The sequence below is a fragment of the Leopardus geoffroyi genome, chromosome D1 (genome assembly GCF_018350155.1).
Source record: "Leopardus geoffroyi isolate Oge1 chromosome D1, O.geoffroyi_Oge1_pat1.0, whole genome shotgun sequence".
Taxonomy (NCBI): domain Eukaryota; kingdom Metazoa; phylum Chordata; class Mammalia; order Carnivora; family Felidae; genus Leopardus; species Leopardus geoffroyi.
The window spans coordinates 102,645,925-102,704,916 of NC_059329.1; the positions used below are offsets into that span (position 1 = coordinate 102,645,925).

Sequence of the window (58,992 nt, forward strand, 5' to 3'; positions counted from 1 at the left end):
ATCTGCAGAGAGCCTGGGTCCCTTCTTTGCTCTCACCCGGAAGGGCATCATGGCTGGCCCAGCCCCGTGCACCTGGGTGCAGTTTCTGTCTCCCTTTACCTTAAGGGCAGTGACTGTCACACTCAGGCGTGGGTTCTGTGGATGATATGGGGTCTCCAGCTGCAGGCCCTGGGGCAACTCATTTTCTGTGCCTGAGCCTCCCTCCCCTCGCCTGAAAATTGGGGGCAATAATATTGACCTCACGGGGTTATGTTACATTATACTGTATGCGTAAAGACACTATTTCTCTACGTAGAAATACCGTGCCTGGAGCACAGTAGGTGCTTAATGACAGATGGCTTCTGCCCACCCCTGCTCTGCGCTCCCCTGCGGCTCTAGCCATCACCTGCTGACTTTAGAAAAAAGGAAGAGGAGGAAAGAGAGAGGACGGGGTGAGCCAAGAGGGTGGGGGAGGCTGTCACCACCAGCTTTCCTCCGTCCCTTATAAGTAGTGAGGGCTTCAGTGAACTGAAGGCTTCAAGAAAGATATCGAAGGCAGACTGTCAGACATTCATGTCAGGAGGCCTGAGCTGCTCACTCAGAAACTGACCCTTCCCCTTTCCGGCCCTCAGTGGCACTGCCTGTGAAATAAGGGTTTTGGCCACTGACGTACCCACTCCCCCTTCCAGCTCCGACGCTCTGTATCTTGCCCTGGCCTTTGCTAGGGAGTCACAAAATGGGAGCTGGGAGCAGACATGTGGTCCTCAGGGAGCGAAAGGAGACAAGGCCTGGAGGGAAGGAGTAATGGTGAGGAGCCATGGGAAGCAGGGGGTGGGGAAGGGACCGTGTGGCGAGAAGAAAAAGGGCTCACACCACGGGCACAGACCGAGGGCGGAGGAGGGAGAGAGGTGCGGCCCACCAGCCCCCACTGCCTCTGCCCAGGAGCGCTCCAGCAAGGGCCAGGGGTGGGGGGCAGAGAAACCCAGCGCCCCCCACCTTCCCCTCCTCCTTGCCTTCAGTGAGAGCCGCAGCCTGAATTATGGATGAGGCTCCTTGGGTTACAGCTGCTTTGCACGGCAGAGAGGGCCAGAAATGGTAACAGAGTCACTGTTACGCAGCAGCTGTCACAGAGGGGCCCCCTGCTCAGGGCCCCTCCTCAAAGACCCTGCAGGGAACACCAGCTCCAACTTGGGGCAGTGGGCCGTGATGGAGGGGCGGATACAGGGGCAGGTGGAGGGGGCGTGGGGAAAGAAGAGAGGAGCCCCCTGATGTGGGCAAGCAGGGGGCCAGGGAGTTGTGAGTCAGCCCCGGCACCCTTGGCCTCTAGGCTGGAGGAGACCCTGGGGCCAGTGAGTGGCCCCTGACTCTGGAGAGCGGTGGGATTGCACATCCTTCCCCTGTCTCTCCTGGGGTACCGGGCAGCCCTGGAGGCTGAGGGAAGAGCTCCCTAATCCTCTAGAGGGCTGTGGCCTTCAGAGCTCACACTCTCTTGTGAGCTTGTGGATAAGGGGTGGGATTAAGGATCAGAAAAAGCATTTGACTTCCCCTGGTGTCAAGTCCTTGGGGAAGCAAGCTCAGAGGGGGACTGCTAAGAAGAGAAGTGTCCTGGCCAGGCATCAGGAGACTCCTTTTTGGTCCTTGCCCCGTCAACCACTTTGCTGTGTGACCTTGGGCAAGTTCCTTGCCCTCTCTGAGCCCCAATGTGCCCTCCATAGAATAAGAACTTGAACCCGATGAGCCTGGAGGACCTTTCCAGCTCTGAGATCTCCTGTTCTAAGCCCCAAACCTCACTCCTCGTGAAACCCACCCAGGGTTCCCTGCTGCGCTCCCTGCCCCCCGCCTGGTTCAGATGAGGGGTGAGAGACACGCCCCTCCACCCCACGTGGCTCTGAAAAACTCAGGAGGAGAAAGTAATCGTGAAACGCCGCACGGGGGAGGGGTGAGAAGGGCCGAGAAACGCGGAGGTGGTGTGAAGGAACGGAACAGCAGCCGCTGTGTCACTGAGTATTACATCACACCCAGCCTACACACGCACGGGGCCGCACTCACACACACGCGGAGTGCAGCCGGCACACGCTCGCACGCTCGCACCGCAGAGCGCCAGGAGGGGCCGGGTCAGAGTTGGGGTGGCGCCCGAGGTGGGGGAACAGGAACACCGCACACATCAGGCATGGGGTCTCCCGCCCCCGCACCTGTGTGTCCCCCCAGGCAAGGAGGCGTGGCAGAGGGTCCACGATACCCACGCTACACCCCTTGCCTACCATCACACACACACACACACACACACACACACACACACACACACACACACGCCACACGGCAACCTCTAGAGCACAAGGCACCACTTAAACTCACAGACCCTCGGTCTCTCCCCTGGAGTCTCTGAGGCCCAGAAAGCCCAGAAAACCTCGGGTCCTGGGTCCAAGCACCCATCTTCCTCCCCTCGGCCTTCATGGGCCTAATACATTGCTTGAAGCAGAAGGCTCTCAGTCTATGTGTGCCCAGGGAATCAGTGTCCGGGTTGTGGGGTGGAGGCTCCCCTTCACCCCAGGCCAACGTGCCAGCAGAAGATCCCAGGAGTCATCTGGAAGTCATGGTAAAGGGCAGAGGTCAAGCTAGGTCCAGTCCACAAGCTTACGAGCTGCAGGGAGGGCAAGAAGACCAGGGGACAGGGATGGACGAGGGGGTCCTGCACAGGGACACAGGGGGCCTAGACTCGGCTCTTTAGCCCCAGGCCCTTAGGCCTGCTTCTCCATCCGTATCATAAGAAGGCTGAGCTATTTCCAGTATTCAAGTTGCTTGAAAATAAATATACGTATATGCATCTTTAAGTGACTTCAAATGAGAACAGCGTGTGGTATAAACATGCAGATTCCCAGGCTGTCCCCCAGGAATTCCAATTCTGCAATCTTTCCAGGACCACCCGGCTGATTCTGTTGCAGGTGGCCGCTGGCCCCAGATAGAAACGCGCTTGCCCCTGGTCCCCAAGGGCCCTTCCAGCTTGGAGAGGCCCTGGTTCTTCCAAGGTGAAAGGTGAAAGCTGCCGGCAGGTGAGGGAGGGGGCTGCAGGGCCAGACCCCAGGTCAGCCAGAGAGGGCCACCATGCACGGGCCTTAGATTCACCAAGGCTCTCAATTTAGTTCCAGCCGATCTCAAATGGGGGCGACTCACTCCCCAAGGGACATCTGGCAATGTCTGGAGACATTTTGGTTATCATAACCAGGGGGCAGGTGTGACTGGCATCTAGCGGGTAGAGGAATACCCGAAATAGGACATCATATAGGACTGCCCCTGGCAGCAAAGAACCATCAGGCGCACCACACCGAGGCGGGGCGGGGGGAGGGAGCCCTGGCAGTCCACATGGCCAAACCTACCACAGTGGAACCAGTTGAGAAAAGACCACCACTCGTCAAACAACGTGAAACCTCGCTGTCTACAGTGCCCTCTTGGCATCGCTTTATTTTTTAACACACCAGGAGCCTCAAAAATCAGAAGTGGCTGGGGCTTCTCGCGACTCTAGGGATGCACCCAGAACCCCTCCCCGAGAAGCCCTGCGGTGAGGTGTCCCCCGCACCCCGCGCTGGCCCGCAGCCCACCCAGACCCGCCTCCCTCTCCCCGCAGGTCCCGCCTCGGCCGGCCTCCTGCTGATGCTCCTGGCCCTGCCCCCAGCGGCCCCCAGCTGCCCCATGCTCTGCACCTGCTACTCGTCCCCGCCCACCGTGAGCTGCCAGGCCAACAACTTCTCCTCCGTGCCGCTGTCCCTGCCGCCCAGCACGCAGCGACTCTTCCTGCAGAACAACCTCATCCGCACGCTGCGGCCCGGCACCTTCGGGCCCAGCCTGCTCACCCTGTGGCTCTTCTCCAACAACCTCTCCACCATCTACCCGGGCACCTTCCGCCACCTGCAGGCCCTGGAGGAGCTGGACCTCGGCGACAACCGGCACCTGCGCTCTCTGGAGCCCGACACCTTCCAGGGCCTGGAGCGGCTGCAGTCGCTGCATCTGTACCGCTGCCAGCTCAGCAGCCTGCCCGGCAACATCTTCCGCGGCCTGGTCAGCCTGCAGTACCTCTACCTCCAGGAGAACAGCCTGCTCCACCTACAGGTGAGCCGGCCCCGCCCGGGGCGCGCGCGCATGCGCAGAGCTCTCCCAGGACCCCGGGCTGCTCCCTCCAGGTGCCCATGGGGACACCCTTCCTGCCGAAGCATCTCTATTTCTCTGCCCCTTCTCTAAGTTTCTGTGTCCCTCTCACTCTCTCCAGGCGGGGTTCTCTTTTGTTTTCTCTCCTCTGTCTTCCTGTCTGTGCCTGTTTGGGTCCCTTGCTGCCTCTCTCACTAACTCTCCAACCCCCCATCTGTCTCCCTCTGCCCGGCTGTCTGTCTGTCTATCCTTTTCTGTCCCTCTCTGCCTCTCTCACCAACTTGCCTCCCCCATCTGTCTTCTTCTGCCTCTTCTGTCTGTCTCCCTTCACACGCCCACCCCACACACTCCCCCATGTCTGTCTGGGTGTATGTGTGTGTCTCTTTCTGTGATCCCTCCTTTCCCCCTTGGCTGCCTTCGGGGGGCTCTGCCTTTCCCCGGGCACCCAGCCCGAAGGCCTTTGTGGCTGATTTTCTCACCTGCCCCCACACCCTCCCACGTCCCGGGGAGGAACAGCAAGAGGGCAGAGCCCCTACCATTATGCCCCATGGGAGGCTCTGCCTCTCTCCAGCTCACTGGGTAATGGGACGAGGGCAAGTCCTCCCCTTTCTGGATTCCTGTCCCCCAGACCTGGCATCCCACTGCAAGGGAAGAAGGAGAACAAAAGGGTAAAGGGCTGTTAAGTAGCTGGAAAATGGATGCTCTGGAAACGGAAGGAATAACAGTAATTGCTATTTATTGTTATTGTCATTGATCTAAATATTGTTTATTGTTGTTGTTATGCTGACTGTTTGACAGCCAGATCCTCCCGTTCTATTTCCCCAGGAAGCAATCACACACCCTCCAAACCACTCTGGAAGAAATTCCTCCCTTGGCTACATAGCCTCTGGCTGGAAAGGGGGCAAGGACATCCAAATTCTCCCCTCTCCCCACATAAGCCTGGAAGGCTCTTGCTCCTCCCCAGGTCGGTGCCTGCCTGGTCTCACCAGTGTGCCAATTTGAACATCAGGTCAGTGTTGACGTGGACAGAGTTAATGACAATACCCTAACAAACCTGCGTCCAGCACCCATTATGGGCTGGGTGCCGAGAACTCAGCAGGGAACAAAACAGACCAAGCTCCCTGCCTTCAGAGATAGCATTCTAGTGGGGGGGAGACAGACAAGAAGACAAATGCAGAGGATGCTGGAAATCTTGTCATGGCTATTATCACTGCAAAAATAATGATAACAGTAGCATCCACTACTGCTCAGTGGGCACACTGTGCGTCTGGCACAGGCATCGACGGGCATCGACTCTGGTGTCGTTTACAGGCGTGTGACAAATTTTGACCATCCTGAACCCCAGTTTTCCCATCTGTAAAACGGGGGCAGCAACAGCCCCCATCTCCCAGGGATTTTATAAGCGTTCAGTGCATGAATAATTTGTAAGGCACTTAGAATAGTGCTTGGCATACGGTAAGCACTATATAAATGCTTGTTAAAACACTATTTTAAAAAGAGAAACAAACCTCATTTAACATGGGTCTTGGTGAAATGGCCCATCTTGGACCCAATCCTGGAGATTTGGGTCAACCTCATGGATTATCCTGAGGCCATGAGTGGGTCCCAGAATACTCCCTCCCTTTTCCTGCCTGCCTAAATTCGCCTCGGATCTCAGGGTGTATGAAGTCTATTCGGCCACCTCACCTCATTTCCGTAGCCCCGTTGGAGGCTGCTTCCTCCACAGATGAGGAAGCGGAGGCCGAGAGTCCCAAAGACTTTGTAGATATAAGGCCTCTTCCCGCGAAGTCTCTTAAACCACTGCACAGAGTCCACGTGACAGGGGGCTAGCGTGTCCCACCATCTCGCTGAGCCTCACGGGAACCTGGCAATAGGGACACGGGATAGAAGCTCCCGAGGCCACTCAACCAGGAAGGGCGGGTGGCATTCGAGCCTGCGTCCACTCAGACTTCTCCACCGGGCTCTGTCCGGGCCCAGGAACTACAGCAGTGTGGGCTCCCCTTTGAGAGCACGCGCCTTGGAGTCTGCTAAACCGAGGTTCAAATCCTGGCTCCCGTAGGACTTAGGACAAATTACTCAACCTCCCGGCCTTCCATTTCCTCGTCTCTAAAATGACAATCGTGATGGTACTTAACATTTATCTAGGACATTTTGTAAGGTGGAACACTTAGCCCCGAGCCACACTCAATGCGGGTGCTATCATCATTATCCTATTACAGCCAGTAGTTCAACAACTACTCCTACGGAGCCCCTGACCTCCTTAGCAAGATAGATCAGTTGGTTCAGAATGACGACTTTGGGGCCCGAGGGCCCGAGTTTGAATCCCCCTGCTCTATTTTCCGACTTACTGAACTTGAGGCAAGGTGCCCCCCCCCCGAACCTCAGTTTCCTCATCTTTAAAAGGGGGGGGGGGGGATAAAAGTAATACCTGCCACAAAGAACGGCTGTAAAAAGCAAATGCATTTGTGTATATAAAGCACATAGTTCAGTGCAGAATAAATCATGTCATGATGACATGACCCTCCATCGACCCTCGGGCCACGAATGGCAGCCAGAGCCTGAGGTCAGGAAAGGCCTAGGCAAAGGGGGCCTTGAGTGGACACGGTGAGAGCGGGGACATGTGTGTCAGGCACCCCTTGGTGTGAACGGTGCTGGGGATCATGGGAAGGAAGTGTCTTCGCACCTGGCCCTTCATAGAGGAGAAAGAGCCAGCCTCTGCCTGGGAGATGCCATAGGCAGGTGAGGAGACACGCGGGCGGGGGTGAGATCCACAGAGCAGGTGTGACCCAAGATGGCGCCTACCCAGAGAGGGGAGCTTCGGAGGCGGTGAGAGGGCCACAGCTTTTCAGGAAGAGGAAGGTGGAGGTGGGATGGGGTGGAGTTTCTCATGGACCGTCTGTTGTAGGCCAGGCACTGCACCAGGGGGGTTCGCTCATCAGTGGATATTTACAGAGCACCTGCTATATGCGAGGGATTCTGGCGGCGAACAGAAACAGTGTCCCTGCTCTCCTGGAGCCGATGTCCTACTTGAGGAGAACCAGATGATAGAGACACCAGGTCTCTCCTTTAATCGTTACCGCCTGCACGGTACGCAAGGGCAGTCTCTGCACTCTGGCAGATCCGAATTGGAATCCCAGGTCCACTTCTGATTTGCTGTGTGGCTCTGTGCAAGTTACTTGACCACTCTGAGGCTCACCGGGCCCATCTGTAAGGTGGAGGACATGACCTGCGCCTCAGAGGTTTGTTGTGGGGGCGAAAGCACACGCTGCTTGCAAAAGGCTCCGCACGATGGGCGGCTCAGGGTAGGCGTCATTCCCCCCGTTTAGCAGCTGAGGACGCTGACCCTCAGCAAAGCTCAGGCACCAGTCCAAGGTCACCCAACTGCTGAGGAGCGTAGCCTAGCATTGGCCCCCGTCCGCCTGACCCCAGAGTCCACATCCACATTCCACCATACACGGCTGGTGGACCCTAGCCAAGTGGTTTGCCTTCGGGGAGCCCCCCTCTCCTGTTCTCTGGAAGGGACATAATAACGTTATCGGCCTCGTGGGGTCGCGATGATGGAGTTGCTACATGGGACTGGGCAGCACAGAGCTTGGCACACAGTGAGAGCTCAGCAAGTCAGCTGCTTGACGATGCTGACGCAGACGATGACGGTGACACCTGGCACAGACTGGTGAGCATTGTGAGTGGGGGTGCCTGGCACAGAGTAGACACTCAATACAGTTTTGTTGAATGAATGAGGTACATTCCAGGACTCACTTACTCATAAATATCAGATGAGGTTGGATCTTAATGATCAACCATCTCCAGTCCCTTGTTTCACAGATGAAAACACCTGAGGCCCAGAGAGGTTCGTGGAGCTGCCCAACGTCACACAGCCCAGCGGCTAGCACGCCAGAGACTGGAGCTGGGAGGGTGGAAGGCAAAGTGAAGAGCAGAATGCTGGGGGGGGGGGGGGGGGAGGCAGGGCAGGGATGCTGCCTTGCGATTCCAAATGGATGCAGGGAGCTGTGAACTGACCTGGGGGGAGGTGAGGGAAATGTGGTTTTCCGAGATGGATGTGGATGACTTTAGCAACCGCTCTCAGCCCTGAGGGAGGGGGTGATGTGGGGGGGTGGGGTGGTGGTGAGGGTGAGGGCTGTGAAAGTCAAGAGCTTATTAATGCACAGAGAACGTCTGAACAGGGAGAGACGAAGGCCCGGATTTGAGAGCTGCAGCCCAGGAAGTGGCTGTGGCATTTGGCAACAGCTTGGATGAGGGGAGGGGTGCGGACCCCCAGACGGAGGCTCAGCAAGGGGAAGGCCAGGACTTTTGCAAGAGGGAAAAGGGGGCAAGGAGAAGAGGCGGGAATTAAGGCATTCTGTAGCCCCCAAGTTGGGACTGTGGGTCAAAGGCGCCTGAATTTCTGGGTTGTCTGAACCTCTGGTGCTCCCTTCCTGACCTCTGGAAGTCCCCAAAGTGCCGATTACCTCTGCTTCTACTCCCGCCCCATACTGATCCTGACCAGGGATCTCTGGGTGGGGCCCACTATTGCTAACACTCCATAAAAAAAACAGAAACCCTAACTAGGTGTCTCAGTGGAAGGGTTTCAGAGCCCACTCGGGGGGGGGGGGGGGGCGGCCAGGAAGACAAGGACAAGGAAGGCCAGACAGGGACAGGCTGAGGCCACGGCTGTGCAGAGAGCCCACTGGAGACCTGAGCTGGACACACGGGGTGGTGGCAGCAGGGGGCAGAGAACGCTGGTGTCAGAGACAGCCAAGAAGGTTGAGGGGACGGATCTCAATGTGGCCAAGAAGAGGGTTCTTGGCAGGCTCAGTTCCTGTAGCAGAGAGGGCGGAAGGCAGATGGGAGGGGGCGAGCAAATGCGGGAGCTCAGGAAGGTGGAGGCTGTGGGTGTGGGCTAGGAGTCAACGCCCTCCCCCCACCTGAGAGCCAGCGACCAGGCTCCTGAGTGGGATGGGCGGGATCATCCCCCCTGGCAGGAACCGGTGGGAACCACAGCCTGGAAACAGGACCCAGGGGTGAGCTGCCTTGAGCACAGCGTATGCTCTTATCGCTGGGAACTAGACTTCCTGGGCCTGCTGACCACAGCGATGTCCCGCACAGAGGGGTGGATCTCAGTGCTGGGGTCCTGGGCCCTTCATCTCTCTGGGTCTTTGTGCTTTCCTCCATAAAGAGTGGCTGGGCCGGTGGACCCCAAAGCACTGACTCCCAAGTCTGGCTGGCCATCACCAAGCTGGTGAGCTGGATAAAATGCAGAACCCACCCCCCTGCCGCCTACCCACCCTCCCCTGTGCAGCATACCTAGACCTATTCCCTCACCCCCATTAATTCTGAATCAGAGCTCAAGATCCTTCCAGCACTAACTTGGCCTGATTCTGGGACCCACCCCCCCCAGCCCCAGGCAGGCAGGCAGGCAGGCGGGGCAGCCCCTCTAAGGGGACCAGTGATGCAGGGCATCAGACAGCAGGTTTCCTTCCCCTTCCCTGCTGCCTCCGGGGTGGGGGGAGGGGGGCTGATGCTTGGTGCCATTAATTTCCCAGCCAAGTAGAATAGCAGAATTTTGGAGCCCCACGAAGCTCCTCTCTGTTAGAGGAAAAGGGATGGACCTAATTGTAACTGAGACCCTACTGTCGTAATAACCACCGTTTATTGGTGGTGGTCTGTGTGCCCAGCGGGTACTGTATCCTTCCAGCATGATCTCACCTAACCCTCAGGTTGTTCTCTGGGTTATACATGCTGAGGAAACTGAGGCTAGATGAGGCTAAAGAACATGCCCGATGTAACGCAGCTGGAAAGAGGGCAAGCGGGATCTGAAGCCCTGGGCTGTCACTCCAGAGCCTGTGGGCTTCACTGGACCGAATCCCAATGTGCCAGGCACTGTGCCCAGCACTTCACCCATCTGCTCTTTGTGTGGATCGTCTTCTTTAATCCTCAGAACAAACCCGGGAGGAGGTACACTCATCCCCATTTTATAGATGCGGAAACAGGCTTAGAGAGATTACTGGCACGGCCAAATCAGCAATCATGGCCAACCCACAGAATGCCTACCCCTGTGGAAATCCTGTTCTAAGGAACTGAGTGTATGTTGCTTATCTAATCTCCACATCTCACAGGTGAAGAAACTGAGTCAGAGATCCTGAGACTCGCCCCAAGTGGCACAGTCAGGACTGCTGGATCCAGGCTTGAAGTCAGGCAGTCTGGCTGCCCCGTCTGCATACTTAAGCAAACCCGGGGTTCTCCTCCTCCAAGTGTGGTCCTCGGACCAGCAGCATCAGCACCACCCGGGAACAGAGCCTCAGGCCGCACCCCAGACCTGCTGAATCAGGAACCCAGGGGGCAGCACGCAGGCCCCTGCAGGAGATTCAAAGCACTAGCGGTCTAAGAACCACTGCCCTCAACCGTATCGCGTTCCCCACCTTACCCTCTCCGCGGGTGAGGGGAGGCAGGATTCAAACCCAGGACTCCGAATCAAAAGGTCAAACCCTTTCCGGTCTACCGCAGCGCTCCCCCTCCCCTCCCTCCTCTCCACCCGCCTCTAAGGACCGCTCTCTTCTCTCCCTCCTCCCCGTCCCCCCCCCCCCCCCCACCCCAGGATGACCTGTTCGCGGACCTGGCCAACCTGAGCCACCTCTTCCTGCACGGGAACCGCCTGCGGCTGCTCACGGAGCACGTGTTCCGCGGCCTGGGCAGCCTGGACCGGCTGCTGCTGCACGGGAACCGGCTGCAGGGCGTGCACCGCGCGGCCTTCCGCGGCCTCAGCCGCCTCACCATCCTCTACCTGTTCAACAACAGCCTGGCCTCGCTGCCCGGCGAGGCGCTCGCCGACCTGCCCGCGCTCGAGTTCCTGCGGCTCAACGCCAACCCCTGGGCGTGCGACTGCCGCGCGCGGCCGCTCTGGGCCTGGTTCCAGCGCGCGCGCGTGTCCAGCTCCGACGTGACCTGCGCCACCCCCCCGGAGCGCCAGGGCCGCGACCTGCGCGCCCTCCGCGACGCCGACTTCCAGGCCTGCCCGCCCGCCGCGCCCACGCGGCCCGGCAGCCGCGCCCGCGGCAACAGCTCGTCCAACCACCTGTACGGGGTGGCCGAGGCCGGGGCGCCCCCCGCCGACCCCTCCACCCTTTACCGAGACCTGCCCGCCGAAGACCCGCGGGGGCGCCAGGGCGGGGACGCGCCCACGGAGGACGACTACTGGGGGGGCTACGGGGGCGAGGACCAGCGGGGGGAGCAGACGTGCCCGGGCGCTGCCTGCCAGGCGCCCCCGGACTCCCGCGGCCCCGCGCTCTCGGCCGGGCTGCCCACCCCTCTGCTTTGCCTCCTGCTCCTGGCGCCCCACCACCTCTGACTGCGGTGCTGAGACTGAAGAGGCCATCGTCACCCCCGCCCAGCCCCGCCCCCGGCCTTGCTGCCTTCCTGTCCCCTCCCCTCTCCTCTCTTCCCAGGGGACCCGGCCTGGCCAGGCCTCTCCCTGCCTCCTGGGCTGTTGGCTCAGGGCAACCCCCGGAAGTCAGGACGCGTCTGGTGGCTCAGCCCTGTTCTCCCCAACTCCGGCCATTAACTCTTTCCCACCCCAAGGCTGGGGTGGGACACCCCAGGCAGCCGCTGTCCCCTTCTCCCAGTGCCCACCGTGGACGAGAGGGGCTTTCGTCCGCAGAGCATCTTCCACCAGCAGAGCCTTCGGAAGCTCCCGGGAAGGGAGCCCCACCCAGGAGCCCTTTGGAGGGATGCCTCACTTGGGGCCAGGCTAACCCGAGGCCCCTGCTTATCCTAGCCCCCCTCAGCCTCCCGACACCGGAGGAATACTTTTCTCCTAAGTCTACCCGGGACATTTTTTAGGGTGCCCGGAGAGAACTTTCCTCTCCACCGTGGCCCCCGTGTGGTGAAGATCAACATAAGTTGTTTGGGGAAAAAAAAATTTATTAAAAAATTCTATTATTTTACCTTCTTCTGTAAGATTTGTTGGCTCAAGACCTCAAAAGAGGGAAGAGGGCTTAGAACCATCGGGATTTCAGGGCCAGGAGGGTTAGAGAGAGGAGATCCATCCCATGCCATCAAAGCGCTTCTTGCTGGCTGGAGCCCATGTGTATGCTGCTCCCCGACGATGAGAAGCTCAAGACTGAGGAAGAGGGGTGTTTGCGGAGCCCCAGGCAGGCCAGGTGAAATCTGACAGCCGAGAGTAGGGGCTGACATCACCTCACCTCCCCATCTGTCCCAGAGAGGCAGCTACAGCCCACCCTGGGTTGTCTGGCCCCTGAGGAGCTAACCCTGGGGAAGGCCTGCAGCCTGGTTAACAGCTCCCTCACAGGCCCTGTTCCTTCAGGAGGGAAGAGCATTTCTCACCTCACCCTGCAAGGAGAAATAACAGACATCCACGGTCACAGCCAGCCCAAACATGGCTTTGGGCAAATCTGAAAAAGGCACCTCTTCCTCAGGGGAACCCAGCCCCACAGCACAGCAAACACCTTAGCAAGCGGAGCCTAAGGCTGAATTTCAGCTCACACTGGCCCCGTTGGCTGAGTGCCTTTGTGCAGCCTGACCCTACAGATCAATGTTCTCTTTCCCTTGGCTCCTGCAAGGTGGGAGGGACCAGGTCAGAGAAGCAGTCCTGCAAGCAGGTTAGAAGAGAGACTGAGGTCCTAGGGTGACCAGAGGGACAAGAGTCCCAAGTTGGAGTGTCCTGCTGGCTTGAGGTATGACCAGAAGCTTCATCTTTCCAGTGTGTGAAGGGGAGACTGAGGGGAAGGAAAAAGCTCGACTAAGAAGGACTTGGGATGGAGCCTAGGAGTGAGTCTCACCAGAGCAACCTGGGGAGAAGGTGGATGGTTTACATTTAGGATTAAGAAGCTACCTTGGGGGGTGGGAGTGGCAAGAGAGGGGACCCAGATGCCGGCGCTCAGACCGGAGGGGTGCTGAGGTTCTGTGACTCTGGCCGGGCAAGTCAGAAGGCTGGCCAGGAGAGGAGGCAGAAACAGGAAGGAGTGGACACTGAAGGCCTGAGGCAGGCCGACTTTGGATAGTGTGTGGGGTGGGTGGGGAGATAGTGAAAACGGCTAGCTAGTCAGGAACCTGGGGAGCTCTGGGTCAGGGGTCTCCCAGGTGCCTGTGTCAGGCTGACTTTGAGGAGGCTAGCTACTGGGACCAGGGGGCCAAGAGCTCTGATGGAGGACGAGCTGCTGGGGGCTGGGCAGGGCAAGGGAGGGTGCTGGGAAATCAGATGCAGGCCGTCCAGGTCACAGAATTATCGTTGTGAAATATTCATGGGCCTTCGGTCCAGATTCTATTTCAGAACAGTGAAAGCAAGAGGAGTGTGTGAGCCTCAGGAAGAAACCTACAGCAAAGCCTCTTTCCACCACCCCACCCCCACCAGCCCAGACAGACCCACGGACGCCCATCACGTGCACACCCACGCTCACACGCTCTCTCACACACACTCACACAACGCAGAGCTACGGAGCACGTGCAGGCAGGCTGACACCCACGGGTCCCACAGACAGGCAGATGTACCCCAAATACCGGCGTGCACGCATAGCCGCATGGCCACCGAAACGGGACTCCGTGCAGCGACCACCTCCAGAGATCTCACTGGCACAGACCCCCAGCGTCTCCAAACAACTCAGAGTCACAGCCTTGAACCCCACACCCTGAAACAGGAGGGGCTGTTAAGACCGTCCAGTCCAACCGCCGGTGCTCTGATGGGGAAACTGAGGCCCAGAGAGGGGAAGGGATTTGTCCAAGACTCCCCACCCTGGAAGGAAACAAAGCATCGTTCACCTCTACCCACATTCTGCATTGTCTGCCAGGCCCCCGGCTGGCTGTGCTTAACTCCTCTCTCTAATGTCCTGTGTCTGCTCACTTACCCAGTTCTGTCTCAACCCACCCCTTCCTTTCCATCCCCCCACCACCTCCCTGCTTCATCTCCTCATTACCTCATGCCTAGAATACAGAAGAAAATAGCAATAACCTCCTCTCTGGTTTTCCTACATCCAGTCTCTCCCTCCCACCCAGCCTGCCCATGGTGGCCAGATTCATCTGACCAAAATTTGCATTATGTCCTTATGTCACTCAGAAACCTACAATGCGTCGTTACTGCCTACAGGTTACAGATAAAATGCCTTAGCAGAGCATCAAAGACCCTTCAGAGTCTGGTGCCAACTGCCTTTCTAGCCTTTTCTCTCATGGCCTCACCCCAAATCCTCACTCTAAAAAAGCTAGAATGATTGGATCATGCACTTGAAACCCACAAAGCTCAAAGTTCCTCAATCTCCCCCAAAGTAGGACGCTTCTCCCCCGCTCCTCAGATTCCAGACTCCAGACCCCTCTCCAAGGCCCAGTCTGCACCTCTCTGACCTTCTCAGTGGGAGTTCTTTGACTGTCCTTCAAAGCTGCAGCAGAGAGGCTCAGGCTCAGGCTACCTCGAAGCAGACGGCTGCCCCCCACTGGCCACCTTGGGAATCACAGACAGGCTTCTGTCAACGTGAACTGAACGTGAGCAGCCAGCCGCCTAGGGAGAGGAACAGGAGAAGGACGCCAGATGACGGCCTTTATAAGCCCTTAAGCCTCTAAGGTTCTTACACTCGGTAGGGGGAAGGGTTCTCAGCCCTGCTCTCTGAGCTGCTGGCTCCTGACTTTAGATCCCTGATCCACGAGAGAACCCCTCTCCTCTGAAATACAAAGATTTGCAGGACACTGCTGAAGGGAAGTTTGCCCACCAGCCTCTGAGAGGCCTCAAGGCCGGGTACAGTCCAGGTGGCAGACCCAAGGTCCGGCTGGGGTCAGGTTTCTACATGAATTTTTAATACGTCCAGCCAGACCTGTCAGATGTTCCGAAACCTGAGCATCTCTTTTCGTTCCTGTACATGATGCCCTTCCCCATCCCCATTGCCCCTGGGGCGGGGGGCAGGGAGGACAGGCCAGGGATGTGTACCAGTGGCATCTGGAGAAATGATTCGGGGAAAGTGGAAGGCGAATGACCTAGTTATTCTCCCACTTACTGTGTGACCTGCAACAACTTACTTAACCTCTCTGAATGTCCGTTGTTTTTTTTTTTTTTTTTGTCTTTCGTTTGTGATCTGGGGGCAATACCGCCTGCTTAAATTGAGCTGTTGTGGGGAATAAGTACAATACCCCCCTGGAAAGGTGACCTACATGGTTGCTGTTGTCCCCTTTCCTCAAGTCCGGCTTCCCTCCTCCGTTTCCCTCCAACACCAGAGGTGCCTCTTGCCCTTTTCTTTTGGAGGTGGGGACTCTGGCTGGGCCTGCCACTCTCCCCCAGTGACCCTTTGGCCTTCCTAGAAACTTCAGATGAAGTGGCAAAAAGGAAAGGAAGTGAGAAGGAGAGGCCACGCTGGTGGAGTAAGAGAGGAAGATGGTCCAGCTGAGGGGAAGGGGCAGACAGGAAGCAGAAGACCCTACTCAGAGAGAGAAGAGCCAGGTTTAGGCTTCTTTCTTTCTTTCTTTCTTTCTTTCTTTCTCTCCCTTTCTCCTTCCTTCCTTCCTTCCTTCCCTACTTCTGGCACCTTCTCCACGGCTGGTCGGGTCACGCCAGAAGCCAGAATGGCCATTCTGAGCAGAGGTGAGGTCAGGAGCATGGAGACAGGGTTGGAAGTGGGGGGCTGTTGAAGGAAGCTGGCCCAGTCTTTCCAGCACACCAACTCCCTGCCAGTGTTTCTAAAAACGAGGGTCTTTTCCATCTGATTTAGGTGGGAAGTTGCTAAAATGCAGATTCCGGAGCCCCCCAGACCTGCTGAATCGGATTACTGGGGGGGGGACCCTAGAACTGTGTGTGTGTATGGGGGGGGGGGTCACCAAGCATCCTAAGGGTTGAGAAACACCTGAAAGGTGGGGGCAGGGGCAGGGGAGAGGCCGCAGACAGGGGAAAGGAAGCAAAGGGAGAAAAGTTAGATACCCCCCCGCCCACCCCAGACACGCTTGGTGGAAATAAGAGACAACACTCCAGAGGGGAAGAGGCTGTTGCCGGGGATGGGGAATAAAGGATGGACGAGTCAGAGGGAGGTCGCGGAAACCCACAGGGGAGGGGACACTGCAGCAGTGAGACCCGGAGACCCACAGGGGTGGGGACACCACTGCAGCAGTGAGACCCAAGGTAAGCAGCCACAAGCGGAAACAGACACTTGCAAGGTGTTCCCCACCCTCGTGGCGATTTGAGACCCCGGACCTCTGGACGTGGGATGTGGACACGCTGGAAGAGTCTTCTCGGTTTCTGGGGTGGGGGCTCAGGCAGGAAGCCTCGCCTGCAGGGACGCGCGGCCCTCCCGGGAAGCCACCACACAGACGTGAGGATACTCACCCATCAGTCCCGAGCCAGAGCCCTCCCCTCCCCTCCCCTCCCCTCGGAACTGGGCTCGGGTCCCGCACCCGCCTGACCTTCTCCCTCCCTCCACCCCCCCAGCCCCGGGTCCCAGCTCATCTGCATAAAGTTCCAATTAACACGTTTTCCCTCAGCTATTTACGATCCCTGAACTCGCTCCCAGCTCGGGAGCTGGCTTCCCGCCGCCCCCTCGCCCCTCGGAGTGCGGCCCCCGTAACCCTAGCGCCCCGGGCAGCTCGAGGCGGCCTTGACCCCGCCGGCCGGGCCCGCGCCAGAGGGGGGGCAGGGATAAGGGGCGCGCCCTGGGGCGGCGGGCCGCGCAGCCGGGGGCCGCCGCAGGCCAGAGGCCAGGCTCTCCGGGAAAAGGCCGGCGCTACCCCCCTCTTCCTGGGAAGAGATGGGGAGGGGGGCTTCTCCTGGGAGACTCAGGGCGTCGAAATTCCTCGTTCCTCATCCTCCGGCCCCCGCACCCCTCCTTCCCCCCCCACCCCCCGCCACGTACCCTCTCCCCTCCCCAGCCATCTGTTCCACTCGGCAGCGCCGCGACAAACACGGCTCCAGCTCGCTTCCGCCCCTGCCCAGCCCCCTCCCCAAGCTCTCCACCCCTCCCCCGGGAGGCCGGGATTTCTGCCGGCAACGCCCACCCCGTCCGAAGCCCCAGCTGGGCTTCGGCCGACGTCTGGACCCACTCCTTCCGTCTGGGCATCTGTGGGGGTGCAGATAACGCTTGCAAGGGTGGGGGTCGGGAAGGCATGAGATCTCAAAGGAGGACAGTGCAAGCCAGGGCAGGAGTCTGGGGGTCGAAGCCCAGGAAGGACCGACCCGTGGGGAGGCTGTGTGTGGGGAGGGGTGTGGGGGACTCCCTTCCAGGCTCGCCGCCCCCTCCCACCTCTTCCATCGCATCCCGGACACAGCCCCGCAGCGCCGCCTGCTGGGAACACCCATCCCCCGGCCCACATACCTTGCTTCCTCTTCCAGCCAGCACCCGGGGCGGGTGGGATCCATCGCTCGCGATCGCTCGCGATCGCCCTCCACCAGATTACTTGGAAAGTCAAGGCGCGGGATGGTGAGCAGTGAGACCCAGGTAGGCCCTCCGGGAACCCGCCCAACCCGTTGGTGGGTGCTGTCCAATTCTGGTTTAGAATGTTGCAAAAAGGGAACTGTGTTAGAAGCCAGGAGTCTGGGCTACAGCAGCCAGGGATCTGCTATGTGACTTTGTCAAGTCTCCAGACCCCTCTGGACGTGTTTTCTCATCTATGAAATGGGTGGGTTAGTCTGTTCCATTAACTTCTAAAGATAATTTAGGACAAACAGGCAGTTCATCTGTGATACTGTCTTCAGCACTAACATTTGAGGGTTCTCCAAAGTTACACACACACACACACACACACACACACACACACACACACCCGCAGGTGGATTGGGGTGGGGGAGATGAGCAAGGCTTTTGAGGTCACTCTCAGCCCTGTGAGGACAGCTGGGCTGGGCTGAGAAGCTTGGGACCTCCTTTCTGTCCCTAACCGCCCTGGCAGGCCTGTGGTTAGGACTCAGCAGTCAGAGTGTCCAAGTTTCAAGCTCAATTCCACACCTACCAACCGTGTGCCCTTGGTCTTGTGCTTTAACCTGTCTGGGCTTTCCTCAACCTACAAAAACAGTGTGAAGACACTAACCTCTTGGGCTATAGTTAGGACGAAATGAGATAACCTGTGAAGTACAGGCAGATTCTCAACAAATGTCAGCGCCCCTCCCTGCACACCCCCCCCCCCGCCCCCGCTCCATTCTGTGACTTGCTCCAGCCTCTAAGGCTGCTGTCCCAGGGACATAAAGAGGTGTCGGCCTGGAATAAAAAAGGTGGAAGTTCCTGGAGGGTCCCTCATTCTCAAAGATGGTGTCTTTACCTTTGTGATTTTAAAGCCTCATTTCGATGTTAAAAATAAGTATAAATATAGTAGAAAGTGGAGCTCAAAATTTGCATAAGTTTTAAGATAAAACAGGAGACTATAAAAAAGTGTAAATTTCAACAAACCTCCAGCATTCTAAGGGATTATTTCTAAAGCATCCTGCCCCGATCCCCCTGTACAGACAAAAGCAACCTCCTGGCTGTACCTCAAACCATGGGAAATGGGGGAGCAGGAGCAGAGGGCAGGATGTGGGCTCCCTCCAGACACTAAGGGCAGGGATGGTTAAGCAGAGGGAGGTGAGGCAGACAGCCAGAGGTGGACAGGCTGGCACTTCAGGTGTCCTACTTAATGCCCAGCCAAGCCTGGGTGGGGGAGAGGGATGGGAGTGTGGGAAAACACCCCCCCCCCCAACAAAGATACAGGCACACACCAGCCAGTCTCTCACTTCCCTTTTTATTTCCTCTAAGACCTACAAAAGGCAGTACCAGGGAGGGAACCTGCCCTCCGGCCCTGAAGGGGCTTACCCACCCCCCCAGTACCCCATCCAGGACACAGCCACCACCTCAGGCCCCTTTCCTCGAGGGGAAGGTTGTTTCGTCCACACACACACATTCACACGCACGTGCACACAAACACGTACACGTGCATGTGTACGCATGCCCGATCTCTGGGCATCGCATAGCTAGAACCCTAGGGGTAACCTGTTTGTTGATCCCACAAGCCGCCAGGAAGCACCAGGAGGTGGGCCCCTAGGATGAAGGCCCAGAGGCAAGACAGCCCGCATCCTGGTCTCCTCCAATCTGAGGAGAAAGAAGGCCCAATCCTTCTAGCACAGGGCTGTCTTCAGTCAATGGAGCATTATTGCTTTGGGGAAAATTTTTTTTAGTTCTTTTTTTTTTTTTTTTTTCCTTTTAGCAAGTCCCTACAAAAATAGAACTTCTCTTGGTATTTATAAATCCACGGCCCAGCTCTGTGCGTATGTTACAGGTAGAAAAGCCATATGAGGCATTGCTGGAAGCCGAGCTATCCCAGCCTGAGTGGCGGGGCCCGGGCTGTGGACGGACTGGTGACTGCAGGGCGGTCCGCCGACAGTGAAGCTTCTTGTCCTCCCGCTTTTAGGTAATTTGGCCTTAAAAGTACCTGGGGTGTTGTCTGTTGGGGAATTGCCCTCGACAGGCCCTCTGGGAAAAGAACCATTAGGGAAGAATCTAAGGTTCCGCAAGGAATTGTGCGGCTTTACGTTTAGCCCTTGCCGTCCCCTGTGGAGACTCCTCCACTTGCGGGAAGGATGGCCTCCTGCATTTGCCAGCAAAGGGGGCCTGTAAAGGAGAGACATACGGATTTGAGACATATGGATATGGATCTGCCCCACTCCGGCAACTAAGGAGTGTATCTCTGGGCACAGGTGACTTCAACCCCTAGGCCCACCTGGCCCCCCGGAGGCATTCCAGATGGTGACTGAACCTAGTCGGTTCACGTACAGAATGGTTCCTTAGTTCCTAGGTGCATTGTCTCTCTGAGAATGTGTGAGGCATGGGTTTCTAAGGCCCTATCGGCCCCTTCCCGGCACCTCGGACCGAGGCAAACACATTGTTCTTCTGGCCTCTTGTGGTTAGGAGGTCATGTCCCTGTAACTGTTCCACTTGAGGCGTCGAGAAATGGAGGGCCTTTCACGAGAACAGCAAAGCGAATGCTTTGTAGATTATAGATAAACGCAGATGCATAATGGAATAAGGTAAGAAATTAATCAATAATCAAAGGGTATGCGGGAACTTTACAAGAAAATCGCCATGTTATTTCTTAAAGGTTGACTACACGTAGGAACATTTTTAAAATCAGGCGATGTTAGAAACACACAGATGACGTATGCTCCAAGGAAATCACTAGCACACGTATCATGCCACATTTGCTACAATAAATCGGCCAGTTCAACGCACTGCTGCTGTCTGTGTCCGTTTTTATTTTAGTTTTTTATTCTAGTTTTATTTTCACTTTTTCGCCGACGCCGTTCATCCTTCGGGAACCCCTGGACCCGCTGGAGCCGGACTCCGGCAAGGCATTCCCTTTGGTAGCTCAGGCCTTGGCCTGTCGTCCGGGTCCCTTGGCTGCAGGGATCTAGGCAGTCACCTCGGAGCTTCCAAGCACCTTCTTTGGGCCCTCCCAGTCGGTGGCGTACTCCCTCTGGAGCTGGGCACGGTAGTAGAAGAGGTAAGAAGGCAGCAGGAATCCCAGGAGTGAGAATAACAGGAGGCCCAGATTCACCTTTAGGGCAAGGAGAAAGACAAGAGTCAAACAGGCACCCGCTTCCCCCCATCACCCTCAAGGGCCCTCCCATTTAACCTTCAGCAGAGAGGAGAAGGCAGCCATTTGTGCTCAGGTCCTGGGCCACAATGATAAATATAGCCAGTGCTTCTAGTGTTCAGTCACTGTTCCACCAATATCTCATTTAATGTTCAACGAGCTCGTAAAGTTTCTTAGCCTAGTTGGAACCCTGGCTGAGGCTGGTGCCCACACCAGCTGGCGCCCTCTGGGGCGCTACTGAGGCAGGCTGGGCTACTTTCTGACATGGAAGCTTCTGGGCTGGGAACCATGACCTCTGAGGATGCTGACAAGGGGATCCCATTGCGGGTGCTGAGAAGAGACTCGAAGGCAGTCAAAGGAGCCAAGGCAGCCGGAGGACAGGAGGCCCAGGGCAGTGGCCCTCACGTGCACTGGGCCTCGGTCCACACCCGGCTCTGCCTTTCTCGCTGTGTGACTTTGGGCAAATCGCCATGACTCTAAGTCCCTCCTCAGGGCTGTCAGTACCTGGTGAGCATTCACTAAAGGGTGGCTACGCTTTCTCCATCATTCTTGTGGGAGAAAGGTTACGGGACAGGTGGCCCCACAGGGCAGACAGAAGGTCAGCTTTAGGGAGGCAGATGTCGGTTCTGGGTAAGGAAAAGCCCTTCTGACCATACCAATGGCTGCTGCCCCGTCACTGAGGGTGTTGAGAGGGTTTGTTGGAACCCCCTTCCAGAGGTGCTGGAGAAAGGATCCATGCACTGGGTGAAACTGGACTGCATCAGAGCTAGGCCACTTCACAAGGCACCCAGAGGCTTAGCCCAAAGATACTCGTGGGCCCAGGGTGAGGGATGCTGATGCGGCTGGCTGGGGAATCTGTACTTTTAACACGCTGTGATGGGTTGTGATGGACAGCCAGCTGGGGAGCCCCCAGATCAGAGACCTTCAGTCTGAGAGATGAGTGAGGGATTCTGTCACCTCGAAGCCCCTCCCCCTCAGCCCCCTGGAAAGGGGCTCCTGCTCTCCACCCCCACGCCACCCGCAGTTCTCACCCAGAAGGGCTCTCCTTTCAAGGGTCCCACCATGGCCATGAAAAGCGGCTGCTGGAGCAGGGCAAACACAGCACTGATGAGGGACTGCAGACCCGTCAGCGTCCCAAAGTGGTTGGACGGGAACCTGTCAAGGAGAGGTAGGCCAGTTAGGACGGGCACGTGGCCCTCTTCAGTCCAGCCCCCTGTGCCAGACTCCCCGCCCCCAGGTTAGGCGGGCAGGGTGGAACTTAAGAGCCTCTTTGCAGGGCACCTGGGTGGCTCAGTCAGTTAAGCATCCGACTCCTGATTTCGGCTCAGGTTGCGATCTCACAATTTGTGAGTTCGAGCCCCACATCGGGCTCTGTGCAGACAGTGTGGAGCCTACTTGGGATTCTCTCTCTCTCTCACTTGCTCTCTGCCCCTCCCCCACTTGTGCGCACACACGCACACTCTCTCTCCCTCCCTGTCTCCGAATAAATAAATAAATAAACTTTAGTTAATTAAAAAAAAAAGCCTCTTTGCCTGTGCTTTCTGGACTCTGGCCTCAAAGCTGTGTGCTGCGGCTTCGGGGCCACTAAGCTGGCTTCTGCCAACTACTATCTGTGTGATAACAGCAAGTTATGCAATCTCTCGGAGACCCACTTCCTCCACTAATAACCGAGATAGCACTGACCTCGCTGGGCGGTTCATTTATTCTTTTGACAAGGATTCACTGAGTTCCCACGTGCCAGGTGCCATTCTAAGGCGCATGCACATTCAGCACTGAACCGAACCCTCGTAGAGGTGGCTTTCTGGTGGGGCCGGTGTCAGTCGGACAACGAGCAAGATACACACATAGATTGTTGGCTGGTGACGAGAGCCAAGGAGAGACGTAGGGTGGAGAAAGCAGGTGGGGGCGTCCAGGGGGCTGCCACCGTGGACAGGATGGCCAGCAGAGGCCTCACTGACAAGGGGACCCTGGGTACGGACCTGGAGAAGGTGAGGTAACTGTGGGCCTTGCAGCTATCTGGAGGGAGACTGTTCTAGAAAGAGGGAACAGGAAGTGCAAATGGCCTAAGTAGGGGACACACTTGGGGTTTCTGAGAAATGAAGAGGCCACAGCAGAGTGAGAGAAGGGGGAGGGGGGGTGAAGAGAGCAGACAGGGCCCAGGGTGGGGGAGGGGGGAGCTAGACCTTGTAGGGCCTGTTAAGCCATAACAAAGCCTCTGGCTTTTTCTCAGAAACAAGGCAGGAAGCCATGGAGTGACAGAAAAAGACTTATGTCCCAGCAGGTGTCTCCAGCCCCTGTGTTAAAAATAGACCAAGGGAGGGGGCACCTGGGTGGCTCTGTCAGTTAAGCATCAGACTCTTGGTTTCAGCTCAGGTCATGATTTCATGGTTTGTGAGTCTGAGCCCCGCATCAGGCCCCATGCTCACAGCACAGAGCCTGCTTGGGATTCTCTCTCTCCCACTCTCTCTGTCCCTCCCCTGCCCGCTCTATCTCTCTCAAAATAAATAAATAAACTTAAACAGACCGAGGGAGGCGAGAGCAGATGCAGGGACCCGGCCAGGAGCTGCTGCTCCCAGCCAGGGCAGGGGGGTGGCGGTGGAGACAAGGAGAGGGTCGCATTCGGGGTCTGTGGACAGCGGGACCGCGGAGGACTAGACATGGAGTGTGAGGAAGGGAAGAGCCAAGGCTCACTCCAAGGCTCCGGCTTGAGAAGGTGAAGGAGACGGGCTGCCCTCTGCTGACCCTGGCCAGGTGGCCTACACCACGCCTGCCATTGAAGAAGCCCCTGGTAACGGTGACAACTGTCACTGCCATTGCTCATTACACACCCCGGGGAGTCCCTCAGCAGCACTGGCAGTGGAAACCAGAAGGGTGAGGGGAGAGGGAACCGGGGGCTGCTCCAGATGGAGCAGGAGAGTCATAAGGCAGGCTGCAATCTGGAAATTTCTACAGGGCTGACGGGGGAGAGAGGAGAGCAGACATAGGACCAAGGCACGTGGTGGTGGGGGGGGGGGGGGGCTCAGTTGGTTAAGCGTCTGACTTCGGCTCGGGTCATGATCTCACGGTTCCTGAGATCGAGCGCTGCGTTGGGCTCTCTGCTGTCAGCACGGAGCCGGTTTCGGATCCTCTGTCTCCTTCTCTTTCTGCCCCTCCCCAGCTTGTTCTCTCTTTCTCTCTTTCTCAAAATAAATAAACTTTAAAAAAAAAAAAAAAAGAAGGAGGAGGAGAGGGAGGAGAAGGAGAAGGAGAAGGAGAAGGAGAAGGAGAAGAAGGAGAAGAATCCTGGCTTCCTCTAAGGGAGGACCCCCTGGTGGCAGGCTACCTTTGAAGAGGCAGGGACCCCACCACCCGAGATGACATGCCGGGAGAGGGCAGCCCCACCACCAGCCCACCAGGTGGCCTCCCAGCTCCCCACCAACTCCAAGAGGTCAGCACTCCTGGGAGGCAGCGGAGAGGGGCATGATGGGGTGGGCGGGGCCATTTCGACTCTGCTCAGGGATCTTCGGGTTTGGGGGAGGAAGCGGCTGACTCACACTGCAGCGTAGAGGCTCCCACAGGCTGAGTGGAAGAAACCTCGAACCACGGTGTGCAGGATAAAGGTCACGTACTGAAACCAAGAAGAGAGAGGGAAGAGGTGAGAGCAGGTGTGGAGGCCGGAGGCAGGATGGGGAGGGTGGCGGGCGACACGAAGCCGCGCAGAGCCCTTGCCCACCCGATCCCTGGAATACCCCCCCGGGGGGACCCAGAGACCCAGAAGACAGACCCAGAGGACAAGAACCTGGCTTCCTGGAAGGCAGGCATGGGGCGAAATGGCCCTTCGGAGGGGTCCTGGGAGGCAGGGAGACGGGGGAGGACAGAGGTGGGTACCTGGAGGTGTAAGCTATTGATGAGGCAGGTGACGCCAAACCCCACCAGCAGGAAGTTGGTCAGGGTGAAGGCGTTGATGGCATTGGTGATCTTCTGGATCTTGCGGTAGCGCGGTCTGGCCGACCTGGTGGCAACCCCATCCCTGAGGAGAACAGGATGTCACTGGCTGCTGCCTCCATGTCCCCAGCAGCTGCCTGGTTCCCCGCCTGGCCTTCCCCTCTTCTCCTGGGCCTCTACCGCGGGGGCAACAAAGGCAGCAAACCACTCCCCCAGCCCTGTGTTCCTCAAAGCGTGGCTCCCCCACCTTTTACCCCAGCATCACCTCGGGGCTTTCTTTAAAATGCAGATTCCAGGCTCTCACGCCAGAATCTCAGAGGCTGGGCCCAGGAAGCTGCATTCTGACAAACAGCCCAGGCACGTCTCACGCACACTGAAGCCTGAGAATCAAGGATAGGAAGGAAGGTGGTGAACCGGAAGCTCTCACGCCGTCTCCAATCGGACGCCTCTACGGAAACATCTCTGCCCATCAGCCTGGACAAAAGTAGATGCCACTCTGGGGACAGCAGATTGGCCCCGGACTATCCAGCAGGCCCCTCTCTGGCACACTCCAGGGGAGAGGCCAGCAGGCCGAGATGCTCATCTATCCTAGACAGATGACCCTGCCATCAGGGGCCATGGGCAGGGTGCCCGGGCTGGAGTACCGATGCTGGGGAGGGAAGCCACGAGATTGTTCCTTAGCTGCCTTCTCTCCTGTCCTCTCAGGACAAACAGGAACTATTTGGATTAACACAGAAAGAACCCAGAAGACCCCGGTTCAAGACCCAATTGTGGTCTCCAGCCAACAAGATGGGCCTCATTGGCCCCACCTCCTGCTACCCATGTCCTGTGTAGTCCCGTCCTACACTGTACCAGTTACTCTGGACGACCCACAGAATACGACAGAAACAATGGAATGTCACTTGTGAGATTTCGCTGTGAAGGACACAGAAGCTTCTGTCTTTGTCTCCCTCCCTTAGACCCCTTGCTGGGGGAAGCTGTTCTGTGGTGAGCAGCCCTCGGGACAGACCCAGGTGGAGAGGGGCCAAACCTCGGGCCAAGAGCCACCTTAGTGAGCTCAGGAACAGATTCTCTGACCTCGGTCAATATCTCAGATATCTGTAGGCCTGGCCAACAGCTAGAGAGCCTGCGGTGGTCTGAATGACTGTGTCCCCCCGAAATTCACATGCTAAAATCCTCATGCCCAACATGGCAGTATTAGGCAGTGGGGGTCTTGGCGGGTGATTAAATCACGAGGGGAAAGCCCTCATCATGGGATTCGTGCCTTTATAAAGGAGGCCCCACAGAGCTCCCTATTCCTTAGGCCATGTGAGTACACAGCAAGAAGATAGCCGCCCAGAAGAAGGTCCTCGGTCAACCACTGGCTCCCTGATCTGAGGCTTCCAGGCTCCAGAACGGTAATAAGTAAGTGTCTATTGTTTTTAAGCCACCCAGTGTGTGGTATTTTGTTACACCACCCCAAACAGACTCAGACAGACAGACCCTGAGCCAGAACACCCAGCTAAGTCATTCCCAGATTCCTGACTCAGAAACTATATGAGACAAGAAACATTAGCTGTTTAAAGATGCCCAGCTTTGGGGCTAATCTGTGATACAGCAATAGATGTCTGATATTCCAACTCTCTTTCTAGCCATAAGAAGGCTTTTGAGTATACCCTTTACAACATAGGTTCCGGAACATGCTACTACGAGCTGTGCGATCTTGGGTAAGTTGCTCAACCTTTCTGCCTGTCAGCTTTGTGAAGTGAGGATAACATACCTCCCTCAGAGAGCTGTTGTAGGACTCCGTAAGACAATGCAAGTGCCTAGTGCACGGTCAGCACTTGACCTCAGCTATCTTTATGATCAAGTGAGCTATGCCCACCTTAGCCTTAGTTTCCTCATCTGTAAAATGGGGAGATATTCCTGCTCTCCCAGGGCTCTCGGGAGAAGGAAATGAGAAGCCGGGCGTGAAAGCACATGAAAAACAAAAAGCTGTCACCATCCCTATACAGGTCACCTGGCGTTTCCGAGGGCACTGCCCTCAGTGGGGGCGTCCACACAGTCCTTGATCCGCCAGTCCATGATGTAGCCAATGAGGGGGCAGGTGAGAAGGCACAACAGCTGCATGGCCCCAAAGATTGAGGAGTAGAACCCAACTGGGCAGGACGGGAAGAGAAGTGGAGTCAGGAGCCGGCACAAGCAATGCCAGCAGCCCGGTGGGCACTGTCACCCACTTCCGGTGTAGGAGAAGCAGTGCCAGAATAGCTCCCCTCTGACCCCCAGATTCTCAGATGCCCCAAATGCCCAGAGTTACAAGGCTGGGCCCAGGCTCCCTGTGGAGTGGGCACCAGTGGGGCGGGTGTGGGCCAGGCCCCCAACTTCTATCCCCCTACCTGTCTCTGCCGCCCTTTTTCTCAGGATGTCCGTCTCTGTTGGGGGGTGGGGAGAGAAGCCAGAGTGAGAGGAGCCCACCAGGGTGACCCTCCTGTGCCCCCAGCCCCCAATGGGCTCAGCAGCACCTCACCATGCTCCTGACCACCAGTCACGAGGTACTCCAGCATCTTGTTCATGGCGGCCATGTAGAAGATGACCCTCAGCTGGGTCATGCCCATGGTGAGAAGGCTCCACAGGAAAATGGGGGAACAGAGGCTCTGGCGGAAGGGGACAGACTCTGGAGAGACAGCAGAGGGCGCCCCTGAGCCCCAGAGCTTCCATTTCCCTCCAACTGTCCCAGCTGATGCAGTTCTAGAGGGGCTCAGCCACTCACTGTGTGACTCTCAGGGGATTGGTTCCTTCAGAAACGAGGGCTCAGATTCACTGGCCTCCAAGTTCTTGCCCAGTTTAATACTGATCTCAACAGAACGTTTTCAGCTGCCCGCTGGGTGTATACCTTGGTGTGGTAATAACTCTAGCTACTATTTATTAAGCACCTTCCCATTTACCAAAAGTGAACAACAACCCTGTCCTCAGCACGTTCTGCAGATGAGGAAATTGACCCAGTGACTTGCTCAAGCTCACAGGGCTGGAAGCTGCAGGTCGGCTGGACTCAGCTCATGGCTGCCACCACTCTGCCACGGGAGGCTCCGCGGGGGTGGGGGTGGGGGGCTCATACCCTCACGACTGCACAGCCTTGTGCCATTTACAGAGCTGCCATATCCACGTCTCCGTTTAAGCCTCACAGCTAACTTCCCCCTCCAGTGCGCATGATGACTGCTAGTTTCAGAGATAAGGAAAGCCAGAACAGGCTTCAGTGATCTGCCCAAGTCACACGGCCTGCACCTGAGGAGCCGGACTCCCCATCTCCTGACGCCAGGGCAGGTGCACCTGCCAATCATCTGGGAGCTGACACCTTGGGAAGCGGCTCAGGCAGGTGACTGCAGATCCTCTTCCAGCCAGCAGGGGGAGCCAGCCAGCCGGGCGCTGGAGGGCCTCGCAGCTGGCTCAACCTGGCGGCACCTGATGCAAGGGGCTCAGAGGCTGTAGGGAGCCCTGATGAAACCAACCGTCCCACAGGCCTGGAGATCCTGCCCCATTCTGGAAGCTCCTCCCCCCCCCCTCCTTCACGCAGGAATCCAACAGAGTACCCCCGAGTCTGAACTTATAGAGTTCTCTGAGCTCTGATTTCCCCTCATTCTGTAAATGGGGATCAAACCTCACCTATTTACATCATGGGGTGTTGGGTATAGAGCACAAAGGGAGAGAACGAGTGCTCACTAATAAGTATGAGGACCCACCCCACCTGTCACCCAAGGCTGGCCCCTTGACCAGACACTCACTCTCAGGAGGGCTTTCTGAGATGCCACGAACATCGTGGGATGAGATGAAGACTTCAGCCCCGTCCTCCAGGCTGGGGGCCTTCTGGCTCAGCCGCTGGCCCACAATGGTCACATGGGTGTAGAAGCGGTCACCTGTCACCTTGTGATCAAGGGCCAGTCCGCTGAGCTTGATCTTCTTCCTGCCAGCAGCCGGGCCAGGGAATGTGGGAACCAGCCACGCAGAGCCCACCCTCGACAGCCTGCCCAAGGGGTCCATCCCAGTCTGCCCTAGGGGTGCCGTGCAACCCTTTACCTGGCGCTGGCTGACATGCCCACTGACAAGCTGCCTAGTGCAGGCTCGCACCTGTCACTCGGAGCCTGGGCCAGGGGCCAGCTTTAGCACCCAGTAAATGAAGGGTGGGCGAGTCCTTTTTCACTTGGGCTGTTGCCATGGAGGCAGCATTAAGAATTCAGACTCTGGGGGCGCCTGGGTGGCGCAGTCGGTTAAGCGTCCGACTTCAGCCAGGTCACGATCTCGCGGTCCGGGAGTTCGAGCCCCGCATCAGGCTCTGGGCTGATGGCTCAGAGCTTGGAGCCTGTTTCTGATTCTGTGTCTCCCTCTCTCTCTGCCCCTCCCCTGTTCATGCTCTGTCTCTCCCTGTCCCAAAAATAAATAAACGTTGAAAAAAAAAAAAAACATTTAAAAAAAAGAATTCAGACTCTGGAGGGGAGCCTGGGTGGCTCAGTTGGTTAAGCATTCCACTTTGGCTGAGGTCACGATGTCACCGTTGGTGAGTTCGAGCCCCATGTAGGGCTTTGTGCTGACAGCTCGGAGCCTGGAGCCTGCTTTGGATTCTCTGTCTCCCTCTCTCTGCCCCACCCCTGCTTGCACTCTGTCTGGGTCTCTCAAAATTGAATAAATGTTAAAAAATTAAAAAAAAAAAAAAAAGAATTCAGACTCTGGAGGGGCGCCTGGATGGCTCTGTTGGTTAAGCGTTCAACTTCGGCTCAGGTCATGATCTCACGGTTTTTGAGTTTGAGCCCCACGTTGAGCTGTGTGCTGACAGCTCAGATTCTGTGTCTCCCTCTCTCCCTGCCCCTCCTCCACTCCGTCCCTTCCTCTCTCTCTCAAAAATAAATAAGCATTAAAAAAACTTTTATTAATGTTTATTTATTTTTGAGAGACAGAGAGAGACAGAGTGTGAGCGGGGGAGGGGCAGAGAGTGAGAGAAAGACACAGAATCTGAAGAGGCTCCAGGCTCTGAGCCGTCAGCACAGAGCCCAACGCGGGGCTCGAACTCAAGCCATGAGATCATGACCTGAGCTGAAGTCGGATGCTCAACTGACTGAGCCACCCAGGCGCCCCCAAAAAACTTTTTTAATAAAAACAAACAAACAAACAAACAACCAAAGAATTCAGACTCTGGAGTCAGAGAGCCTGGTTCCAATCTTTAATTTGCCCCCTTCAGTGGTTGGACTTTAGGAAAGTCACTTTGTTCCCTGAACTTTTGTTATGAATGGAGTTAATAAAAGAACCCACTAACAGGACTGTGGAGGGTGGTAGGACTGCTAAGCACAGGGCCTGGCCCGCAGCAGACACTCAAATATCAGCTTTTTGACAGGCTTCCTTGTGGAACATCTCCCTTGACCCCACTGAACTGATAGGGGGTGGAGAAAAGTCAGCATTCAGGCTGTCCTACAAAGGGTGGGGTATTTGAGTCTTTGTATCCCCCTCCTGGGACCATATGACACATGGCACTGTTGCTGGGGTCCCTCCTACTCTGTTCCCATCCTCCAAACTCAGAAAGAATAACAGTGGCGGTGTTTTGACGGCCCGTTATGTGCCACATCTACTCAAACGCTTGTCGGTGGGGAGGATCACGCCCATTGTACAGATAAGAAAGCAGAGGCCAAAGCTGATTCTGTCCATTGTATTACCGCCCCCCACTCCCCACCCACCCCTCCCTCCACAGGGAGGGGAGTCCCCCTCATCACACAGCCCTCCACAGCCACTCACGTATAGTTGACTTCCTCGGGAGCAGGAAAGGCTTCGCTGGGCCAGTTGAGGGCACAGTTCAGAAAGATGAGGCAGGCCAGGCCCGACCACGTGAACATGATGACCATGAAGGACACGCCAGCGTCATAGATCAGCTGTGGAAGGAGGGGCAGGCCCATGGGCCACCTGGCCTCACCTCTCCCAGCCCAAGGCAGAGCCCAGGCCTCAGAGACCCTAGACAAGGTCTCTTCTACCCCATTCCTTGCACCTGATTTGCAGATGGGAAGTGGAGGCCGGAAGTTAAGAGACCCAGGAGACCGCCATCCTCTCCCCTTTTCACCCCAGCCCCCTAACGAGACGTGAAGTAATCCCACCCACCCACCCCCGGGTGCTGAAGGTCTTTGTCAATTATTATCGGAAAAGGACACACAAGCCTGCCTGTGACTCCACGCACATGTTGGCTTCCACACAAAAATGCCATTGCATTTTATGTACAAAAGAGAAAAAGTAATGCTCTAGGTTTACCAGGCCTGTGTGTATCTTGCCCCTTCCTGGCACGTTCCCTGAGGGAAAGACAAACCCGACCGAGAAGCCTTATCTCACCTTTCACAGGTGTTCCCAGGGAGTACAACTGGGAGCGTGGGCGTGTGCGCGTGTGTGCAAAGAGCGCTGCCCAAGGCCTTCCAACCCAAGTGGGCTGGGAACTGATTGGGATTCTGTGCCAATGCGTCAGCCCTCTGCTGGGGAAGCCAGGTACCTAGAGATGGTGTCCCTGCTCTTGTCCTCCCTGCCTGGGACGACTGACATCTGCCCCCTCCTCAGGCTCCTGCCCAGAGCTCCAGTGCTGCCTGGGAAAATTTCTGCTCCTCCTCAGCCTTGGGCCTTGAGGCTCTCTTCCTCTCTGGGGGACAGGACAGAGCTTCAAAGAACCACATCTCCAAGTGAGTGGGTGTTAAGATCTGCCTCCTCAAGCCCCTCCCACCCTCCATGCCTGCTGCTACCTGAACAACTGATGGCCACTCCCACCCATGCACTCTCAAACTCCTTTGGGGGCACCCAGCAAGCGCCTCCTAAACAAACTTCACTGCCCATGGTGGAATCTGAAGGGCATCCTATGGCCCAGCTGAAAGCACGCTTTGTTATCATTTGATATCAGAGGAAGGCGTGAGGCCCCAAGCTTGCCCCCAAGCTAGAACTCAGGCCTTCCGGTTCTAATGCTGCCAGGCTGATTTGTTCAGGCTGTAGCCTGATATGGACTAACTTCATGACCTTGGACCAAGGCAACAAGCCTCTCCAGGGCAGGTGAAGGAAATGTGGCTGGAAAAGTGGTTGAGGCCAGAGAGATCAAGGGCACTGAATGTCTGCAAAGAGGATGGAGGGACTTGATTCTGTCAGTGAAGCAGGGCAGGTGTGTGAGCCAGGCCTCCAACTAAAATCATTCTGGAAGTCACGTGAAGGACAGACCAGAGAGGGGGAAAGGTCCGAGGCAGGGAGACCAGCTGGGAAGACTTGAGCTAGCCCAGAAGAGAGGACGAAGGCCTGGCCTAGGATGGCAGGAAAGGAAAGGAGGCAAGCAGGGAGACCCATCGGCCAGCGGCAAGGCCTGGGCCCCTCCCATGACACTTCAGTGCTTGCCCCACGGTGGTGGGGACTGACCTCTGCCTGGCAGGAACAACGGTTCCCAGGCATGCCAGCCACTCACCCAGCCCCACCTAGTTTCTCTAGGCAAAAAGAAAACCCAGGTGACCTCACTGGTCCCCCGCCCCAAACAGGTCCAATACCTTGATTCCTGGGAACGTGATGGCAGAAGAGGCATAGGAGCCGATCATGAGGGCCATGAACGTAGATCGCAGGTTCCCAAACATGTTGGGCAGCTGAGGGCGGGAAGCAGACCGGTAAGCTGAAGGACCCTGACACTGCCCAGGGTACCCCTGGCCCAGTCAATGGGACTAAGCCTCAATGCACCCCACCCCGCAGCCCTCAAAGTGAGCTCCAGGAACACCAGCCTCAGGAGAGGCAACAGAAAATCTCAAAGGCAAAATCACGGGAAACTGGCTAACACCCTCCCTCCCACAGACTTCCAATGCACTTGAGCATCTCAACCGTTCCCAAAAGCGCCCGCAAAGAACACTTTTGTCAATTCCGCTCGAGCCCAGGGTTTCCCAAGTTAGTTGTTCGTGGAGCCCTTCTATTTTGTGACGCCTCTTAATAACCCACGGAATGGGTGTTTAAGAAAAACTGATCTAGTGCAACTCATTTGACAGATAAGAAAACTGAGGCCCAGTGAGGGAAAGAAATGTACTCAAGTTCACAGAGCTCCTTAATGACTTTCTCCCCTGTTCTGGCAACCCCGGCTCTATCCCGGACCCCAAGGCTGTGACCATGGCTGGCTCTGTAATGAGCCCTCCTGGGTGGCCCCAAAGGCCCCAAAGGCACAAGTCACGGGAGGTGCCAGGGAGGGAAGGGCGGATGTAAAGGAGGGGGCAGGGGCAGGCCAGGTGACCAGGAGAAGTGGCTCTGACGTGCACAGCAGGCCAAGAATCGCCACCAGTAGAGAACTGACCGTATGTTCTGCTCTCTGGCCTGAGCCAGGCCCTCCGGGGAGGAGAAAGCAAAGTCATGCTGCCCTTTGTGTACATCCCCCTCTGGCCCCACCATCCCCCTCCCCCCCCCCCCAGGTCAACAGAGCCATAGCTGGGAAAGGCCTTAGATGCCACGCAACACTTCAACCCTCTCCACAGAGGAGAAAACCCGCAGAGAGCTGAGTCCTCCACCAACTTCCAAGCGGTTGTGAAAAGGGGGTGGGACCAGGCTGACCCCCGCTGGGGTAGAGGTTTCCCAGGCACCTGGTATCTGCAAGGCACGCTGCCAAGGACACCAGGGAAAGTGCCAGGGAGAGCTGCCCGGACCCCTGGCGCCCCCGCCCCAGGGTCTCGGGGCGCTTGTCTCGGCCCAGCAGGGCGGCGCCGGGGTGGGGTGGAGGGCGCGAGGCCGGCCGGGCTAACGGGGGCGAGGGGCTGGGCAGCACTGGAGGTCCTGGCTCGGGTCTGTCTCGGCGGGCGAGGGCAGAGGCCCGGGGCGGGGGCGGGGCAGGCGCCGGGCCCGGCCATTGGCTGGAGATTATTGGCGGCGGGGCAGGGGGAGGAGCGGCGGGCGGGCGGGCGGCGGGCGCAGAGCCTAGGCCGGCAGGGGCAGGGTCCGAGGTTGCGCACCGCGGGGCACAGAGGAGAGAAGGGATCTAGGGCCCCAGCCAAGCTGCACAGCGTGGAGAAGGGGCTTCGCAGGGGGGAGGGGGGGGGGTGGGGAGGCGGGGAGGAAGGGATCCGCTTCCTTGGAGAGTTGTGAAACGTCCCGGGCTGGAATTAAAGGCGGCTGCTGGGTGAGGTGAAATTCAGCCAAAAACACCCAGTTTGGCGGTCAGGACGGGTCAGGGCGGCCCTCATCCGAGATAAACAGCCCCGAGGCTGGCCCAGCCAGGAACCCCTCCCCCACCACACACTCATCAGCCTTTAACCCTTACACTCACATACAGAGACACACACACTTAGAGCAACACACACACAAAGCCACACACATTTGCAGGAGGCTGAGTCATGTGGAAAAAGCTGTTTCTGTAGGTCCAGCACGGTCAAGTGTCGGCAATTTGACGTGGCTTAACCTAATACCCTCACGAACACATTCACCTGCGCACGCCCTTGCCCATCTAGAGCATCACACGCACACGCACACACGCACACGCTGCTCCTACCGTGTCACTATCTGCCACACTGCCCAGCTTTCTTTTCTTTCCAGCACTTCCGACTACTGACAGAATTTATTAGTTTACTTGTTTGGAGAAGGCTGCCTCTTCGCCCAACCCCGGAACAGAAGTTCCAGAAAGGTGACGAAGTCGGCAGTTCTGTTTGTGCTGTCCCCCCAGCGCCTAGAACCGAGGCCAGCAGACATTGTGTGCTGGGGACACACGCACCCCCCCAACACCCACACTCTCACATCCCACAGACACAGCCTCACGTCCACCCTCAGCGGCAGCCTGCACACGCCTCTGCTCTGGGTCCACTGGCTCCTCCCTCACCCGCTGTCCCCCTCACTCTCCTCTACTCCCACCCCCACCCCAGGGTGCCCTCCTGCCAAGCGGGGCCTGTCACACTCACCGTGAGTGAAGAGAACGTTAAGCAGATGCCACCAAAGCCATTCAGGGACAGCGCCAGGAATATCAACGGAGACAGAACTGGGAAGGGGAAAGCGATGGGTCAGGGCATTTGGGGGGCTGTGGGAGGCCAAGGGCAGGAGCCGGGATGGCAGGCGATCTGCCTTCATCCCACCCATTCTTTTCCTGTGGGCAGCGAGAGGTCAAACGACTCACCTCTGGTGTCCCGAGAGGCCAGGGCCATGAGGGCACAGGACGCGGCGAAGCTGGCACTGTGGAGACCCAGGGAAGGAGAAGGGGTTGCCCGCGAACACCCTGAGCCTCCCCTCCCCCCTGCAGCACCAGCCTTGCCTTCCTGCCCCCCCCCTCACCTGCCAACCAGCCGCGTGGGCCGGGGGCCAAAGCGGTCCATGAGGATCCCCAGCGGCAGGGTCGTGGCGCTGAGCACGAAGGAGCCGATGGTGAAGCCCAGGTTGAGCATCTCTTCCTGGCGGTCACAGCTCAGCCACTCCCGCTGCTCATCCTGGGTGGTGTTGGTGGCGTTCTCAGCTGGGGAGGCAAGGGAGGGCTCAGCACGTGACAGCCGGGAGCAGCCGGGCGCAGGAGACAAAGGCCCGGGGTCCGGGGACCTGAGCTCAAGTCCCACGCTTAGGGCTCACTGCCAACCAGGCGACTTTGAGGGTGGCCTAGAGTCACATCTACTCCGGTGAGGACTCGTCCTCAAGGTAAACTGCCCACTTGGAGTCGTGACAAGTTAATAAAAATGGTTAATGGTGAGGGAAGGAGGGTGATTCACTTCAGTCAGTGCTCACTGAATCACGAGGTGGTTGCTCCCCTGCCCCCTCTCTGTTACCTAAGCATCACTGCCAAGGGCACACTCAGGGCGCACCAGAGGCAGACAGACCAGGGTCAAAATTGTCACCACCACCCGTACCAACTGGCAACCTTGGACAAGTAACTCCCTCTCTCTGAGCCACAGGCCCTTAGCCTGTAAAAGGGAGCAGAAGATGCCTAAGCCATAAGTTCCTTAGAAGATTCCGCAGGGGGTGGGGGTGGGGGAGGCGCCGAGATGGCTCAGCTGGTTAAGCTTCCAACTTCAGCTCAGGTCATGATCTCATGGTTCATGAGTTCAAGCCCCACATCGGGCTCTCTGATGTCCATGCAGAGTCTGTGTCTGCCTCTCTCCCTCTCTCTCTCTCTCTCTTTCTGCAACTCCCCTGCACTCTCGTTCTCTCTCAAAAATAAATAAATGTTAAAAAAAAAAAAAAAAGAGTCAAGACTCTTGATCTCAGGCTCATGAGTTCAAACCCCACATTGGGCAGTGCTTCCGTTAAAAAAAAAAAGTGAAAAGTGACAGGTGCGATGCAGAGAACAAAACGGGAGGATGTGACGGTGCCTGAGTGCTAGGAGAGGAAGCACCCACCCTCCATGGTGACAATGACTCCTGACTTCAGATGTCAGGAGCACACGCAGGCAGCAGAGAGGTGACGTGACCTGTGTGTTAACATAAGGAAGAACACGAGGAAGAAGTCTCAGATCCTGAGTGCTGGCCAACCAGGGCAGGAAACACCTTGGGCGATGGGGAGCTGCCAGGGAAGCTGGGGAGAATGGCCAGCCCCATGGAAGTAGCCTGTAGTGGCCAGCCCCGTGGAAGAAGCCTGTAGCCCCATCATTCAGTGATTGTCACCAGCACGGTTCAGTTCTCTACCAGGTCTGCCTGCACCGGATATCTGCTGTGTGCCAGGCACTGTGTTGGGACAGTGGGCCTAGCGGGAAGGAATGCAAAGATCATTTAGGCCACAGGCTGCAAACCGGCGACTGGCAGTGGCCCACACCTGTGTTTTGCTTGGCGTGCAAATTTTAATTGGGTGCGGTTCAAAATCGGAAGTTATCCCATAAACGTGGCACCTGGGTGGCTCAGTTAACCAACTGATCAATCAGACTCTGGATTTCGGCTCAGGTCATGATCTCGCGGTTCGTGAGTTCAAGCCGCGCGTTGGGCTCTGTGCTGACAGTGCAGAGCCTGCTTCGGATTCTCTCTCCCGTTCTCTCTGCCCCTCCGCACTCATGTGCTCTCATGCTTTCTCTCTCTCTCAAAAGAAATAAACATTAAAAAAAAGGAGTTATCCCATAAAAATCTGGCTTCTCTTTAAGAAGTCGGAAAATCTGGCCATTGCTGGAGCTGAGTGGAGGTCACCCCTTTCTGCCAGGTCTTGCCCCCTTTAAGCCACCCAGTCATCACCTCTCTTTTACCCCCCAGACATTTGCCACCTTACACCTGCCTTACTTTATTATTATTATTATTAATTGATTATTATGAACTGCCTGGCCCAGTTGGCATCTGAGTTTGCAGCCCCTGAATTAGACACTGATTCTACCCCTCAGTCTTTCATCATCAAACAGCACCTTCCCTCACACAAGTCCTACTAGCTCTCGATTAATTAACACCTACTTTGTGCCAGGCTCTTTCATATGGTATCTGTTTCGATCCTCACAGCCTCCCTACCAAGTGAGTCCAATGACCCCCATCGTATAGATGGCGAGGCTCTGAGAAGCACAGCAATTCACAGCCACACAGCTTCTTACAGGAGGGCTTACACTCAAACTCAAGACCGTCTCCAAGGGCCAGCCCGATCCCGTCCACCCCAGGGCCCCTCTGTCCTGAACACGGCGGCTCAGGACGCTTCCCGTGCCTGTGCTGGTGCTGGCAAGGAGACGTGTTCCTCCACTCATGGAGCAGGACAGCCCAGGGGCCTGCTAGCAGCTCAAAGTCAGTCAACGCATCCGTTGGTCTGGTTTATCCACATCAGCCTCTTGTGAGTTTGACCAACACGAGCTGGCTCCTGAGGCCCCACCACTCTGCGTGGTTGGATAAAGCCGGACTCCTCGGATAAAGCCAGCCCAACATGCACTTAGAACTCTATCCACGCCAATTACAACAGAAGAGGTCTTTGAAATCCAACTGCCCCGATTTTATAGGCAAGTAATGTGACGGGGTGGGACAGGGAAAATGTCCTGAGTTACTGATAGAGCTGACGCCTTAGAAAAAAACCGTTTCCCTAATTGTGGTATGCATAACTGGGGCACTCTGGATGAGTTAGGAGATGCAGGGAATGGAGTTTGATGTTTCACAGTTATTAGTCATTTCAATGTGTATCTGAAACACATACACATATACATACATATGCGAATGTATTGGAAAAACACGCATATATATGTATGTATGTTGGAGACATGTATGTGTGTGTGTGTGTGTATTAGACACATATGTATGATGTATGTGTAAGTACAATCAAACCCAACATTCCGAGGATATTATGCTTTAAACTCAGGCCAATTTTTTTAAGTGGGTTGATGTAAAAGGAAGCATTAAGTCAATAGTTCCTAGGACAGAGGAAAGGTAAAATCATGAGGGTGAACTACAAGTGGCAAGATCTGTGAAGCCCTGGAAAGCAGGACCACAGGTAAACATTCACCCCTGGAGCCACACAGAGCACATTCAAACCCCGGCTTCACTAGCCGTGCTGCTGAAACTCCGAGACTCTGTTATCCCATCTGTGAAATGGGATGGTGGTCGGCTGCAACCCCGAGAGGCTGGCTGGCTCCGAGGATTGCCGCGCGCGTGCACACACACACACACACTCACAAAATGATCCCATTCTCTGAGTCTCTAGGGATGGGGAGCCCCTCCTCAAGGCCTGAGGTTTCACTTTCCTGCAGCTGACAGTCAGGTTCACCAAAACATCTGTGGGATTGGGCTCTAACTGGTTGTCCTGCCTATGGCAGGACTGCTCCAGGAGAACTCTAAGCTGAAGGAGGTTGGAAGTGGCTACACTGTTCCTACAAGGACTAGGAGACAGGTCCTGGAGTCAGATCTGGGGTTGAATCCTTGCTCTGCTCATTAGCTGTGTGACCTCAGGCAAGTGGCTTAATTTCTCTGAGCGTCAGCTGTCTCTTCTACAAAACATGGTTAATAGTCATACCTATATCACAGACCTAAACAGCAAAGGCTTGAGGAGCTTTAGCCATTGTTTTATTGTTTGGGCACTTTTGCTGGATAAAGAGAAGTTATGTGTCAAGTTGATTTGCCCCTGTCTAAATTCTGAACAACAGAGCCCTCTTCAACCGTGACACCCCTACAGGTGGTTCAACCACTCACCCCAGGGTGTCCCTCCAGAGAGAACAAAAAATACTGAGAAGACAGAGGGTGTAGCCAGGGAGCCCAAAGCCGACCCTGGTGAACACCTTGACCATGAACTCCACATTTGTTAAATGACAGCATTTGGTGCTCACATCGTTTGCTCTGTGGCAAGGACGACGAGGGGGATCCACTCCGTTTTACAGACTTAGAAGTGGAGATCCAGAGAGGATGGGTGACTGGCTTAAGGTCACACAGCAAATGACAGCAAAGCTGGGTCCGGCACATAATTATGACCCCCACCTGTAGTCCACGTGTTTGCTCTCATTTCATTTTCACAGCGGTCCCAGGGGGTAAGGAGTATTGGTCCCATTTTACAGATGGGATAACGGAGACATTAAGAAAGTGAAGTAAATATCTGAAATAGGTCTAGCAACACACAGAATTGGAAGCCATGCTGCCTGGTTCTTTCCACACACCGTGAGGACACACATTCCTGGTTTGATTGTTCTTGCAACCCTGAGGAGGGAGGCTGGGTCCACAATGAATGAGGCTTCAAGAAGCAGAAAGTAAGCACTTTCGATAGGGCAGCGTGACTGAGGCAAAGAGGGTACAGCACCCTCCCCCCATCAGCCCAATGGCTGACGATTTAGATTTAGGCTGGAGTCACCTGAGGGGGAGGAGGGACACCTTGTGTCTTGCTTTCCAACAACAGACAAATAAGTTCAGAGAAAGTAGGAGGGTTCGCTTTGGTCACCTCTAAGTATCCCAGACAACTGGGGTCAGACACATATTCAGCCTCTGGTCAACTCAAAACACCAGGTGGAAACTCCATACCACAGACAGAAATTACCCACAAAGGGCCCCAAGATCTCATGTTGATTTATTTTTGAGAAAAAGACAGAGTGTGAGAAGGGGAGGGGCAGAGGGAGACAAAGACACAGAATCCGAAGCAGGCTCCAGGCTCTGAGCCGTCAGCACAGAGCCCGACGCAGGGCTCGAACTCACAAACCGCGAGATCATGACCTGAGCCAAAGTCGGACGCCTAACCGACTGAGCCACCCAGGTGCCCCAAAGGGACCCTAGATCTAAATGTAAGAGCTGTAAGTATAAAAACTCTTAGAAGAAAACCTAGGCATAAATCTTTGTGATCCTAGATTAAGCAATGATTTCTTGAACATGAAGCAAGACACAAATGGCAAAGGAAAAGATAGACTGGACTTCCTCAATATTAAAAAACCTTTCATGCTCCAAAGGACACCATGAAGAAAGTGAAAAAACAACCCACAGGGAGGAGAAAAATCTTGCAAATCATGTCTCTCATAAGGGACTTGCACTTAGAATATAAAGAACTCTTTTTTTTTTTATTTTTTTTAACGTTTATTTCTTTTTGAGACAGAGACAGAGCATGAACGGGGGAGGGTGAGAGAGAGAGGGAGACACACAATCTGAAGCAGGCTCCAGGCTCTGAGCTGTCAGCACAGAGCCGGATTCGGGGCTCAAACTCACGGACCGCGAGATCATGACCTGAGCCGACGTCGGCCGCTTAACCGACTGAGCCATCCAGGCGCCCCAGAATATAAAGAACTCTTACAACTCAATAATAAAAAAACAAATAACCCACCTTAAAAATGGCCAAAGCATCTGAAAAGACATTTTTCCAAAGAAGATATACCAAGGGCCAAGAAGCACATGAAAAGATGCTAATCATCATCAGCCATTAGGGAATTGCAAATCAAAACCATAAAAAGAGAATATTGTATCCACTAGAATGGCTATAGTAAAAAAGACAAGCAATCATTAGTGTTGGTGAGGATATGGAGAAACTGGAACTCCATACACCACTGGTGGGAATGTAAAATGGGGCAGCCACAGTGCACCTGTGGTGGCTCAGTCCGTTAAGCATCTGAATTCCGCTCAGGTCATGATCTCACAGTTCATGAGTTCAAGCCCCGCGTCGGGCTCTGTGCTGACAGCTCGGAGCCTAGAGTCTGCTTCAGCTTCTGTGTCTCCCTCTCTCTCTGCCCCTTCCCCACTTGCTCTCCATCTCTCTCTCTCTCTTTCTCTCTCTCTCACTCTCTCTCTCTCAAAAATAAATAGACATTAAAAAAAAAAAAAGGTGCAGCCACCGTGGAAAACAGTCTGGCATTTTCTCAAAGTGTTAACCATAGTTACTATATGACCTAGCAATTCCATTCCTCGATAAATACCTAAGAGGAAGAAAAGCATATGTCCACACAAAACTTATACCTAACTATTCACAGGAGTATCCATAATAGCCAAAGAGTGGAAACAAATGCCTATCAACTGATGTACGCATAAATACAATGTGGTAGATCCATACCGTGGAGTCTTACTCAGCAATGGGAAGACACCAAGTCCTGACACCTGCTACTTAAACACCAGACGCGGAATAGAAGAGAGGCAAGATTTTATTCACGGCCGGGCCAAACCTGATCTCCTGATCTTAAGGAGAAAAGTGCAGAGAATGGCCCCACACAAAGGTAGCAGTGAGCTTACATGGATTTTAGCAAGTCAGAGTACGTCATTATTTAGTTAACCAATTACAATTTACAGCATTTCACGGTAGCCAATTACATTGTGACACACAGACCGTTAGTTTTGGCGGGAACCTATCAATTTAAAGTTCTTTGTTCTAAGAGGGTTTAAAATCACCAATCATAGATACCTAAGATACTGTGGGGCAATGAGTTCGTGACTTTTTACATGTTGGTCTTGCCTACGCCAGATCTTGGTAGAAGGGGTGGGGGAGCGTTTTGCAACCTAAATTACCTACTTAGCAAGCAGGCGAAGTTACGGAAGCGAGATAGGGTGGTTAGTAATTTCCGATAACCCTAATAGGGAACTGCATAAGCTTTTATCTCAATTATTCATGAAAGGTGAGTTTAAGCCGAACTTATATACAGTAAGCTTTCTGATATCTTATAAGTCTACCTATTACATTCCCCACTCCTGTTTGTCAGTTATTCAAACCTTTGAATAACCTTATTCTGGCATTTGGGCTAGTGGGACATATGGGCTACGTAATACCATAAGCTTTATAGATCCTATTTTTTGATTTATGAACTGGAGTAGTAGTTTTATCAAACAGGGTCCTATAGTTATAGCTAGAAAGAGAAAGATAGGGGGTCCCGCAAGGGCACTTAGGAGAGTTGTTAGCCAAGGGGACCAGGAAAATATAGACTCATACCAATTTTGATTAATTTGTCTTTGACTTTCTCTTTCCTCTAGTCGTTGTCTGACCTGACTCAAGCTCTGCTTGAGGATTCCTCAATTATTGACATAAAAACAGCACTGTTCCCCAAGGGCCATAAAAGCCCTCCTTGTTATAAAAATAACAGGTCTAAGCCCCTCCGATTCTGAAGTACCACCCCAGCTAAAGAGTTTACAGATTCAGATGGTTTATCGATATTCCTTTCTAATTCTGATATATCCTGATCAATGTGTTTGCTTAGTAATTTGAAGTTCTGATTCCCTGTGATGAAAGCGGCAGTACTTACGCCAAAGGATCCTGCAACCCCCAGTCCTACAAAGAGGGGCACTAGAATAGTAGAAATGGGTTCCCTCGTAAATTGAGACTGGGGAATGAAACCTAGGTGTTCTCTTCCTCCTTCAACTGATAAGTAGAAGACCTGGGGTAGGAGGTGGACTAGAATGCAGAAATCAGACCTCTTGATTATAAGGTGGAGGTTTAAACAAGGGGTTAAACCCAAGGAGCAAGCAAACCAAGTCCCAGAGGGCAGTACAAGGAAGTAAAGGGTACCCCCCACATGAGTATTATTTGGCAAGTAGATGGTGCTGTTACAATAAGTCAAACACCTGGACTGTTTCATCTGGTAATTTCCAGCATAGAAACAAGTCCCCGTTCCTTTTAGATCTCCTAAGGTGAGACTTGGGTTCTGCCCCCGGGTACAATGACCCTCTATCTGGCCATGGCTCAAATTCCTGACTTGGTCTTCTCTCGTTCCCAGAGGGACTGGAGCACCTATTCCTATGTAGTAGGGGGACCTAGGATCCAAACACAGCCAATAATCCCAAGTGATGTTAGGGTTGGTGGCATTTAAAAACTTAAAGGTATAGTACAAGGCTTTAAAGGTATCGGTCTCTCTTACTTCAGGTTTGTTCCTAGCGGGGGGAGGAGTCAACACAAGGGCAGCAGTGGTGGGCGAACGGGCCGTAAACTTAGCTGATGACTGGGCTAGAGGCCTGGGGGGGGGCAGTTTTTCAGGGTCAGGGAGAGGGTTAATTACAGGATTGGGCCCAATGGGCGCTCTAGGGGTGATTCTAACTTTAAACTTCTGAATGGTGAACTCGGTGCCGGGATCAAGACCAGAAACGTATAATCTCAATCCCCATGTTTTCCCTGTATTCCATCAGGGATCTAAACCATTTTTGATGATGATAGTGACTAGGTGTTGACTCTCGGTCGTAGACACTGCTCTTATAGACCGTATAAACTGATCCTTTTCAGTAACCCAGTCAGCTATGGTTCCACAACCCCATGAAGCACAGTGAAACTGGCCTCGTCCTTGACAGCTGGGGGGCCCATCAGAGGGACAAGCATAAAGCTGTACTCCTTTGAAACTTGGGCAGTCTGGGGTTCTCTGGTAAGGCAAAACTCCGGTAGCACCTTGATATCATGGTTGTTGTTTCCACTCAATGGGGAACAGAAGACACAGATTAAAGGTCAAGGCAGGGGAAGCGTAAGAGGTAGAATTTGCTAAAACCTGTCCCGTAGTGGTTTTGCTAACTATCCAACGGTACCGGACAGGGGCGTGGTCAGAACATGTTTCTCCGACCAAGGAAATTATTAAGAACAAAATTACCCAGCGGATTCTTTTACCAGCCGGACCTTCAAAGGATTTTCGGTCCGTTTGACAGTCCACTGTAGAGGAATGTGGTCGGGGTGTGCCGCTTTAATTTGAGAGCGATGGATCCAGTGGCTCTGGCCGGCAACTTTCACAGCGGATGGGGTGGACAGGATGATCGGATAGGGCCCAACCCAGCGTGCCTCTCAATTTGGGGAGGTGTGACGTTGCATCCAGATCCAATCTCCAGGTCCGAGTCCTTGGTCTGATGGTTCGACTGCAGAGGGCGGTTCCTTCCGGCTTTCTTTTACTAGGTTACGGATGGCTGGAAATGTACTTTGTAGAGCCTGCAAGGACTTAAGGAGATGTTGGTTTGAGATTTCCGCCCATTGTTCATCTCCCAGTTTTGGAAGCAAGGGAGGTGGTCTTCCAAATAGGATTTCAAAGGGGGGGAATGCCTCTTACGTAAGGTATACAGCGTACTCTGAGGAGGGCAAAAGGAAGGAGGCCTACCCAGTTTTCGCCAGTTTCTGGAATTTAGTCAAGGTTTCTTTTAGAGTTCTATTCATTCTTTCTACCTGCCCTGGACTTTGGGGGCAGTAGATACAATGTAATTTCCAATTTATTTGTCAGCTTTTGGCCAACATTTTAGATATCTGGGCTATGAAAGCCGGGCCATTATCTGACCCCAAACCAACAGGGATGCCAAATCGGGGAACCAATTCACTGAAGTAATTTCTTAGCCACTATCTGAGCGGGCTCTGTTCTAGTGGGGAAAGCCTCTACCCATCCAGAGAAGGTGTCCACTAGTACGAGGAGATAATGATAGCCACAGGGTCCGTGTTTCATCTCAGTGAAGTCAAGTTCCCATATTTCTCTGGGTATCTGTCTGCGTAATCGCTGTCCTGAAAAATTAAACTTGGGAGATGGGTTAGTCTGAGCACAGGCTTTGCATCAGTCTCCTAGGCTTTGTACGATTTTATTAAGGTTTGGCATAAAACGGTCTCTTTGGGCTAGTTCAGACAACTTGGTTGCCCAACCTAGATGCGTGGAGCTGTGGACTTGTGGGAGCCAGGTCCGTCCTATAGCTTCTGGTATGAAGATGCGTCCATCCTCGAGGTGATACCAATGTTGGTCATCTCTTTCTGCCCTCAAGGTTTTTAATCAGGCGTAGCTCCTCTTTGGTCTAAAACGGTTCCGTGGGGAGAAAGCGTGGAGGCAGCAGAGGCAAAATTTTAACCGGGAGAACATCTCTTTCTGCTGTGGCCTTTGCCGTTGCGTCAGCAAAGGCATTTCCTTTCGCTCGGGGTGAGTCTGCCTTTTGGTGGTTCTTGCAGTGTATAATGGCCACCTTTTTAGGAAGCCATAAGGCTTCCTTCCAGTAGGGCCAGGATTTCTTTTTTAATTTCCTTCCCTCCTGATGTTAACGGTCCTCTTTCCTTATATACAGCTCCATGAACATGGGCGGTGGCGAATGCATACCTGCTATCCGTGAAAATGTTCACCGTTTTTCCCTTTGCCCATCTGAGGGCCTGGGCTAGAGCCATCAGCTCTGCTCTTTGGGCAGAAGTGTCGTGCTCAAGGGCTTGGGCTCAGATAACCTGGTCCTGAGTCACTACAGCTGCACCTGCGTATCTGATCCCATCTTTGACAAAACTGCTGCCATCAGAGAACAGCTCGAAATCCACCTTTGACAGAGGTTGATCTCTTAAGTCCCCCCCTCGGTCCCGTCAGAGTACTCACAGTTTCCAAGCAATCGTGGCGTGGGGCCTCTGAGTCGTCATGCGTGGTCTAGTAGCAATACCTGATCCTGGATGATTCGTGCGTTGATCCATCGGTCTGGTGGGGAGTGCAGCAGGGATGCTACTGCGTGAGGTCCTATGATCTGAAGGTCTTGCCCAAGCGTTAGTTTGGAAGCTTCTTTAACCAGTGGCGGCGACAGCTCTGAGGCAACTGGGCCACCCGGTGGCAACAGAGTCCAGCCGCTTGGACAAGTAGGCTACAGGTCGTTTCCAGGGGCCCAAAGTTTGAGTAAGGACCCCTTTAGCAATTCCCCGGATCTCATGCACAAATAGTTGGAAGGGTTTGGTAATACCAGGTAAAGCTAGGGCTGGGGCTTGGGTGAGGGTGCTCTTGATCTGCTCAAAAGCCCTGTCTTCTTGTTCTCCCCAGACCATCTCAGTTCCTTCACCCCCAGTGGCGGAGTACAGGGGTTTTGCCATTTCAGCGAAACCTGGTATCCACAGGCGGCAATACCCAGCAGCTCCTAGGAACTCCCTGATCTGCCTTTTAGTTGTGGGTTTAGGAATGTTGAGGATAGCTTGGATTCTTTCTGGCCCCAGCGATCGCTTGCCTGCATGCAGTTGGTAGCCCAAGTATATGACAGAGTCCAAGCAAATTTGCGCCTTCTTTGCGGAAACTTTATATCCCAGGACATCTAATTCCCTTAGCAGGTCCTCTGTAGCCTTTGTGCAGTTCTCTAAGGAGTCAGCGGCTAGGAGCAAGTCATCTACGTATTGCAACAGTGCGACATCTGGGTGGCTCTCCCGGTAGGGGACCAAATCCCTTCGGAGAGCCTCATCAAAAAGAGTGGGGGGAGTTTTTAAACCCTTGGGGCAGTCGAGTCCAGGTTAACTGTCCATTGTAAGTTCCATCTGGGTCTGTCCATTCAAAGGCAAAAATAGGCTGACTGACCTTTGCAATCGGCAAAGCAAAGAATGCATCCTTTCAGTCCAGGACGGAGTGAAGGCAGTAATTTGGTGAGAGTTCACTCAGGAGAGTGTAGGGGTTGGGGACTGTAGGATGAATTGTCTCCACCCTTTTGTTAACTTCTCTGAGGTCTTGTACCGGCCTATATTCTGAAGTCCCAGGTTTTGGGACAGGAAGCAAGGGAGTATTCCAGGCGGAGTGGCATGGCATTAGGATCCCAGCTTCTCGCAAGCGGTTGATGTGTTTGGCAATTCCCTCCCTCGCTTGCTGGCTGATGGGATATTGCCTCACCCGGATGGGGGTGGCTGTGGCAGCTAGCTGGATCACTAGCGGCGCTTGTTGAATGGTTAGTCCAGGGGGGTTAGTTTCAGCCCAAACTGTAGGAATTGTCTCTTTCCACTTTTCTATTAATGGAGACACTTTCCGCTCTGGTTTTTCTAAGAGTAGATATTCCTCTGATATAGGGCAGGGAACTAGAATGGCAGGTGGCGGTAGGTTCAAGTCTATAGAATTTCCGGTAAAGGGAATTTGGGCTTTAAGCTTGTGTAACAGATCTCTCCCCAGAAGGGAATATGGGCAATCAGGTATGAGCACAAAGGAATGAGTAATAGTCCCTTCAGCTAGGTCAGTGATTCGGGCACGAGTCTGCAGGTAGCCTTGCATTTGTCCTGTGGCTCCCGGAATGTATACCTTTTCTTTAATCACAGGTCCTAAGGGTTCTTTAAGACCCAGTGTCAACCAGGAATCTGGTTTCTTTCCCTTCTATGTTGAGGGTAACCACAGGCTCCTGGGGATTCAGGGAAAGAGGGGAGCTGTGGTGGTGTCATTGTTCCTGGGCGACCAGGATGGGAGGCCTTTTGTTGGGGCATTTATCTTTCCAATGTCCTTCTTTCTTACAATAAGCACATTGATTTTTTTTCCAATGTTGCTCAGGGTCTTTTTCTGGCCTCGGGGTTGAGGCCTTCCCTGTCCTTTGCTGTTGCCCGGGGGTTTTCCCCAGGCGCTACGAGGACTTTCCCTATTTCCTTCCCTTGCATAACGACAGAGCTGTCCCTGCTCTGAAAAACTTGCTGGGCTATTTCTACCAACTCTGAAATTAGCTTTCCTTCGAATCCTTCTAATTTTTGGAGCTTTTTATGGAGGTCTGGGGCCGACTGAGAAACGAAAGCCATATTAATGGTTTTTTGGTTCTCTATTGCCTCGGGGTCAATAGGAGAGTCTAAGCGGTAAGCCTGGTAAAGCCTTTCTAGGACATTCATTCAGTCCCTGGACCGTGTCATGAATTTTTGTCAGATCGGTGGGCTTTTGTGCCGCTGCACGAAGCCCCTGTAACAGAATCTGGCGATACTGGAGTAGACGCTCCCTACCGTTATCCGCGTTAGGGTCCCACTGGGGCGGCGCGGAATGGAAAACGTGCTCAATTCTGTGAAGGTCTGTGGTAGGCATTCCATCTGGGCCGAGGACTGCTCTCGTGGCTTCCCGGGGCAGTTGGGCCCTTTCCTTGAAGTCAGTTAAGACCTGCAAGAGTTGGTGACAATCTTCCCAAGTAGGTAAGTGGGTGGTGAAAATAGAGCTCAATAAGTCAATTAGGCCCTGGGGGTTTTCAGAGAAAGGCGGGTTCTGAGTTTTCCAGTTGTAGAGGTCCGTGGTGGAGAAAGGAGTGTAGACAACCATCGGGCGTGTTGGCCGCCTGTCTGGACCGGGAGCCAGAGCCGTTTGCCTAAGAGGAAGGATGGGAACTGGGGCATCAGAGGACTGGTGTTCTCCTCTATAGAGGGCTCCTGATCTGGTATGTGGGGGACTAGTCAAAGGGTCTCCTGCGGCTTTGGGTTCCTGGGGAGCTAGTGGTGTCTGGGAAGAAGGAGGTGGTCTCTGAGGATCGGATAACAAGTCCCTCCCTTCGTGTTATCTCCTGAAGCACTGGGTAAAGCCTCTTTGAAGGCTGAGTGATGGGAAGCAAGGGTTTGGAGTTTGGAGGAGAAGAGGAAGGGGAGTGGGAAAGGGAGATGCCAGATGACAGCTTTTGGCCCTGTTTCTGGCACTCTCTCAGCCAGGAAGGTGGGTCTTCTAGGTCGACCCAAGTCACAACATATGGCTCGGGATGAACATCATGACAAATCCTGCGGACAGCATAAGCAAGGTTAAGATTACAGGAGCCCTCTGCCGGGGGCCAGTCAACCCCAGAGAATGTCGGCCAGTCCAGTTGGCAATATGTCCACAGCCAGGATGGCTTTAGGTTAAAGCCATAGTTCCTTCCTCTTTTTCTGAAACCAGAGAAGTTATTTAGGATCCATTTAAGGCGGGGGGGGGGGGGGGGGGGGGGGGGGGGGGGGGGGGGGGGGGGGGGGGGGGGAGGGGGACGGGCAAGGCTTGGACGAAGACTGACCCATGGCGGAGGTTAAACAGTGGGTCATACCAGAGATAATGATAGGTTAACAGGAAACGTTTAACAGGGCACACAGAGCACTGAACGTAGAACAAATGGTTGGGGTGATCAAGCCCGACCCAGAGGGTCCGAAGACCCAGACGGTCCGGAAACCCAGATGGTGCTGGGGACGTCTCCACCAGATACCAGCTAGGGGGAAGTTAAGCTGCGTCCAGCCTTCCCTCCTAGAATCAGATCTGTCCAGTAACAGAAAACAGAGAACAGAAAATAGAAAACAGGTGCCGCCTCGCGTACCTTGCTTAAGCCAGGTCTGAGAACGGAAGGCCGGGGCCGAGGAACGTCTCTCGGGAGCTCTCCCCTAGCTGTTCCGCTTCAGCCTCCGAATTTCGGGCGGTCATAGAATCTCGGTGGGACCTCCAAATGAAACACCAGACGCCGAATAGAAGCGAGGCAAGATTTTATTCACGGCCGGGCCAAACCTGATCTCCTGATCTTAAGGAGAAAAGTGCAGAGAATGGCCCCACCCAAAGGTAGCAGTGAGCTTACATGGATTTTAGCAAGTCAGAGTACGTCATTATTTAGTTAACCAATTACAATTTACAGCATTTCACGGTAGCCAATTACATTGTGACAGACCGTTAGTTTTGGCGGGAACCTATCAATTTAAAGTTCTTTGTTCTAAGAGGGTTTAAAATCACCAATCATAGTTAGACACCTAAGATACCGTGGGGCAGTGAGTTCGTGACTTTTTACATGTTGGTCTTGCCTACGCCAGATCTTGGTAGAAGGGGTGGGGAGCGTTTTGCAACCTAAGTTATCTACTTAGCAAGCAGGCGAAGTTACGGAAGCGAGATAGGGTGGTTAGTAATTTCCGATAAACCTAATAGGGAACTGCATAAGCTTTTATCTCAATTATTCATGAAAGGTGAGTTTAAGCCGAACTTATATACAGTAAGCTTTCTGATATCTTATAAATCGACCTACTACACTATAACCCTGAAAACATCATGCTAAGTGAAAAAAGCCTATAACGAAAGCCCACATATTAGAAGACACCATTTATTTGAAATATACAGAACAGCTCCTATCAGTGATGTGGTACCATCAGGCTATTACAAAGTATTGGACAGGAGAGGGCTCCCCCAAGCAGCCTGTCATTGTGAAGGCCAAATTCTTCAACAGAAGAGCTGAAGAGAAGATCAAGGGGTAGGAATGGCTGTGTCCTGGCAGCTTGAAGCCCCATGGAGGGAGGTCTACTAAAAGGTAACAAGTGCTTTTCCAAAAAAAAAAAAAAAAAAAAAAATCTATTTTTGTCCCACATAAACCTAGGATTCTGCTAATGGGTACAGGGTTACTTTTTGGGGTAAAGGAAATGTTCTAAAATTGATTATCTTGACGGTTGCACAACTTATTGAATTGTATACTTTAAATGGGTGAATCATAAGGTATGTGACTTATATCTTAATAAAGCTCTCACATGTATTTTTAAAAAGCACGGGTAGAGGGGTGGGCAACAAAAGGGAAGCAGGAGTCTGGGGGTGATGGAAATATTCTAAATACCGATTATGGTGGTGATGGTTCCCGGGGTATACGATTGTCAAGCCTGATCAAAATGTGTGACGTAGGGGGCGCCTGGGCGGTTCAGTCGGTTGAGCGACCGACTTCAACTTCGGCTCAGGTCATGATCTCGAGTTCATGGGTTCAAGTTCCACATCGGGCTCTGTGCTGACAGCTCACAGCCTGGAGCCTGCTTCAGATTCTGTGTCTCCCTCTCTCTCTACCCCTCCCCCGCTCTTGCTCTGTCTCTCTCTCTCAAAAGATAAAATAAAACGTTAGAAAAAAAAATTTTTAGAAAAAAATTGTTTTAATGTGATGTACATTAATTTTCAATAAAGTTAATTTAAAAAACAAACAAACAGGTGGAGAAGGCCGGAAGGAGCAGTGCAGGAATCAAGACCATTACATGACAAAAGGCAGGTCCTCTCCAGTTGCCAGGGAAAACAATTCAGAGGGGACCTGGACTCCTCCCCTCCCCTCAGGAACATTAGAATTCCTACTTCCTCATTAGACACCACTAGGGAAGCCAAAGGAATTGAAATGGAAAGCAGGGTCCCTCCACAGTGCCTGGCCTGGAGGAAATGAGGCTTCTAGACTTTGTGCAGATGGTGATTTGAAGACCCCGGGCTCAAAGTCTTGGAAAAGGAGGGGCACGGGCCTGTTAACATTCAAGTGCACTTTATAGGCTCTCCTTTGTCTTACTTAGCCTTATAGGAGTCCTGGTAAAACATGCCTCACCCAGCTGGGTGCCTGTTCTCCTTCTAGGGGTCTCCATCTTGATCTAGACCTGAAGCTGCCAAAGGGTCTGAATGCCCAGCACGATACCTGGCATTCAGCGAAGCCTAGATTACATACACGAGGTAGAGGGGGCAAAACCTACCCACTCTCTAGAAGAAGTTTGAATTGGTCAAGAAGTGGGGCTGTCCCAACGCCTGCGCAGTGCTTGTCTTAGGCAGCCCCGCGTCCCGTCCGCTCAGCCTCGCGTTCTTTTCCAGCTTCCACCTTCCCCTTCTGCTGCCCCTGCCCCAGCCCGACGTGCTCTTCCTCGGGCGTACCTGAGCACAGGATGGAGTAGAAGCCCTCCTTCTGGAGCATGATCAGCAGGGAGCCCCAACCGAGGAGCACGGCAGAGAAGAAGAGGTTCTCCAGCATCGCGGTGCACGCCATCCACCAGCGCCTCCGGTACGCCTGCTGCAGCGTGGGGGCCATGCTGGCCGCGAGCCTGCACAGGAACACCGCGCTGAGCAAACGGACCCCCGGCGGCCCCGGGGAAGGGTCTCGCATCCCGGTGGTTCCTGAGACCCCTCGAGCCTGCCCGCGAAGGTCCCAGGGCCCTGGGCTTCCCGGCGGGTGCCGCCGACCTGGCTCTGGGCGCACTGGCAGTGCCAGGGGCTCATGCGGCGCTGCGCTCCCGCCGGGCCACTATCGGAAACAAGGAAGGTCCTGTCTGAGCGCAACAGATTCCTGGCGCGCTGCCGGGCTCTTCCAGCCAGGCCAGAACGCGCAGAGCCCGGCTCCCCGGGCCCAAACCCGCACTTCCCCCAAGTCCCCAAAGGTCAGCAAGGGGCAGGGCGCGCTCTGAAGCCACCGCTGGCCAGCATCCGGCCGCCCGCGCCAGGAAGGACCCCCAGAAGCAAGCAGGAGGAGGAAGGGGAAGTCTGGGACTAGCCTGAGACACCCCCCGCCCCCATTCCTGCTGCCCCAGTAAGACCACTCCTCTCCTCTGGGGCCCGGCCCCCGCTGGCCCTCCGCCCTCCGCCTCTCCGCACCAGGCGCCCGGTGTCCCCGCGATCCCTCGATCCAGGCAGACAGCTGCCACGTGGAAGGAGACCCGGGGCGGGCCCTCCGGCGGCCCCGGCGCCCCTCACTCACTCGGCAGGGCGCGGGCCACCACGCGGCGCGCATCCGAGCCAGCCCGCGCTCGGGTCGGGGAAGGGTGCTCGCGCTCCGGCAGGAAGTCCCGCGGCCGCTGACTTTATAAGGGCCGAGCTCCCCGCGGGCGGGCGGCAGGCGGGTGTGTTTACCAGAGGGAGGGAAGGAGCCCGAGCTCCCCCCGCCGCGGCCGCGGCCGCCGCCACCACCGTGGGAGGAGACGGGACACGGGCGGCGCGGGGGTGGGGAGCGGCAGGGGGGAGACGGATGCCGCGGAGAGGAGAGGGACGGGGAAGGGCAAAGGGGGGAAGGGCGCGAAGGAGGGGCGGAAGGCACCAGCCGCGGCTCCCGGGGCCTCAGTACCCTCATCTGTGAAATGGGGCTCTGGGTTCCGGCGCGCCCGCAGGTCGGTTCAAACTCCGACAAGAGTGTTGCTCCAAACTGAGGAAGTGCAGCCGAGGGGGCCGAGAGGAAGAGGAGTACCCGAGGGGCCGGAGGAAAGGGAGGGAGGGACGCGCTTGGAGAGACGCGACAGCGAGCCGCGGGACCCCACGGGCTCGGGGGAGGGAGTGGGTTTTTTCTTGGGGAGCCTGGGAGTGTCGGTGGGAGCCGGCCCGTGGGGCTCTCGGCGGATCCGCAGCCGGGGACCCCCTAACCACACCCGCTGCTCACCTCTGGTGGGGGGAAGCGCGCCTACCGCGGCCGCTGACGCCTCCGGGAGCGCAGCGCCTTCGCGGCGCGTCCACGCTCTGCGGCCGTGGTCGCGCGGCCCAGCTGCGAACCGCACGGGCTATCGGACTTCTCTGCGCGCCGGGGCCGGGCCGCCTCGGGGACTCAGCGCCGCAGTCTGGTGTTCTTGCCTCCTCTGCCCCCTCGGAAGAAGTCGGGGAGCGGGGAACCCGCCGGCCACCCCCGATCCGCGAGACGGGGCATAGGCGGAGCGGATCCACGGAGTTAATACTTGTATTTACACCCGTCCCGGGCTGCGCCCCGAGGTGGGGGCGGGGGCTCCCTTCCCTTCCCCTCCCCCTAGGTCTAGTTTCACGCGCACGTGACTCGCCCTCTGGTCCCCAGATACTCCCCCGCAGCACACGCCCCAGCACAAAGAATTCCCACCCCCACCCCCGCCCTCTCCCTGGGGCCCCCCAGACGAATTGGGCAGCGCCCTCTGTATCCTTGGTCAAAACAGAGAACGACTCAGCTGGAGCCGCCTGGCCCCGATGCAGGGCCGGCTTGGGTGGGGTTTTGAACTGTGCAGTTGGGAGTAGTGTTTTCTGAGAAGCAGAATGACATGGGTTTCCTTAGAGTTAGTCAGCTGGAGGTCTGCATCTGGACTTTGAAAGTGACTGGCCTGGCTTAACTTGGGCAAGTTGTTTAAACTCCCTGAGCCTCGGTTTCCTTCTTTGTAAATTAGGATAAGGGGGGCGGGGGGCGGTGAAGGACGACGGAGTTAAGGGTTAGGATGCAGGTCAAATGCTGAGCCCGGCGCTCAGCGTGGGGTACGTGCAACAAGTGTTGATTGTTGTTACTGCTATCGCTATTATTATTTCAGAAGACCTGGGAATAGGATGCTTCCAGACACTTACTGATTCCTGGTAAATCTCCCCACCTCCCTGGGCCTCAGTTTCCTCATCTGTGAAATAGAGGGGAGGTGTGGGTTAATGAGGTGAAGCAAAGGCCAGTCAATACTGATGTGAACTTAGTACAGCGTGTTGAGAGTGGTAGTGGTGATATCCACAAAGCTCTGGAGCCATGTGAGCGACTGGCCACGAAGACCTCAAGACCAGGGGATCGCTTAATGGCCAAGCCACCAAGCCAAGAGAGGGAACTCACATTTGCTGAGCGGCTACTAAACTCTGGGCGCTTAACAAACAAAAACCATTAAACCCTCAAAACATCATGGTCTCATTTCAACCCCACAGGGGTTGGGAGAAGGCTGGCGGCTGGCACATGGTAGGTGGAGGCAAGATGTGAAGTCACATCTTCGGGCTTTTAAGCGTGGCCCTTTCCATCCCTTTAGGCCAGAAGCAACAGCAAGAGAAAAGGCTTAGCAGTGAAAAGGGCACAAGGAGTTCTCTCTGGCAGGAGCGGGGTGTCAGGCTCTGATGGTTTCACCTTTTAAAACTCGTTAGTGACTCGCAGAACTTCCCGGTCAAGGTCAAACACCTTAGCTTAGCCTAGAATAAGGGTTCTAACCTGAGACAGTCACAGATCCCCTTGAGAATGCAATTGCAATGTTTTGAGCACACTCCCTGTGAAAATGCACGTGTGACCAGGAACACATACACACATTCAAATTTCAGGGCTTTATGGACCCCTTCCGTGGGCGTTAGGGGTCCATGGGCCCCCAGGACTTTAAAGCTTGCCCTTCTTGATCCCTGACACGGGTCCATGTTTTCCCCTCACGGACTCTCAGCTCCGGGAGAGGGAGGGCCTGGCCGGCTGTGGTCACTGCTGTATCCCCAGCACCTAGAACAGCACCTGCACCTAAGAGGCACTCAGTAAGCACCTGTGGAGGGAAGTGTGAGGCCAGCTGGTTTCATACCTCCTTGCCTTTGCACCTGCTTCTCCTTCTTGTGGGCATGACAGATTCCCTTCTTCATTTCCAATGTACTCATCCTTCACAACTCACCTCACGTTTTACCCTTTTCTGGAAGCCGTCTGGTCTGCTCAGCCGGGGGGGGGGGGTGGCGCGGGGGGCCCATGTATTCCCCCAAAACACTAGTCTAACCTCCGCTGAAGCCCTCACACTGACCTAGACTCATTGGTGTAGCTGTCTGCCTCCTCCCCCCACAAGCTATAAATCTCTTGAGGGCAGGTGCCACGTGGTAGGTATGTGCCTGCCACCGATCCCAGCACCCGGCAGGTAACGAGCCCCTGGTTAAATGTGCTGGATAAACGAAAGGGGGGGTGGGTGGGAAATGAAGCTGAAAAAGTAAGCTGGGGTCAGTCTGGAATGACCTCTGTGAGGCCAAGGACTTTCAGTGTCGTGAGATGGGCGACAGGAACTCCGGGATTGCATTTTCTTGTCTTCTTTTCTTTTCATTTTTTTTTTCAACATTTATTTATTTTTGGGACAGAGAGAGACAGAGCATGAACGGGGGAGGGGCAGAGAGAGAGGGAGACACAGAATCGGAAACAGGCTCCAGGCTCTGAGCCATCAGCCCAGAGCCTGACGCGGGGCTCGAACTCACGGACCGCGAGATCGTGACCTGGCTGAAGTTGGACGCCTAACCAACTGCGCCACCCAGGCGCCCCTCTTTTCTTTTCTTTAAGGATGGCGATTAGATGTGGTCGAGTTTGTGTGCCTAATGAATGGAGGATATACTGGAAAGGAGAGAGAACCTAGAACAGTTGAGAGGCCTTAAAGCGACTCTAATAGTTTAGATTTTTTTTTTTTAAATAGAAGGGAACAGATCTAAGACACACTTCCATGTCAGAATTGATAGGATTTATCAGCCCCCTTCCTGTCCCCCAAAAGGAATCCCTTCCTAGACTCCGTTTCCCTGACACTACCCATGTCACATGGGCTCTTCTGCTGGCTGCCAGCTGCAGCCTCCTTCACAGCTGAGCGGACCAGAGTACCAGCTTCGGAGGCACACAGGCTGGGGTCCTGATCCTGGCTTTGCAGCAGACGAGCTGAGCAATTTTGCCCAAGGCACGCACACTCCTGAGCCCCCCTCTCCTAGTCCGGTAAGTGCTGGAAATGACAGTATCCAGTTCAGTATGTAAGACATGATTTCTTCTAATAAGTAGTTATTATAAACTTTTGCACGAGGAATGTAAATAAAATGGTGCAGCTGCTTTGGAAAAACAGTTTGGCAGCTTCTGGCATCATTAACATGGAGTTACCATGTGACCAGCAACTCCACTTTTAGGAATATACCCGAGAGAACCGAGAACATCCACAGACACAGAAATCTGGACACAAATGTTCATAACAGCATCATTCAGGATCGCCAGAAAGTGCAAACAACTCAGTGGTCCGTCAATTGATGGCTAAAACAAAATGTGTGTATACTAATATGCAATGTGGTCGTATTTGGTCACAAGGAATGAAGTACCAGTTGGTGCTGCTACCACAGGGAAGAACCTTGTAAGCATGCTGGGTGAGAGAAGCCAGACACAGAAGGCCACATACTGTATGACTGCACTTATATGAAATGCCCAGATTAGGCAGAGCCGCTGAGACAGAAGTAGATTCGTGTGGTTGCCAGGAGCTGGGGGAGAGAAAGGTGGGAAGTGATTGCTAACGAGTATGAGTCTTCTTCTTGGGGCAATGAAAACGTGCAATTAGATAGTAGAGACGGTTGTACAACTTTGTCAGTGTACTGGGCTCCACCGAATGTTACGCTTTAAAATAACTTATTTTTAAGATTACTTTAAAAACTTTTGGGAGGCGCCTGGGTGGCTCAGTCGGTTAAGCGTCCGACTTCGGTTCAAGTCATGATCTCGCGGTTCGTGAGTTCGAGCCCCGCACCGGGCTCTGTGTTGGCAGCCCGGAGCCTGGAGCCTGCTTCGGATTCTGTGTCTCCCTCTCTCTCTGCTCCTCCCCCACTCGTGCTCTGTCTCTGTCTCTCAAAAATGAATGAACGTTAAAAAAAAAAAAATGGAAACAAAATTTTTTTATTCTTAAAATAAAAAGGGCCCCTGGCTGGCCCAGTTGGTGGAGCATGTGACTCTTGATCTTGAGATTTTAAGTTCGAGCCCCATTGGGTGTAGAGATTACGTAAAGAATAAAATAATAAGTGCTCGATAATGACCATAAATGACCTTCCTCTTCCCTAACTTGCTCCTGCTCCGTGGCTGCCTGTGTGGGTAAAAGCGCTACCCTCCACCTGGTTGCTTAAGCCACAGAACTGGAGTTACCCGACTTTGCTCCCAGCCTCACCTTGCACATCCAACCCGTCTAGAGAGCCTGTGGGTCCTACCTCCAAAGACCTCTGGTCTCCATCCACTGCCATCCCAAAGCCCAGGTCATCAGCAGCTGCCACCAGCAGCCCTTTCAACCTGGGCTTTCTTTCTCTCTCTTCTTTAAGATTTTAAGTAATCTCTACACCGAAGGTGGGGCTCAAACTCACAGCGCCCAGATGGAGAGTTGCAGGCCCCACCGACTGAGCCAGCCAGGCGCCCCTCTCAACCTGGCCTTTCTGAGTCCACCTGTGCACGTGACCCCACCATCCAATCAGAACGATCTACTGGAAACACAGATTTGGGAGCACTGGGTGGCTCAGTCAGTTAAGTGTCCAACTTTGTGTCAGGAACTCACGGCTCCTGAGTTCAAGTCCCGCGTTGGGCTCTGTGCTGACAGCTCCGGAGCCTGGAACCTCCTTTGGATTCTGTGTCTCTGTCTCTTTGTCCCGCCCCCCCCCCCCCCCCCCCGCCCCATCAAAAGTAAATAAACATTAAAAAAAAAATAAAAACATTTGATCAGACCTCTCCCCTTGCCAAGTTTCCCATGACCCCTGGACAAATACACAAACTCCCATCAACACCCTCAAGTCCATCTGGGCCCCAACCTCCCTCTGGCCTCTCTCTTCTTATGCTTTCACCATGGTGACCTCTTCATGCCCATGAGTACCCCCATGTTCTCCCACCTCCAGTTCCTCCTGGGCCTGGAACATTCCCCTGCTCTGGCCTATCTAATTCTTCAGATTATGATTTCATGGTTACTTCCTTGGGGATGGCACCCCTTGCATGATTCCAACGATAAATTCCCTTGCCATGTGATCTATGTGATAACTGAGCTTCCTTTTGATGAAACTCATCAAGTTGTGTCTGTTTTGTCGGATGGACTGTATGTGCCAGAGGGCAGGGATCCGTGCCCACCTTCCTCACCACTACCCTCCTGCCACTTAGCACAGAACCCACTGCGTACACGCTCCCTGCTGGCAATTTCCTACTCATCCTTCAGATCTCACTTACCCACCATGTCCTGGGAGACAGCCTTCTCAGAGGACCCAGACTTGGGGGCACATGCCTTTACATAGGCCCACAGCCTCGCACTTATCACAACTGCAAAAGCAACTGGTTTTACTACACCTCTCCGTTAAATTTTTTGTCTTTCTCTTTGCCCCAGCAGTTAAAACAGTACTCGTCACAACACTCCCTTCAGGTCAGCCCACAAAAATTTTTATGATGATCCCTAAAATTGTATGCAAAATTCTATGTGCATGTACATTTTTCTAAAGAATAATGGCTTGTGTTGGAGTTTCATGGGGGTCCAAAACCTGAAAGAAGTTAAGAACCTTCCCCTGGGAGGGGTGCTTATGTGGCTCAGTCGGTTAAGTGTCCAACTCTTGATTTCAGCTCAGGTCATGAGCTCAGGGTTTGAGAGATCATGCCCTACATTGGGCTCTGCATTGACAGTGTGAAGCCTGCTTGGGATTCTCTCTCCCTCTCTCTCTGCCCCTCCTTGGCTCTATCAAAACATAAACATAAAAAAAGAAAAAAAGAACTGTCCCCAGGAGCTGAAGACTCTCTCCTTCAAAACAGCACTGCCAACCCAGACTTCTACTATGCAAAGCCATCCCCACTCAGATACAGGTTCCAAGAGGGCAAGGATCTTTATCTGTTTGGTTCACTGATGTGTCCCAAATGCCTGGAATGTTTCCTGGCCCATGCCAGGTATAGGTGTAGAAAGACCATAGTCTCAGACAAATTGTAATAGTTGTGAGAACTGTACATGTATTGGTTAGCTATTGCTACATAACAAATTACCCCAAAACTTAATGGCTTAAAACATTTTGTATCTTGGTTTCTCCGGGTCAGGAGTCAGGGTGCAGCTTAGAGGGGTCCTCTGGTTCAGAGTCTCTCACAAAGCTGTGAAGGATCAGCCAGGGCTGTGGTCATCTGAAAGCTCGACTGGAGGAACGTCTGCTTCTGAGCTCACTCGTGTGGTTGTCAGCAGGATTCAGTGCCTCTCCAGCCGGAGGGTGCCCTCTGTTCCTTACCACATGGGTCTCCACGGGGGCAGTTACAAGATGAAGCTTGCTTCACCACAGTAAGCAAGAGGAGAGAGAGAGAGAATGAGGAGGCCACTACAGTC

The 58,992-nt window shown here is 54.6% G+C and overlaps 2 protein-coding genes across 11 annotated transcripts in view; one reads left to right on the top strand and one right to left on the bottom strand.

The window, feature by feature from the left end:
- The window catches only part of RTN4RL2 (reticulon 4 receptor like 2), a 14,437-nt gene extending 2,378 nt beyond the window's left edge, over window positions 1-12,059 (top strand). Inside the window, exons 2-3 of the mRNA XM_045485258.1 lie at window positions 3,602-4,083; window positions 10,715-12,059. Coding sequence (XP_045341214.1) covers window positions 3,602-4,083; window positions 10,715-11,464 — 1,232 coding nt within the window. The 3' untranslated portion in view covers window positions 11,465-12,059. The remainder of the gene's footprint in view (window positions 1-3,601; window positions 4,084-10,714) is intronic.
- Window positions 12,060-20,291: 8,232 nt separating this feature from the next.
- On the bottom strand, window positions 20,292-53,133 carry SLC43A1 (solute carrier family 43 member 1). Of its 10 annotated transcripts, none has more exons than XM_045485263.1 (16): window positions 51,128-51,241; window positions 48,810-49,007; window positions 43,439-43,776; window positions 34,825-35,002; window positions 34,670-34,725; window positions 34,458-34,534; window positions 32,088-32,180; window positions 30,328-30,461; window positions 28,332-28,510; window positions 27,080-27,226; window positions 26,949-26,984; window positions 26,573-26,711; window positions 24,517-24,658; window positions 24,183-24,256; window positions 21,681-21,804; window positions 20,292-20,610 (listed from the first exon to the last, which is right to left on the bottom strand). In XM_045485263.1, the coding sequence occupies exons 4-16, from the start codon at window positions 34,932-34,934 to the stop codon at window positions 20,464-20,466; spliced, it is 1,458 nt and encodes a 485-aa protein (XP_045341219.1). In that variant the 5' UTR covers window positions 34,935-35,002; window positions 43,439-43,776; window positions 48,810-49,007; window positions 51,128-51,241; the 3' UTR covers window positions 20,292-20,463. The 10 variants fall into 10 exon arrangements, with proteins under 10 accessions (XP_045341219.1, XP_045341222.1, XP_045341218.1 ...); XM_045485266.1 differs by having other exon boundaries at window positions 43,439-43,767; window positions 48,810-49,002; window positions 51,128-51,240; XM_045485262.1 differs by having other exon boundaries at window positions 48,810-49,002; window positions 51,128-51,240.
- Between the last annotated feature and the right edge of the window lie 5,859 nt (window positions 53,134-58,992).

What these genes read in the sequence shown, in the direction of transcription:
- SLC43A1 (XM_045485260.1), bottom strand. Translation starts at nt 51,281, where the DNA reads ATGGCCCCCACGCTGCAGCAGGCGTACCGGAGGCGCTGGTGGATGGCG. An exon ending in TCACGTTCCCAGGAATCAAG is followed by an intron (nt 30,462 to 32,087) that starts GTATTGGACCTG and finishes CTCCTTCCACAG; the next exon opens with CTGATCTATGACGCTGGCGT. An exon ending in AAAAAGGGCGGCAGAGACAG is followed by an intron (nt 26,712 to 26,948) that starts GTAGGGGGATAG and finishes CGTCCTGCCCAG; the next exon opens with TTGGGTTCTACTCCTCAATC.